The sequence below is a fragment of the Lithobates pipiens genome, unplaced genomic scaffold, assembly GCF_037356315.1.
Source record: "Lithobates pipiens isolate NorthernLeopardFrog02 unplaced genomic scaffold, aLitPip1_a1.2 Scaffold_27, whole genome shotgun sequence".
In the NCBI taxonomy this organism is placed as follows: domain Eukaryota; kingdom Metazoa; phylum Chordata; class Amphibia; order Anura; family Ranidae; genus Lithobates; species Lithobates pipiens.
This window is the reverse complement of record NW_027507788.1, coordinates 167,936,765-168,008,853: the sequence shown is the minus strand read 5'-3', so window position 1 is coordinate 168,008,853 and position 72,089 is coordinate 167,936,765.

Sequence of the window (72,089 nt, the reverse complement as noted above, 5' to 3'; positions counted from 1 at the left end):
ACAACAGTAGTTCAAATTAAATATGAGTTTATGATCTCAAAATTATATTAGGCATGATCAGCTACAATTTGCTGCCAAGCCACTGCCCCTCTACCCACAAAATAATCAAGGTATCTGCCGTAAATCTCTGGCAATTTGTGAGGGCAATCCAGCATGGGCATTTTCAATAGGCTTCAGCATGCCCACAGATGGCCAGCTGGGCCTGCCACTGCAGGGTCCACGTCATTTGGCAATGAGGCAAGGTAACTGGTAGCATTCCTCCTTAAAAAAAATTATGTAAATTACAACAGCAGAGGACCACATGGTTGATCTTGTAGAGTGCCAGATTGATTTGAGTCAAAAACAGCCTGAAGCGACTCGATAGGATGCCAAAGGCATTTTTGACCACCCTTCTGGGAAGAGAGAGCCTATAAATGAATCTTCTCTGCTCTGGGGGTGAGGTTCCTCATAGCAAATGTCGTCATCAGTTATTCCCCCAGAGCAAGGGCCTCATCTGTAACAAAAATAAAAATTGAGGCCCTGAGCTTTCTGAACAGTGGGTGGCAAGTTTACCACTTCCCTTCCGGCCTATAGCAGAATGACGGCCAGGCAGTGGTTTCGTTATCCTGACTGGGCTTCATATGACGTCCTTCAGGATAACATGCCACTGCATGCCCGTGGGGGCGCGCATCGCGGCGAGCGGTGTGTAAACCTGACAGTGGAGCAGTGTGTCAGTCTGGAGCGGTGTGTCAGTCTGACCGATCGAGCAGATCGGTGAAGCAGTGTGTCAGTCTGATCGGTGGAGCGGTGTGTCAGATGCCCACACTGGACCACCAGGGAAGTGGGCAACATGTGGATGGTCAGGTATGTACCCCCTGGCCATCCACATGTGTAAATAATGCCCAATCTGGGCCAGTCAGTGCCCACAAATGGGCACTGACTGGCACCATCATGTGCCACCCATCACCCAGCAATGCCACCCATCAGTGCCATCCATCAGTTTCCAGCAGTGCCACCTATCAGTGCCCATCCATGCCACCTATCAGTGCCACCCATAAGTACCCATCAGTGCCCACCAGTGCCGTCTATGAGTGCCCATCAGTGCCGCCTATGAGTGCCCAGTAGTTACACCTATGAGTGCCCATCAGTGCCACCTATCAGTGACCGTCAGTGCCACGTCATCAGTACCACCTCATTGGTGCCCATCAGTGCCGCCTTATCAATGCCTGTCAGTGGAGCCATAACAGTGCCCGTCATTGAAGAAAACTTACTTATTTACAAAAAATGTTAACAGAAACAAAGAAAAGTGTTTTTTTTTAAAAAATCTTCTGTCTTTTTTTATTTGTTGCGCAAAAAAATAAAAATCGCAGAGGTGATAAAATACCACCAAAATAAAGCTCTATTTGTGGGAACAAAATTTAAAAAAATTCTGTTTGGGTACAGTGTTGTATTGTCATTTAAAGTGCAACAGTGCTGAAAGCTGAAAATTGGTCTGGGCAGGAAGGTGTCTAAGTGCCTGGTATTGAAGTGGTTAAGGTGACATTATGGAGCCGCTTGTAGAACTCTGCATAATCACTCCTCCATCAGAATTGTGGCCGTTCTTCCCAACATCCAGATACAAAAACTCATAGTTGGCAGATACTACAGCTAGCATGACTATACTGCAAAAGCCCTTATAATTAACATAATATGAGCCAGAGTTGGGTGGTGGGACAATACGGACATGCTTGCCCTCAATAGCACCACCACAGTTGGGAAAATCCCACTGATGATAGAACTGGGCTGCAACGTCCTGCCATTGCTCTGGGTTGGAAGGAAACTGTAAATTTAAAAAATAAATTACTACTTCTGCAAATAACATTGCAAGCAGATTTGACGCAAACATGCTTATCCAACATAAGTATAAAATTAGTAGCCGTTGCATAGTATCTGTGATACTTTAGCCAGCCCCTCCTTACTTACACTATTGGCAGCTCAGTGGACAGGTAAGAAGTGTCATAATCTAAAAATCTGGATACACACTGTCCAAATTGCAGCACATTTTGACATTCTGAAAAAACTATCAATATAATAGGAGACAAAAACTTTCTACGTTACAATTTGTAGCTAATCAGGCAGGCCCTTGCACAACATGGTTTGGTGAATTTATAAAGAAATACAAACACAAAAGAGGGATAGCGTGTATGGGTTTTGAAAAGTCAGTAGATAGAGTATTTGTATCGGTTGACTTAGCATTTTGGGAGGGGGGGGGGTTCCAAATGCATCTGTGCTCTAAAAAATGGTCTCTTGCACTCTGCCTGAATTTGAGGACAACAATAACATTTGTACACATTTTAGGGGTTGTTTAGGGTAAGCCCCAAAATGTAGTTGACAAAAAACATTGTAAAGTTACTAGGCTAGGTGTATATGGGCCCAGGATAGCATGCTGGGGAGGTTAGTTATGAAAAATATGCATGTAGGACAGGAAAAGCTTACAGCATGCATGAGGACATTCACAGCCTATTACAATATTGATAATTATGTAATCATCAAATTAATACAATACATTAGCAAACTAATACATAGAATATGATCTTAAAGGTAAAAACTTACCCTAATATAGTCTTTCTGCAAGACTTGAATAATGGCTGAGCAGGTCTCTGGAATAATGTGTCCCAGAGCCTAGAGGAAGATCCCAGTGGTAATCTTGAGGTCCTAGAGACTTCTCCCCGTCGCCAAGTACCGCAAGGTGGCTATGAGCCTTTGCTCTGGAGTGATGGCAAGCTTCATGCATGTGTCCTGCTTCTTAATATAGTGGGTCGCCAATGCCAAGAGTTTGTGAATGCAGGGGTCTGTCATCTGGAGATAATTCCAAAAACCATCAGGATTATTCTCCTGGAGCTCCCGCAGCAATGGCATATGACATAATTGGTTAGGATTAAGCAACCAATTTTTGGTCCAAGAACTCCTCCTCCTGTTCCTGGATTGGACTTGGGTCTAAGCAATAACTCCAAGCCCAATAATAGCACATTCTCTCTACATGGCTGATTGACGAACGGACGTTCAGAAACAAACTGAAAAGCACAGATCAACACTCACCAAACTTCTACTAACATGAAATTAGTAGAAGGAGTGGCGCTTGAGAAATTAACTTCTTCTTTATAGTCTCATAGTACATCTAGTATTTCACTACGTTCGTGTTTGATAAGCAAGACAGTTGCTTCAACACGTGTACATTGCTCTTGGCCTTATGATGTGCGTTAGTACCTTTTAATATCAGAAAACGTATCATAAATGTGCAGTGTTATATAACTTTTGTCAGTCTCGGGTTTGGAAATATGTTAATCACATCCAGCCATCTAGCAAGGAAAATATGTATGAACGTGCACTTGATAGCTTTAGTCATCTTCAAAGTCCTGAGATTTAGATGTGACTTTAATGATAGTATAACCAGCATGTGGGGCTTTCATGCAAGGATCCCATGGGATGCTTCTTTAACAGCTTGCCCTTAATCCTCCGAAAATCTCCTGTATACTACAGCTGTTGGTTACCCAGATAAACTATTTGTTCAATTATTCTTGGACTACAGCATGCGGCCTACCTCAAAGAAAGGCCGTTTTATAGCCTTGCTTACTTCAGTCGGTCTGACGGCCCGAGTGAGATGGCTGCCAGGTCATCCTCATGTACAACAGTCATTAAAGCCCCCAGGCAGCCAATGCTCTAAATAGTTATGAGAAAAAATGTTTCTAATGCTGGATAAAGGATGATGGAATAATTACAAATTGGAGATTAGATGTGTCTGGTGAGGAACAATTGCTTGAAATTTGTGTCTAGCGGCTTAATTGAAGTTGGATACAGCTGCTGTGACTATGGCTGTACACATAAACTCCAACACAGGAGTGTAAGCTGATTTGTTGATATTGTAGACAGCTACTCTTTGTTAGCCCTGGTTCACATTGGTACAATTTGACATGTGATTTGACATGTCAAATTGCAGGCAATTGCCGGCAATTGCACCGTCCTAATCAGTGCGAGTTACGCCGCACTGATTTCAAAAAGTACTTTCTCTACTACTTTTTGTGATTTCGGGCTGCCATTTACATCCGGGACTGACATGCGGGAGTGAAATCGTGTGAGTCCAGCTGAACTCGCATGGCTTCATTCCCACAGCTCAGTGTGAACCTGTGCTCAAAGCCAGATTTGAGCCATTTTTGAGTGGGAAAGATTTAAAGTGGAAGTCCAGGTAAAATAAATAAGTCAAAGCCTCAGCAAAACAAACTCGAAAAACAATTTTGTTGCAATATGCATCATCAGTTTTGAGCTATCTCCCAAAGTATCTACTTTCCACTACTAGATGTTCCTAGGCTAGGCCTTCTTGGTTGAATGACACTGGATTCCTCTGAGCCCAGCCAATCACGAAACCAACCCCCATCATGATAACTTGCCTGGGTGAGGGGGTCCTGGTAGACTATACAGTATGTGCGTGTATATGGAGGTTGGTTAGTACGATGGGATTTTGCTTTAAAATTTCTTTCAGCTTTTTTCCTCACTTCATGTCCTGCCCATACAAAAATGAGGGATTGGTTAGCACTAGGATAGCAAGGCATGGACAGCAGTAAGAACAGTAGCTACAACCATTTCTCCCTGCACCCACTGTCACTATTTGAAAAGAGCAAAGTTGCACGGGGTTCTGCCCACATGGCCGTATCATTCATTCTATAACTACCAACTACAGTGCCTTGCGAAAATATTCGACCCCCTTGAACTTTTCAATCTTTTGCCACATTTCAGGCTTCAAACATAAAGATATAAAATTTAAATTTTTTGTGAAGAATCACCAACAAGTGGGACACAATTGTGAAGTGGAACGAAATCTATTGGATAATTTAAACTTTTTTAGCAAATAAAAAATGGAAAAGTGGTGCGTGCAAAATTATTCGGCCCCTTTACTTTCAGTGGAGCAAACTCACTCCAGAAGTTCAGCGAGGATCTCCGAATGATCCAATGTTGTCCTAAATGACTGATGGTGATAAATAGAATCCACCTGTGTGTAATCAAGTCTCTGTATAAATGCACCTGCTCTGTGATAGTCTCAGGGTTCTGTTGAAAGCGCAGAGAGCATCATGAAGACCAAGGAACACACCAGGCAGGTCTGTAATACTGTTGTGGAGAAGTTTAAAGCCGGATTTGGATACAAAAAGATTTCCCAAGCTTTAAACATCCCAAGGAGCACTGTGCAAGCGATAATTTTGAAATGAAAGGAGTATCAGACCACTGCAAATCTACCAAGACCTGGCCGTCCCTCTAAACTTTCAGCTTAGACAAGGAGAAGACTGATCAGAGATGCAGCCAAGAGGCCCATGATCACTCTGAATGAACTGCAGAGAACTACAGCTGAGGTGGGAGAGTCTGTCCATAGGACAACAATCAGTCGTACACTGCACAAATCTGGCCTTTATGGAAGAGTGGCAAGAAGAAAGCCATTTCTCAAAGATATCCATCAAAAGTCTCGTCTAAAGTTTGCCACAAGCCACCTGGGAGACACACCAAACATGTGGAAGAAGGTGCTCTGGTCAGATGAAACCAAAATCGAACTTTTTGCCCACAATGCAAAACGATATGTTTGGCGTAAAAGCAACACAGCTCATCACCCTCAACACACCATCCCCACTGTCAAACATGGTGGTGGCAGCATCATGGTTTGGGCCTGCTTTTCTTCAGCAGGGACAGGGAAGATGGTTAAAATTGAGGGGAAGATGGATGCAGCCAAATACAGGACCATTCTGGATGAAAACCTGTTGGAGTCTGCAAAAGACCTGAAACTGGGACAGAGATTTATCTTCCAACAAGACAATGATCCCAAACATACAGCAAAATCTACAAAGGAATGGTTCACAAATAAACATATCCAGGTGTTAGAATAGCCAAGTCAAAGTCCAGACCTGAATCCAATCGAGAATCTGTGGAAAGAGCTGAAAACTGCTGTTCACAAACGCTGTCCATCCAACCTCACTGAGCTCGAGCTGTTTTGCAAGGAAGAATGGGCAAGCATTTCAGTCTCTCGATGTGCAAAACTGATAGAGACATACCCCAAGCGACTTGCAGCTGTAATCGCAGCAAAAGGTGGCTCTACAAAGTATTAACGCAAGGGGGCCGAATAATTTTGCACACCCCACTTTTCATTTTTTTATTAGTTAACCACTTTCAGACCGGACCATTTTGCTGGTAAATGACCAGAGGTCTTTTTACACTTTGGCACTGCGCTGCTTTAACTGGTAATTGCGCGGTCATGCAATGTTGTACCCAAACAAAATTTGCGTCCTTTTCTTCCCACAAATAGAGCTTTCTTTTGATGGTATTTGATTGCCTCTGCGATTTTTATTTTTTGCGATATAAACGTAAAAAGACCGCAAATTTTGAAAAAAAATGATATTTTCTACTTTTTGTTATTAGAAAAATCCAATAAACTCAATTTTAGTCATACATTTAGGCCAAAATGTATTCAGCCACATGTCTTTGGTAAAAAAAAAGTCAATAATTGTATATTTATTGGTTTGCGCAAAAGTTGTCACATCTACAAACTAAGGTACGTTTTCTGGAATTTACGCAGCTTTTAGTTTACGACTGCCTATCTCATTTCTTGAGGTGCTAAAATGGCAGGGCAGTACAAAACCCCCCCAAATGACCCCATTTTGGAAAGTAGACCCCCTAAGGAAATTGATAAGAGGCATGTTGAGCCCATTGAATATTTTATTTTTTTGCCTCAAGCGATTGAATAATGACAAAAAAAAAATTTTTTATTTTTTTTTACACAAAGTTGTCACTAAATGATATATTGCTCACACATGCTATGGGCGTATGTGAAATGACACCCCAAAATAAATTCTGCTGCTTCTCCTGAGTATGGGGATACCACATATGTGGGACTTTTTGGGAGCCTAGCCGCGTACGGGGCCCCGAAAACCAAGCACCGCCTTCAGGCTTTCTAAGGGCGTAAATTTTTGAGTTCACTTCTCACTACCTATCACAGTTTTGAAGGCCATAAAATGCCAAGATGGCACAAAACCCCCACAAATGACCCCATTTTAGAAAGTAGACACCCCAAGCTATTTGCTGAGAGGCATGTTGAGTTCATGGAATATTTTATATTTTGCCACAAGTTGCGGGAAAATTACAAACTTTTTTTTTTTTTTTTTTTTTTTTAACAAAGTTGTCACTAAATGATATATTGCTCATGCATGCCATGGGCATATGTGAAATGACACCCCAAAATAAATTCTGCTGCTTCTCCTGAGTACGGGGATACCACATATGTGGGACTTTTTGGGAGCCTAGCCGCGTACGGGGCCCCGAAAACCAAGCACCGCCTTCAGGCTTTCTAAGGGCGTAAATTTTTGAGTTCACTCCTCACTACCTATTACAGTTTTGAAGGCCATAAAATGCCAAGATGGCACAAAACCCCCACAAATGACCCCATTTTAGAAAGTAGACACCCCAAGCTATTTGCTGAGAGGCATGTTGAGTCCATGGAATATTTTATATTTTGCCACAAGTTGCGGGAAAATTACAAACTTTTTTTTTTTTTTTTCACAAAGTTGTCACTAAATGATATATTGCTCACGCATGCCATGGGCATATGTGAAATGACACCCCAAAATAAATTCTGCTGCTTCTCCTGAGTATGGGGATACCACATATGTGGGACTTTTTGGGAGCCTAGCCGCGTACGGGGCCCCGAAAACCAAGCACCGCCTTCAGGCTTTCTAAGGGCGTTACAGTTTTGAAGGCCATAAAATGCCAAGATGGCACAAACCCCCCCCAAATGACCCCATTTTGGAAAGTAGACACCCCTAAATTTAGGGGTACACTAGTGAGACTAGGTAATAAATGGCGGGTGCCCTGAAACTATAAAAAAATAACTAACCAACCAGCGTCACCTGTAACAGTTATATGGTGATCACTGGTGAAAGGGTTAACTAGGGGGCAATTAGGGGGCTTTATGCGGTAGTATATGGGGGTCCCTGGCGCTATAAAAAGCTGCAGCGAACCTAAATACCTACCTGCCTAACTAGCGCCACCTGTGACACTAATACAGCGATCAGAAAAACGATCGCTTATTAGGCTGGGTTCACACTGGAGCGATGCGGGAACGCCACGAATGCGCGGCGGGTTCCCGCATCGCATGCCTCCCGGCGGCAGTTCACACTGCCCTATGCGAACTGCTGGGAGTGTCAGTGAAATGTTACTGACACCCCCAGATCAGTTCGCATATCGCAGTGCGATCTGCAAACTCGGATCGCATGGTGTGAACACCCATGCGATCCGATTCTGCTGCGGGCCAAAAAAAGGGTCCCGTGCGAATTTGCGGCGGGTGCGGCGAATGGCTGAACTTGAATCGCACAGAGATCGGATGTGATTTGCACTGCAGTGCGGTGCGAATCACATCCGTTCTCATAAACCGCTGCAATGTGAACCCAGCCTTAGTGACACTGGCGACGGGGGGTGATCACGGGGTTAAACCTTTATTGGGGGGGTTAGGGGGGTACCTTAGAACTAAAGGGGGCTAACCCTAACTGCCCTAACAGTTATTAGTCACAAATGACACCCGCCGGGTGATCAGGGGGTTAAACCTTTATTAGGTAATAAATGGCGGGTGCCCTGAAACTATAAAAAAATAACTAACCAACCAGCGTCACCTGTAACAGTTATATGGTGATCACTGGTGAAAGGGTTAACTAGGGGGCAATCAGGGGGCTTTATGCGGTAGTATATGGGGGTCCCTGGCGCTATAAAAAGCTGCGGCGAACCTAAATTCCTACCTGCCTAACTAGCGTCACCTGTGACACTAATACGGCGATCAGAAAAATGATCGCTTATTAGGCTGGGTTCACACTGGAGCGATGCGGAAACGCCGCGAATCCGCGGCGGGTTCCCGCATCGCATGCCTCCCGGCGGCAGTTCACACTGCCCTATGCGAACTGCTGGGAGTGTCAGTGAAATGTTACTGACACCCCCAGATCAGTTCGCATAGCGTAGTGCGATCTGCAAACTCGGATCGCATGGTGTGAACACCCATGCGATCCGATTCTGCTGCGGGCCAAAAAAAGGGTCCCGTGCGAATTTGCGGCGGGTGCGGCGAATGGCTGAACTCGAATCGCACAGAGATCGGATGTGATTTGCACTGCAGTGCGGTGCGAATCACATTCGTTCTCATAAACCGCTGCAATGTGAACCCAGCCTTAGTGACACTGGCGACGGGGGGTGATCACGGGGTTAAACCTTTATTGGGGGGGTTAGGGGGGTACATTAGAACTAAAGGGGGCTAACTCTAACTGCCCTAACAGTTATTACAGTCACAAATGACACCAATGCAAAAAAAAAAAAAAAAAAATGACATTGGTGTCACTGTGACTGGGGGGCAGGGGTAATTGGGGGGGTGATCGGGGGGTAAAGGGGGGGTGTGAGTGTGCCTGGCATGTTCTACTGTGTGTGTAGAGTGTTGGTGCAACTTACTGATCCTCTCTCCTCCGTGTCGGAACGAAAAATACCGACACGGAGGAGAGAATACATCACTTCCTCTCCTGTGTTTACATTACAGGAGAGGAAGTGATGTCACCGGGGATTTCTATTCGTCGGGAGCGATCGCGAGGGGGTGGCCATGAATGAATGGCCGTCCCCTCGTCCGGGATCGCTCCCGAACGAATACCGACCGCCGCAGGCACCGGGCGGGGGCCCGATCGGGCCCCCGACCCGCGGGAGGCAAGGGACGTACATGTATGTCCTTATGCCTGCCCGTGCCATTGTACCGACGTACATCGGCGTGCGGCGGTCGGCAACTGGTTAAAGAAGTTTAAAAAATCCAATAGATTTCGTTCCACTTCACAATTGTGTCCCACTTGTTGGTGATTCTTCACAAAAAATAAAATTTTTATATCTTTATGTTTGAAGCCTGAAATGTGCCAAAAGGTTGAAAAGTTCAAGAGGGCCGAATACTTTCGCAAGGCACTGTAATACGGCTGACAGCCTGTAGTACTGAATGAACTATCAGGGCTCTTTTGAGCACTCTAGGTAGGTATCTGATTCTTCCTGTCATTGTGTAACTGCATGCCTGTACCAGAAGACGGCTTTCACTGAGAGTCTGCAGGAGCCCTGCATTGCACCTGCGATCCCCTGATCTTGGATGCAATGCTTCCCAAGCTCCTACAAAAAAAAAAGGAAATGCAAATTTTTTTACCAGCATAAAAATGTGCATTTATAATTTTTTTTAAAGGCGAGCTTATCTTTTTTAAATTATGTGCAGGAGCCAGCAGCATTGAAACCTGTAAACTGCAAGTACTGGGGAATAATTTCTAAAAAATTGTTTACTGAGAAGGGTTTATTTTCCCTTGTTCAATTTTTAAAACTTAAAAATGCAGTGGGTTTAATACTACTTTAATGTAAAAAAAAACCCTTTTCCATTTTCATTTGCATTCAATGTAATTTTAGAAATTAAAAAAAAAATCAATGCAATATAGTAACTTGGAGGCCTTTTGTACTCCAAGCAGTAGGGGTGCACCCCCTCTGTCACGCCACCCCCTCTATGAATAATAAATAGATTCATTGCATTGCATGAATCTATCCATGGCCGTTGACACCCCCTATTCCAGAATCGGGGGTGTTTTTTTGAAGCACCTGATTAGATCCTTATGCTCTAATAGGTTTCAAAAAAGGTGGACTCATGGTGCAGAGCATTGTGCTCGCAGTCCACCCAGATTTGTTATAAAAGCAAATGAGTATTTGCTTTTCTAACACCGAACCGCCTCTCCGCCAATCAGGTAGCGTGGGTCTGATACCCGTCACCTGATTTTCTGAAGGCACAGTTGCCCCTATTGGACGTCTAGCAGAATGAGAAGAGACGCATGGAGGACACAGGAGCCGTCCCACAGCTGCCTGACCCACCGCTAAAATGGGGTAAGTGCCAGGCAGACAGTGGGCGAGCGGGGGCCACAGTGGGGGCATTTGTTGGGCACAAGTGGCTGCATTGATGAGCACAAGTGGCAGCATTTGAGGGACACAAGTGGCTGCATATGATGGGCACAATTGGCGGAATTTGATGGGCACAAGTAGCAGCATTTCATGGGCACAAATGGCAGCATTTAATGGGCACAAGTGGCTGCATTTGATGGGCACACATGGCTCATATGATGGGCACAACTGGCTACATTTGATGAGCACATGTGGCTGCATTTGATGAGCATAAGTGGCTGCATTTGATGAGTACAAGTGGCTGCATTTGATGGGGCACAAGTGGCTGCATATGCTGGGCACAAGTGGCTGCATATGATGAGGCACACATGGTTACGTTTTATGGGGCACAAGTGCTTGCATATTATGGGGCACAGTGGCTGCATATGATGGGGCACAGTGGCTGCATTTGATGGGCACAAGTGACTGCATATGATGGGGCACAAGTGGCTGCATTTGATGGGGCACAAATGGTTGCATATGATGAGCACAAGTGGCTGCAGATGATGGGGCACAGAGGCTGCATTTGATAGGGCAAAAGTGGTTACATATGATTTGCACAAGTGACTGCATATGATGGGGCACAGTGGCTGCATTTGATGGAGCACAAGTGGTTGCATATGATGGGCACAAGAGGCTGCATATGATGGGCACAAGTGGCTGCATATTCTGTGCAATGGTTTTGCACAGAACAGCCCTGATCCTCTTTTACTAGGTTCCCCCACCGGCGCTCTAGGCCCCTCCTCTTCATCGGGTGCCCCAAGGGAAAGCCGCTTTCCTTAGGGACACCTATGCGCGCACGCTTCCTACTCCCGCTGCTGCTTCTCGTGACACAGACTGGGGGACTCGACCCCGCCCCCTGCTCCCATGTCACTGGATTTGATTGACAGCAGCGGAAGCCAATCACTTCTGCTGCTATCAATCTGTCCAATGAGGAGAGAGACAGCAGTGGGAGCCGCTTCACTCGTGCACATCACTGGAACAGATGGGCTCAGATAAAGAAAGGGGGGGGGTCTGAGGGGCAGCTTCAGCACAGAAGGTTGTTCACTTTAGCGCATAGAATACATTAAGGTGAAAAAACTTAAAATGGTTAAAAAGTTAAAGACCACAACATACAGGGATATACAATGTAATACTGACATATTATCACACACATAGGTTGGACTTGATGGACTTTATTCAACCTCACCTACTATGTAATTATGGTTGTAAAGGCAGAAGGTTTTTTTATCTTAATGCATTCTTTACATTAAGATATAAAAAAAAACTTCTGTGTGCAGCAGCCCCCCTAATACTTACCTTTCGATCCAGCAATGTTGCACGAAAACCACAAAGTCCAGGGACTCCCCCTTCTGATTGGCTGAGACACAGCAGCGGGCACCATTGGCCTTGGGGTGGTGTTTGAGATATGTAATTTCCAGTCAGCTGGAATGCAGGTTGAGCGCTATACAATACATGCTGATCCTTGTCTTCTTTGATGTAAGTGCAATACAACCTTTTTTTAAATAGATTATTTGAATTACTGCTCCATGAGAGTGTTCTTTCCTCTCCCTCTCTATATGGTAAAACTGAAGCTTTGAATACGTATATTTTGATGGATGACAGCAGTGGTTTGGATTAATTCCTGTGACCTCATGTATGACATCTTGGATTTTCCCATATGTGTAATTTGACTCCCTGTAATACAGGTCAATTAAGTCTGGTGAGTGCATTGTGTGTCTGCTTGCAGGTGGAGCGGAACCTTTCTTATACTCACTGAGGACGTTATTTATGTGTGGGATCTATATATGGACTTCACAACTTTTACATATTTTTTATAACTTAAATGAAGATGTATTTATTCACTATTGTTTATTCCAGTGACTCTCAACCAGGGTTCTGTGGAACCCCGGGGTTCCTCCAGAGGTTGCTAGGGGTTCCTTCAGCATTGAGACATTTCTGCCTCTCTGATAAGTTCCCACTGACACCATTGATCTTTTTAGCTATCTGTAAAGGGGTAATTCTTCCCAATGACCACAAGTATAAGGACCATTCTTCCCACCGACCATCACACTAATGTATCATGAGTTATAGATTTCAAAATTTTAGCAGGGGTTCCCCATGACTGGAGAACTATTTCAAGGGTTCCTCTGTGTTGAAAAGGTTGAGAAAGGCTGGTTTATTCACTATGGCGACATGTATTTTATATAATAGTGTTATTTCTTAGTTTCTTTTCACGTATAGGTGTTTTTTACACTTTACAACACACGGCTCTTTATTGTAGTTTATTTGCCTTTTGCCCATTGATTTGCGTGGGTTTGGAACCTATTGGTTCCTATATTTTCTTTCATACAAAAAAAACATTGGCCAGTCAGGTATAGCCCCTTACTCTCCCATCATGCTTCAGTTTTTTCATAGGAGAATGGACGCCTTTACTCTATTGAGAAAAGTTGTACCATTTTTGTTATGTCTCTTTTGAAATATTTTTCTTCAATCAAGACGTTACCCACATGCTGCTGTGCTGGCCTCTTTAAGCAGCTATCTACATTGGCGTATCCTCAGCAATTGCTTTGAAGGCCAAACCCAGACCCCACTGGACTGAAGATTGCAAAGCCTGTCTGGAATGTGAACTTCAGGCACTGGGCTCTGCTTGTGGTATTTTGTAGACCTCCATATACTGTGTTAATTATCAACAGAGCACTTCAGGTCCTAAGCAGTGGTACAGCCTCCAGTTTGACCCAGTCCTTGAAATGTGTAATGAATATGCCAATTGGGGTGAGGATCAAGCGCTACTATATTTGGTGCTTTCAAGGTCAATTATTACTTCCCTTTTCTGTTGGTTTCCACTTAAAGGGTTAATATGCTGGACAGTTAAGGGCTGTGTAACTAACTGGAGTGTCATGTGTGAGGTAGCTTCTTCCCACCATTGCTCTGATTTGAAAGACATATGCAGTTCCACCTTGGTTAATCCTTGTCGCCTGCTACAGTGACCTTGTCACTGCAGTCAGCTCATGATCCACTAATTGTTTTTGGGCAGCCTGCAGTGCCACTCCTAAGGGACCTGGCAATGGCAGCATAGATGGATTTGTTGACATTTTCTATCTTAATTTTTTTTGAGTCTCCAATCAGTAAATATATGGTGAACCCTTTTTCCTAAATGTTGGTCTGAAAAACAGCAATGTAAAAATGTATGCTGTGAAAGCCTTTTGATGGTTAAATGTTTCAGAAAACATTTTTACTGGGGGGTAAAAGTACTAATTTGCCCCAGCAAAAGAATATGGAAAGACTTCTCTCTCTGAGACCAAGAAGAGATAGTTTAATTACTCCCAGGCTTCAATTTCTAGAGAGCCAAGGGCCCAATTTAATAGAGAACCCTGGACCCTCAAATTGTTAGACAAGTAATTTTTGATATTAAGGGATTCCTCTACTTTTCAAAGTGTGGGCGGGGGGGGGGGGGGGTCTGTTGCTCTATGCAGACACCTGGTCAGAAAGAATCTTGATTGCTTTGGTAAAAGAAGTAACTATAGAGGTGTTCCTCCACAGACTACCCGACCTCCATTTTGCTCTTGCAGATATCTTGAGCCATTTCCATTGTTCTAACTAAAGAAAAGCTTTAGGGATTTTACTCCTACTTGTTTACTTTTCAAAACCCAAATGGTGAATTCACCCCATCTTGGATCTGAAGGCTTTAACTGTCTTCTTTCAAATCCTTTTGCATAAACAGTGTATTAAATCCAAGATATTACCTGGACTCTACAAGGTCTGTCCTAGTTTTCATCCATCCAGGGAGACTTTCTAGCCTTTATGGACATCAAGGATGCATAGTTTCATGTCCATTTTTCCAGTGCATCAAAGCTAGCACAGGAAGCACCTCCATGGTTAACCGAGGACAGAATTAAAATTAGACTTGGGAAACTTAACATGAATAAAGCACCGGGACCAGAACGCTTGCACCCAAGGGTACTTGGGGAACTCAGTTAAGTAATTGCCAGACCATTGTTCCTAATTTTTACTGACAGTCTACTGACTAGAATGGTACCAGCTGATTGGAGAAAAGCCAATGTATTTAAACTGGGCCCAAAATACATCCATGGGAACTAAAGACCAGTTAGCCTAACCTCAACAGTATGTAAACTCTTGGAGGGGATGATAAGGGACTATATACAAGATTTTAGCAATGAGAATGGTATCATTAGCAGTAATCCGCATGGATTCATGAAGAATCGTTCTTGTCAAACCAATCTATTAACCTCTAATTAATTCTATGAGGGGGTGAGTTGCCATCTAGATAAAGGAATGCCCGTGGACGTGGTATATCTGGATTTTGCGAAAGCATTTGACACAGTTCCCCATAAACATTTACTGTATAAAATAAGGTCCGTTGGCATGGACCATAGGGTGCGTACATGGATTGAAAACTGGCTACAAGGGCGAGTTCAGAGGGTGGTGATAAATGGGGAGTACTCTGAATGGTCAGGATTGGGTAGTGGGGTCCCACAGGGTTTTGTGCTGGGACCAATCCTATTTAATTTGTTCATGAACGACCTGGAGAGCAGTTCAATCTCTGTATTTGCAGACGATACTAAGCTAAGCAGGACAATAAATTCTCTGCAGGATGTGGAAACCTTGCAAAAAGATCTGAACAAATTATTGCTGTGGGCAACTACATGGAAAATGAGCTTCAATGTAGAAAATGTAAAATAATGCATTTGGGAGGCAAAAATATGAATGCAATCTATACACTGGGGGGAGAACCTCTGGAGGAATCTAGAAAGAAAAAGGAACTGGGGGTCCTAGTAGATGTTATGCTCAGCAATGGCATGCAATGCCAAGCTGCTGCTAACAAAGCAAACAGAATATTTTCATGCATTAAAAAGGGGATCAACTCCAGAGATAAAACAATAATTCTCCCGCTCTACAACATTCTGGTCTGGCTGCACTTAGAGTATGTTGTCCAGTTCTGGGCACCGGTCCTCAGGAAGGATGTACTGGAAATAGAGCGAGTACAAAGAAGGGCAACAAAGATAATAAAGGGTCTGGAAGATATTAGTTATGAGGAAAGGTTGCGAGCACTGAACTTATTCTCTCTGAAGAAGAGATGCTTGACAGGGGATATGATTTCAATATACAAATACCTTACTGGTGACCCCACAATAGGGATAAAACTTTTTCACAGAAGGGAGTTTAACAAGACTCATGACCACTCATTAAAATTAGAAGAAAAGAGGTTTAACCTTAAACTATGTAGAGTGTTCTTTACTGTAAGAGCGGCAAGGATGTGGAATTCCCTTCCACAGGTGGTGGTCTCAGCAGGGAGAATCAATAGTTTCAAGAGACTATTAGATAAGCACCTGAACGACCGCAAGATAAAGGGATATACAATGTAATACTGACATATAATCACACACATGGGTTGGACTTGTGTCTTTTTTTAACCTCACCTACTATGTAAGCTTTGTTTTTGTGTGGGCACATAACACTGTTTGTATCCCATTTTTTTCCTCACCTCCATCATGAGTGTTTACCAAGGCATTAGCCCCTGTATTAGCCTTGCTAAACTCGCAGCACATTCTCATTTGGATATATTTGGGTGAGCTCCTGTTGAGGGAACAGTTGGCACAAATTCTGGCAATGTGACGTGTACAACTCAAACCTTAAAATGGTTTGGTTGGACCTTGAAATGTCAGAACATGAACCAACACAATGCTTGGAGTTTTTGGGTCTCATCTCACACAGCTCAAGCCAGAGTTTTTCTTCCCAAACCTCTTTGCTTCCAGACTTGGACTCTGCATGGGAGTTCTGGACCCAATGGTAAGCACGGTAAGGGTTAAGGAGGGGTCCTAGACACTTGATCGATGCAGGGGAATTGGCCATTGGAGTGATTTGGCACATTGGAGGAGACACCAGTCAGGATCCAGTTGGACAATGTCACAGCAGTGACTATACATCAACCATCACAGAGTAACCAAAAGTTGTTCTATGGAAAGAGAGGTAGAAAGGATTCTTCCCTGGGCAGAATTCCATGTTTCGTCCTTGGCTGTCAATAACATTACAGGTGTGGACTATTGCAGGCAGACTAGGCTGATTTTGGCCTTTCACCTCAACCAGGACATTGTTATTTTGTCTCTCTGTCCATCTCCAGTACATGAGTAGGATAGTTCCTTTCACTATCTGCATGTAATTCATGGTATGCTAGTTTACCACTCCAGTTGTTAGGTTTAAGTTCACCTGCTGGTTCATGCTCTGGGCTGTTTGCAGTTCCAGTGTCCACCAGAAGGTGTCACCCAGGAGCCAGCAGGCTGGTGTAATCAGGCTAATTAATGTTCAGCTGCCTGGGGTCTACTTAAGGCTTCTCCTCCCTTGCCCCGACGTGTTACGATTCTGGTCCCTTCCTTGCCAGCTGTGCCTAGCTTTATCCAATCTGTACCGCTCTGCTTTGTGCCTGCCTTGCTTCTATTCGAGTACCCTGTTGAGATCCCCCTTCCTTGTAACCTTGAATGTACCCTTGTCCTTTAGATGGTTTTTGTATATAGTTAGTAGTTAGGTTACTTTGTTATTTGTCTTTTGGGGTTTGTTTATGTTCACGTTTACTGTGTGCTGTTTGCTGTGTTAATGGTTTGCTGTGTTTCACTATAAATAAATATCACTTTAATATATATATCCTTTGTTTGGTATCAGTTCCCTTGTGTAGCTACGTGTCTGCTCTCCCTAACCACTGATCCTGACATAATCATGACGCCCACCAACGACCAGATCAGCTACACTTGGGAACTGGGAGCCAGTTGCTTTGGATTTTAGCTTTTCCTTTCACAATTCTGAGAGTGCATGTTATTTGCCGTGTGCAACTTGCAGTATAGGAAAAGGATTTGTGTCATTCACTTTGGCAGGATCTCTCTTAGGAAGAGCTGCTTGAAGGGATTTTGACTGCACGTTCCTTAGCCATTGACAGGTCTGTTCTGAGCTACTATTTCAGATTACCTCTCAGGGCCATGATATTTTCACTCCTTCATTCACTTTGTACCAGGCTGGATTTTTGGGATGGTTGCTAAAACATTGTGCAGGTGTGTTTCTCCAGCAGTATTCAGCCTATCCACAACAGGTGGTGTTGGAATGTATTGCTTCTGTGCACCGTTTAATTGAGCAATGTGAGCAAGGGTGAGATAAACTAACTTTAGTTCAACCTTTACTACAAGCTTGTTCAGAGATCATATACCCAGTGCAAGATGAGTCACATAAGTATCCTGCCACCAGTAAGCACACTTCCCCTGTATGCAATCCATCAAACTCCCCCTGCAGTGCCGTTACCCATAGCAACATCTAAGGCCCCTTCCTGCATTTCTAATATTCTTCCCTCTATTCTTCCTAGTACTGTTACTACCTTCCCATCAGCAGTACAGTCTGGTCAGCACAAGGTAACTACGTGCAGGACTCCAATATCTAAGCCAAAGAAACAAAACTCGTCTCCTGCTCTTATACCTGTGCCACTATCCAAGTTGCATGCTGATTCTGTTCTCACCGATCCAGTGTTTGATGCAATCCAGTCCTCCTCCATGCAGATGACTGCTGCTGATGCGATCCAGTCCTCATGCGGACAACTGCTGCTGATGCAATCCAGTCCTCCATGTACCTGCCTACTGCTGCTGATGTCCATGCCTCCTCCAAGTTGCTGCCTGCTGCTGATGTCCATGCCTCCTCAATGTTGCTGCCTGCTGCTTATGTCCATGCCTCCTCCATGTTGACACCTGCTGCTGATATTCATGCCTCCTCCATGTTGGCACCTGCTGCTGATGTCCATGACTCTTCCATGTTGCCACCTGCTGATGATGTCCATGCCTCCTCCATGTTGCCGCCTGCTGATGGGGTCCATGCCTCTTCCATGTTGCCGCCTGCTGATGGGGTCCATGCCTCCTCCATGCTGCTGCCTGCTGATGGGGTCCATGCCTCCTCCATGCTGCTGCCTGCTGATGGGGTCCATGCCTCCTCCATGCTGCCGCCTGCTGATGGGGTCCATGCCTCCTCCATGCTGCCGCCTGCTGATGGGGTCCATGCCTCCTCCCTGCTGATGTTGCCTGCCGATGGGGTCCATTCCTCTTCCATGCTGCTGCTTGCTGATGGTGTACATTCCTTCTCCATGCTGCCATCTGTTGCCAAGCTTGCCACGGCGGGGTTCCCAGGCTGCCGCTGGGAACCCCCCTTTTTTTCATTCCTGATAGTCCCAATAAAGGGGAACCAGTTTCTCGTTCCACCATTTCCGATGATTTGGCCATAGAGTGCCCAAAAAAGCACATGTTGCCTGGCAGGCTATAGACAGCTAAGCTGATGATCACTTGGAAGCCGCTAAAGATTGCAGAGTGGATAGTGAGATAAATGTCTCAAGAACTGAAGCTGCTCTATGGCAACCTGTGCATACAGGAACATCAGTAGAAGCCAGGTTGGGGGTCACACACCACTGATCAAGCTGGTGACAGGTAGCAAAGTACGTAGGGCAAGCTAGGGTCATAAAAAGGTAAGAGATAGCAAAGTCCGTAAGGCAAGCCAAGGTCATAAACAGGTAAGAGGTAGCAAAGTCCATAAGGCAAGCCGAGGTCATACACAGGTGATCAAGCAGGAGGAAGGTCATTAGAACAAGCCAAGAGTAGTTGCTAGGAGAGGAGATAAATGGGTCTGGAGCAGGCTGGATCAAAACAGGAAATCCAAGGAATTAATAGAGAGGTTCAGGAGCACAGGGAAACTGACGACAATCCAGCAATTTGGAGGCACCAGGAACAGTCTTTTTTATAGGCCAGCAAGAGGTCACATCTGTCACATTATGCGCGCAGATTCGCAATGCCGCGCACCTGCGAGAACCAATTTGCCAATCTTCTGCCAATGCGCATGCACACCTATTGATGGTGCCCATCTCTAGTATTGGCACAATTGCCAGTTCTTCTGTGGCCTTTTTACTAACAGTACCCGTCCCCCAAGGAACAACCTCTGGGTGAAAAATGAGACAGTTTTTCTGGGTATCTGTTGTGGAAATATTTCACCAGTCTTGGTGCATGCACATAAGTACTGTACTTGTCTACCTTTCTTCATGCAATCCATAATACTCTCCACTTCAAACTCTGTTTCACCCTCCACCGAGACTGGAGGTGGTGGCGCTTCTTCTCTCTCAGGCAAGGGACTTGGAATTGCCAGCTTAAGAGGAGAAACATAGAATACTGGGTGGAATCTTATAGGAGTTGGGTAGTGCCAGCTCAAAGGCTACTGCATTTATCGTTCTTCTGATCTCATAAGGGCCTGTGAACTTTGTTCCTTGCTTCCGAGTTCCACCCATATAAAAGTCAGCAGCTACCAAAAGTGTAGCTGCTGACTTTTATTAATTGGACACTCACCTGTCCCACGGTCCACCGATGCAGGTGTACAAAGCCCCGCTCCTCTCCCCCTCCTCTCTGCGGTGCCAGCATTGTCACTGTGGGTGCTTGGATTTGTGACATGTCCCAGATGATTGCCGAGAGGGAGGGGGGAGAGGTAAACTTTGGTTCTGGCGCCATGGTGCCCCGGGAGGAAGTGGGAGCTGGATCCCTCTAAAAAGAGGGTATCCGCTCCCCCCAAAAAAATGACATGCCAAATGTGGCATGTCAGGGGGTCACCTGCACTTAAAGTGGAAGTTCCATTTTTGGGTGGAACTCCGCTTTAAGGTTTACAGCAGAAAGCCATACCTTGTCTTGTTTGTACGTTAAAAACAGGATTCTCCCTCTCTTTTTGTCGTGTATTTCTCGTTGAGCTTCTTGCATAGGTTTACATAAAGCTTATCCAATCTTGGACTGCAGGGGCTGTTGCTTCTGCAAAGGTATTTGGTAGAAAAGAGGGATGAAACCCATAAATAGCCCAGAAAGGGGATTCATTAGTGGCAGCATGCAAACAATTATTGTAAACGAATTCTGCACAAGTAAGAAAAGAGATCCAGTAATCTTGAGAGCAGGTACAGAAACACCGTAGATATTGTTCCAAGGTCTGATTCATCCTTTCTGTCTGACCATTGCTCTGTGTATGGTAAGCTGAAGATAGACATACTGTCAGGTCACCTGAGACCAGGTGACAGATGCACTCCGTAGGAGTCGGAAGTGCACTGCTAAGGTAGTGGACCTTAGGACTGACTGCTTCAGATTGTACTGGATCACTAACACAGATCCCAGTGGGAGCTAGAGCATAGATTCCCCAGGGCGCGGAGTCTAAGAGCCAGCAGGTGTTCACCAGAGCCTCCAGTAGTGAGGATGGACTTCGCTGCAGTCTGGCTCCAGGTCGCGGCCCCCAGTGTCTCACAGCGCACGCTCACGGTAGACTACAGGAGAAGGAAGCAGCAGGCTGGAACAACAAGGATAGTAAAGGTATAATAAATAATAAAGGAAAGCACTTGAATCCACTCAAAAATGGAATTCAATTTAGAGGATAATTCCATCAATATGACGGGCTTCCTTCCCAGGAGCACAAACGTATTATAGATGCAAACAATGAGGGAGGATGTGAGACCATAGCGGGCTCACATCAGGACAAAAAAGCTCAAGAATATAATAAATGGAAAATTTTTAAACTTTATTAGAAAATTCACACAAACATCTTAAACAGTAAAAAGAGACTCTACAGGTGAATCACCCATCAAAACCTGTGGGGTCCTTTCTATGACAATACCAAATATACACAGGTGAAATAAATGGCTGTAGGAAAATGTGTAAAAAAGGATGAAAACAAAAAAACAAGACGTGGTATAAAAACAATGCTAAACACTACTATTACAGATGTAGGGTCATCCCCTCCTATGTTCCTTCCCGTCTTCCTTATGTACCCAGCTGAAGCTGATAGTAGATGAATGTGGGCCAGGCATAAAATGCACACAGTTCTATCCAAAATGTCCTTTTTGTAAGCCGTATCAGGCTCAATTAACGTGCAGTCAGGAATAAGTTCCTTTTTTTTCACATTTTTCTACAGCCATTTATTTCACCTGTGTATATTTGGTATTGTCATAGAAAGGACCCCACAAGTTTTGATGGGCGATTTACCTGTGGAGTCTGTTTTTACTGTTTAAAATGTTTGCGTGAATTTTCTAATAACGTTTACCATTTTTACATTTATTATATTCTTGAGCTTTCTTGTCCCGATGTGAGCATTCGTAAACCCGCTATGGTCTCACATCCTCCCTCATTATTTACCTAGTAAAGGGATAAGGCAGAGGTCAGGGCAACAGCAGTACACGCCAAAGGTTCAGGGTCACAAGTAGACAGGGATGGTCGGGAACATGCCAAAAGGTCACAAGCAGGAAGGAATCATCAAGAACACGCCAAGGTCGGTAACAGAGACAAATGTAGAGCAAACAGGAACCAGGAAGCCAAACACAAAGTGAATACACAATGGTTGATAAGCACCGCTGGCTTGCAGTGCACAGGTTAATATAGGGTTCCCTGATAGGGCCTGGGGTGGAGCCATGCTTAGAGGAGTAGTTATAAAAACCACCAGGTGGAAGTGGCTGGCCTCTTAATCTTAACACATGAGGAGAGGTAAGCAAACAGAGGAAGATTACTGCATAACCATGACACATACTTCTATTGATAAGGTCTCTCCAGAATCTGGAAGTGAACTGTACTCCTCTATGCGATACAATATTATCTGGTAGTTCATGCAACCTGACGATTTCTTTAATGAATACGTTTGGTGTATCCAAAGCAGAGGGTGTGCCAATCATAGGTAGGAAATGTGCCATTTTAGAAAGGCAGTCTACTACCACCAAGATGGTGGTGAACCCTTCAGAGGTAGGCAAGTCTACTATGAAGTCCATGGTTATTTTTCTCCAGGGCTGTTCTGGAATGGGTAATGGTCTCAGCAGACAACAGGACTTAGCATTGGATTCTTTATTATGTTGGCAAATGGTGCAGGAGCTAATATAATTCTTACAATCTTGCTTCAAACTAGGCCACCAAAAAGAGCGTTGAACAAGTTTGGAGGTTTTTCATATCCTGATGTGTTCGGCAAGCTTGTGATCATGAAAAGTCCGTAAGGCTTGAAGTCTTACTTGTTGAGGAACAAAAATTTTGTCCTGATACAATAACCCTTCTTGATTCTTCAAAGAAGACACCTCTGGCTCAGTACACTAGGCGGAAGCCTGTCTAATTGCTGTTTTCAGGTCGGGTTGGAAGAGCAAAACATTTTGTGCAGATAGAATAGTACCAGGTTCTGCTTCCAGGAGTATCTAGGGACATTCAGGAGAGAGCATCCACTTTCACATTCTTGGAGCCTGGCCAGTATATGGAAGTTAAACCTGGAGAAAAACAGCTTCTCGGGGTCTTAAACGTTACATACGTTAAACATACATTTTGCAATCAGCTCAGATTTAATTCATTAATGGGTGTGCCAACCACCCAAGGGTGTTTTCTATTGCTCCATTTATAAAAGGCACATCAAAAATAAACATCCACTACTCTGTAAACATATAGTGATATGGTTATCCCACCTGAATTCACCTTCACTTGACTCTCTGTGCTGCCTCTCTCCAGAGTGAAGTTGGAGTATCCACCACTGCAGTCCTGGATCATCACTATTTAGTCTTGTCGCTGTCACATCACACTTCTGCTAGTCATGAGGGCAATGTAAGGACCCCAGTAAATAAACTCAATAGGATGTATTCAGGTCACTAGCAACATTGGTGGACAGCTTAAAGAAAGATCCCTTCACTCTACAGTCCACAAGAAAGTAAACTTGGTGCCTTATGCATCTCATAACCACTAATCCAAGTACGTATTTGGGCCATTTACATATTTTTAATGACTGGGGAGATTAGCTAGGCTAGGGGCGTTTACTGGGCGGACTTCAACTTCAAGTCCTTGATTTGGCCTTGTATCTAAGTGACTCTGCACCAACCCATACATGTAATATTCATACAACAATTTCTGTAACCACTGAATGGCTCTGGCTGTCAGTCTCCTAACATTTTACAGAGAAATGTGAATAAAGGCCGAGTGCAGTGCTATGTGGCATTGTCAACTTGTCTGAGGACATCAAATGTTCACCGAAGCACAGAGAGCTTAATGTATATATTCCCACTTCCCTTTTATTTGTAGCGACACGGTAAACAATTACCAGGCGTTGTTAGAGGTGACAATCTCCAGTCTCCGGTGTGGCTGGCCAGCAGAGCATTTTTAGGGGTTAAATATAGCATCTAATGTTTTTTTGGATTATGTACTGGAATGGTAGAAATGTGGGCAAGTGGCTTTTATGATGTACTAATGCTATTCAGTACAAAGTCTAATGTAGAGGTCACATTTAAGCTAATCCACAGGAACAGAACCACCTATGAGAGGAAATAGAAGGAGAAAATTAAAAGCATACAGTACATAAACTAAACAGAGAACTGTTTGGGTGAGCGATGAAAGCTGAGAGATCTAAAGGGTTAAGGCATTCAGACCTTCAAAGCAAAACTTCTTTCCATCAACTAGGACTTTTGATTCTAAAAATAGGTTACAACTTCATTAGATTTATGTTATGGTTTTGTACGGAAAGGAAAAAGGCAGCGTGTCCCTAATATACCTTATTTGTACTTAGATAAACTCCCCCATACCATATTGTTTTGTGAAGTTTAATTCATGGCCCACACCTGAACCTGGAAATAAAGGAATCAATTGCTTAAGTATAGGATGTTCCCAAAATTACAAGCTTTCGTGTTTAAGCAGTCAATGTCTATTGACAGACATACTCACCAAACATAACAGTTTTTTCAGCAGTGGTACTTTCTTGTACAGCTCCCAGAGTACCAAACATGGAAGTGCTCAGGAGGGACAGGCTTTCTGTATGACCTAAAACTCCAGGCTGGACAGGTGTTACATGCATGTGCGTAGTAATAATGGGGACTTGGGCTGGTTAAGATGAGGGGAGACTGGGATCAATTAAGTTGAGCGCTTTAATTTTGTCAAATTATACTTAAGCCGACTCATCAAATTTAAGTTGTATCAAACAGTGTTTGCCAGAGCACAATACTTTGTAAAGTATACCCATAAAATGAGATTAATTTCCCAGTGCTTTTATGTTTAATTAGAGGGGAATGTCTCCACACTTTTGTTATATGACTTCATACACAGCTACCATCCTGTTCCCAAGCCACTACTCTGTGAGTCACAAAATACAATACGTATGGGTGCATGCATACATAGGTGTTCAAGTGTATGCTCTTTGTTGGCCATCTTAGCCTTTAACTATACTTGGGTTCTACAGACAGGGTAACTTTACAAGTTTGTAGTTAAAATGTATATGTAGCCAAATGCCTTTTCTCTAATTTTGGATAGAGTAGGAAGGGTTAAAACTGCTCAAGATGCTATTTTTTTCTGTGTTCCCACTGGGTAGCTATACTCTGTCTGTTTTCTGGTGACCATTTTCATCTGGACATAAGGTAATAGAAATTCCAATATTTTACAATTGAAGGGCAGGGCACAAGGTGAAAGGAAGTCTTCCAATTGGTTCACCAGTGATAACTGTCTAAAAGGTAAGTTCTGCTCACTTTGTAGAGATTTGCTTTTACTTCCTGTTGTGTCTCCATACCCCAACAAAAACTGTCTATAAACACACTTTAAATTCCCGCTATATGGACTGATAATGTAATTTGTAACTTTGCTAACAAAAGAGTAGAGAACATTATGTGGCCCTTCATATATACCAACTAATATTTAGGCAAACCTTGACTCTAAACCTTATACGATGATCAGCTGGTTGCCAGATTTAATTAATATAAATAAAAACAAGCATTGGACCGCTGTCCATTGACTTTACGGCACCACAGAGTTTTTTTATATAAAAAAATATATATACAATCCTTATGCACGTTTAAAACAACATTAAAACTTCATTAAGACTTGAAAATATTCACCAAGATTCTTTTCTGCAGACTCTTAGCTCCCCTTCAAGAGGTTGTCCACCATTTATGCCTACCAAAGAGCCAAAACACAATACAACTAGGGTGCCTGATATTATCCACTTTGCCCACAGTCGGCTTATTGCACTGTGTCTGCTTTCATCTGACAGAGAGAAAGCCTTTGACAGGGTGGACTGGACTGAGCCATATCGGTGTGGGAGACAATTTTTTCAGATGGATGGACACCATTTACTCTATCCCTTCCGTGGTGGTGAGGGCCAAAGATGCTATTTCTGCCTTTTTTCCCTTGACTAAGGCAAGGGTGCCCCCTGTCTCCACTCATTTTCTTTCTGACCCTGGAGCCCCTGCTGAGGCATGTTCACTGCTACTTAGACTTTAAAGGTTTCCAGGTACGATGGATGGAGCAGAAGTTGGTAGCATTCGCAGTTGACATACTGTTCTATGTTACGAACCCGAAAGGCACTCTCCCCAACTTCCTGAGCGAACTTCAAGTATATAGTGCATTATCTAACTTTAAGACTAATGCACATTAATCTGAAATTCTTAATGTCAGTTTCAGGCCCCGCGTTTCTCCCTTTCATTCCCGTTGGCATCCTCTTATCTTACCCATCAGAGAGATTTGTGCCTCCTTTTTTGTTCAAGTGGGAGAGAGATTTGGGACTCACACTCTCTTCCAAACAGAGGGAATACATTCTCTATTTTGTGCACTATTTGTCTTTTGTGAACAAGTTTTAAGAGTTGGGATATGAGATCCTTACTCGCTGGCACAAGGTCCCTACATTGTTGAGGAAAATATATCCAGACGCTGTGAACAGTTGGCATTGTGGAGAGGAGGAAGGATCTACAGTATGTTTCACATTGTTTGGACTTGTAAGAAACTGAACAGGTTCTGGACTCAAGTGAGAGACTATATCAGGCGGCTAACTGATTTTGATCTGGGCTTAGATCCAGCCAAGTACCTTTTGCACCTCTCTGATCTCTCAATAAAGAGATACTAACACTCCATGTTGATCCATCTCTTGAATGCGACCAAGGCCTGTATAGCAACATTGTGAAAGCAAGAGTCTCATCGTCGCCCCCCCCCCCCCCCCCCGCACACTCTCAATGTGGCTGGGTAAGGTGGCAGAGATCCACACCATGGAAAGTATTACTGCACTCCTACAGGACAAGGAAGAAATATTTAGACGAAAGTGGCTCTACTGATCCTTATATACTTTTTCTGAGGAATTTAGCTTGGATCTTGCAGCGGAGGGATAGGGTTTTATTTCCACTCAACAGTTCACCTCCCGCTACCCGCCCTCCTAACATATCCCCCCCCTTATTATTTTGCCCCATCCATTTTTCTTAGATCCTGACAAGTTCTCGCTGCAGAGAAACACCCTCAAAATAGGATATTACCACCTCCATGCTTTAATGTAGGAATTGTATTATTTGGATGGTGAGCTGTATTAGATTCCTGCCAGGCATATAATTTGGTGATGAGGCCAAATAATTTAATTTTAGTCTAATCTATATTTAGTAAAAAGCAGCACACATTACACACACTAACACTGGCTAGGCACACAGTTAACCCTTTGATTGCAATAGATGTTAACCCCTTCCCAGCCAGTGTCGTAAGTACAGTGATTGTATATAATATCACTGATCTCTGTATTAGTGTCACTAGCAATGTCAGTGTCAGTTACAGTGGTGTGAAAAAGTGTTTGCCCCCTTCCTCATTTCCTGTTCCTTTGCATGTTTGTCACACTTAAGTGTTTCGGAACATCAAACCAATTTAAACAATAGTCAAGGACAACACAAGTAAACACAAAATGCAATTTGTAAATGAAGGTGTTTATTATTAAAGGTGAAAAAAAATCCAAACCATCATGGCCCTGTGTGAAAAAGTGATTGCCCCCTTGTTAAAACATACTATAACTGTGGTTGTCCACACCTGAGTTCAATTTCTCTAGCCACACCCAGGCCTGATTATTGCCACACCTGTTCACAATCAAGGCATCACTTAAATAGGAGCTGCTTGACACAGTAAGGTCCACCAGAAGATCCTTAAAAGCTACACATCATGCCGAGACCCAAAGAAATTCAGGAACAATTGAGAAAGAAAGTAATTGAGATCTATCAGTCTGGAAAGGGTTATAAAGCCATTTCCAAAGCTTTGGGAATCCAGCGAACCACAGTGAGAGCCATTATCCACAAATGGCGAAGACATGGAACAGTGGTGAACCTTCCCAGGAGTGGCCGGCCGCCCAAAATTACCCCAAGAGCGCAGCGACGACTCATCCAAGAGGTCACAAAAGACCCCACAACAACGTCCAAGGAACTGCAGGCCTCACTTGCCTCAGTTAAGGTCAGCGTTCATGCCTCCACCATCAGGAAAAGACTGGGCAAAAATGGCCTGCATGGCAGAGTTCCAAGGAGAAAACCACTGCTGAGCAAAAAGAACATCAAAGCTCGTCTCAATTTCTCCACAACACATCTTGATGATCCCCAAGACTTTTGGGACAACATTCTGTGGACCGATGAGACAAAAGTGGAACTCTTTGGAAGGTGTGTGTCCAAGTATATCTGGCGTAGAAGGAACACTGCATTTCATAAAAAGAACATTATACCAACAGTAAAATATGGTGGTGGTAGTGTGATGGTCTGGGGCTGTTTTGCTGCTTCAGGACCTGGAAGACTTGCCGTGATAAAAGGAACTATGAATTCTGCTGTCTACCAAGAGATCCTGAAGGAGAATGTCCGACCATCTGTTCGTGTACTCAAGCTGAAACGAACTTGGGTTCTGCAGCAGGACAATGATCCTAAACACACCAGCAAGTCCACCACCGAATGGCTGAAGAAAAACAAAATGAAGACTTTGGAGTGGCCTAGCCAAAGTCCTGACCTGAATCCTATTGAGATGTTGTGGTATGACCTTAAAAAGGCCGTTCATGCTCGAAAACCCTCTAATGTAACTGAATTAGGACAATTCTGCAAAGATGAGTGGGCCAAAATTCCTCCAGGACGCTGTAAAAGCCTCATTGCACGTTATCGCAAACGCTTGGTTGCAGTTGTTGCTGCTAAGGGTGGCCCAACCAGTTATTAGGTTTAGGGGGCAATCACTTTTTCACACAGGGCCATGATGGTTTGGATTTTTTTCACCTTTTAATAATAAACACCTTCATTTACAAATTGCATTTTGTGTTTACTTGTGTTGTCCTTGACTATTGTTTAAATTGGTTTGATGTTCCGAAACACTTAAGTGTGACAAACATGCAAAGGAACAGGAAATGAGGACACCACTGTAGTTATGCACATAGAGAGTACCAGATTGTCCACCACCCTATTACAGTCACACTATAAGTCACTGATCGTTTACCATTACAGGGTAGTATCTATAAGTGTATAAATTCCAGTATATATACCATAGTTCGTAGACGCTAACCGATTTAATATAAACCGATTTAATATACAACTATTGGGATTTTTTTTTTTACCAAAGACAGAAAACATTTCGGCCTAAATTTATGAAGAAACTAAAATTTTTAAATTTTTTTATTGGATATGTTTTATAACAGAAAGTAGAAAATATAGGTTTTTCAAAATTTTTGTTCTCTTTTTGTTTATGTAAAAAAACAAAACAAAACAAAAACACGGTGGGGATCAAATACCACCAAATGAAAGTTCTATTTGTGTGAAAAAGATATCATTTGCGTACAGTGCTGCGTGACCGAGCAATTGCCAGTTAAAATTGCGCAGTTCTGATTAGGAAAAAATGCTCTGGTCATGAAGGGGGTAAAACTTTCTGGAGGCCATGTGGTTAAGGGCTCATTCAAAATGATTTGGCGACTGCTATGCAACCTGAATGAACACTAAAAAAGTATATATGTAGGTGTGAATACAGCCCTCAGTCAATGACCTCAAATCATTTTAGACTTGCATCTTGCTTTGCCACAATGTAACATGAACACAGGGAAGTGGAAGGCAGCAAGTTTCTTTAAAGATTTGCATTATTTCTAGGGAATTAAAAAAGATAAAGAAAGGTTTTCAATTTCTGATGGTGTGCTTATATTTCTTTTTTTGTGGCCTGATATAGACATATGTCATATAAAATCACGAGTGCAAATTGTGTATCCTTCATGTCCCAACTCCTTTTCACCATCCTTAATCGCACTGGATGAATATAATTGTGGGAAGCAGTTTAAATGTGCTTTACTTGATCTGTAAAATTTGTAATGTTAAATACTACCAGAATTCAATTTTATATCCAGAGCATGGCTGACCATTAACAGGATCCAGCTGTTCACCCTTCTGAGCACTGGGGTCATAGCTTCCAAATCTTATACCAGGGCACAATCCCAGGAACTGAAAGACAGCATAGTTTAACGTGCAGCTCAAGTAGGAGTGAAGGTATGTCAATTAACTGAAACCCTTGCCGTTAATTCCTCACAAGCGCCACATTCATAACAATGGCACTCACACAAAGCAGGGGATTACTGCATGTGAGGCAGAGAGGATTTGAGAATATTGTGTCAATGCGCACATGTTGTTTGTACTGACAGATAGAATTTGGTGTGTTGTACATTAAACACAGCAGTACGTTTGTGTGTGTTTTATAATGTGATGGATGTGAGCACCTTTATGTTCAGTTATAAATTAATAATAATAATAATATACATAATAACTGCATTGGTAAAAAATCTTTACCAATAACTTCCAGAAGAGAAAGATGTACAAAACATTTAAAATTACAGCATTCTGTAATTGATTCTGCTGTACACATGTTGGAGTATACAGTGGGAAAAATAATAATCTGATCCCCTGCAGTTTTTGTAGCCCATGGTTGATATTGTGTCTCTATTATTTAAAATACACCTATGATAAAAAATGATAGACCCTTTATTTCTTTGTAAGTGGGCAAACTTACAAAATCTATAGGGAATCAAATAATTATTCCCCCCACTGTATGCTAGTAAAGCACTCCAGAAAGTAGAGTAACAAAAATACATCAGGGCATAACATCCCTTCTATATACTGAGATACATGCAGGATATCAGATTAAAATAGCTAACATATCCATTATAGATTGAGGCTGACATTTTGATTCACTGTTGTGTACAATTATCTTTGTGGCTGCAACGTGCTTATTGTGAAATGACCAGCAGATGGAGCTGTTACAGGGTATGTAACAGGGCTGCTTCAAGGAATTGTACAGTAATTGCTAGAATTAGCTGGCTCAGAGTGGGAAAAATCTGGGCAATGATTGACTTTTTTTTTTTTGTTTCTCAGGAACTCCCAATTCCTGTTACCACTTAGTCTTTTATTCTGTTTATAAACAGATGTGCACCTGCAACATTATTTGGCAGGTTGTCCTGTTCCGTCAGGAGATATCTGTTGGTTCTATTCATAAAAGCTATTAAAGTAATTGAAGAGTAGCAATGTGAGTCAGAGCAGTGTGTTGAAATTGCTTCTTAATTTGTTGACTGCTGGATAATTTATATTGTTTGAACTCATTTTAGTTTGTGAGTGATAAGGAAGAATCCATATAAAATAAGTGCTCAGTGTGACAGTTTTATAGTGTGAAGGAGTGAGGTCATTGCTGGAGTTCACATTGATCTAATGTATCCCAACAAGAACCTTTTCACTATGTGCCCCTCCTGATAAATAACACTGAAGTTTTTATTTGATAAAGCAAAGCATAGTGTATAAAGTGCAGAAACCTAAAAACAACCAATCAGATATCTCCATTCATTATTCTGATAAAGATCACAATTCTCAAAAACGTTTTATTTTAAAGATTTACAACTTCTGAACATTAGGTTATCAAACCAAATGGCAATAAAATAAGCCATAATACTTTTGCTTCAATCAAACTAATTTAAAGAAATTACAATGTCATGAAAAACAATGTAATGTGAAATAAAGAAATTACAATTACATTTACAAAAAAATTCAGGTATCATGTCATATAAACAGATTTAAAGATTCTTAGCTAGAAACACAAGCCTATCCACATTTTGTGGCTTCAGTGCAGAACAGCGATAAGTGACAATGTTGCCCCCTGTGCTAAAACCCCTTTCAGAAGGGGAACTGGTTGCAGAAATGCAAAGGTATTTTCTTTTACAAAGGTTTTTATTAGTATTAATGAACAAGTTTACATTCCAATACAATAGGCTGTCGTACAAATAACAGTTCAGGTGATTCACTGCATGGTAGTAATTAAAGCAGGCTGTTGCCCGAACGATTCCAACGTGTCCTGCGTCCGGGTGAACCCGGGTTTTCACATGACTGCAACAGAAGCATGTCATACAGTGCATTAACAGCCCATAGTAATCATCTACTGGTAATTGGTGAGACAAGAGAGAGAAGGGGAGAAGAAGATGTAGAGTGAGTCAAGGGAAGATGAAAAGAGTTTGTTGAATGAGAAGCAGGGGAGGAGTAGGGAGGATCAAAAGAGAGAAGGAGGGGGGGTCGAGGAAGAGAGAGGGGAGGGAGGGAAGAGAATGGGTTCACAGGGTGCGCACCACCGGTCCCTACATTGATAATAAAGCAACATCAAATCTAGGAGAATAAGTATATGCTATCCAGGGCTGCCAGACACGCAGGAACTTGGCGTGAGTGTCTGAAAGAACAGAAGACAATTTTTCATTGACCATAACATCATTCAGGCGGTTCTTGACTGCCTCGAAACTCAGAGCCGGGGTTCTCCATGCTCTGGCTATTGTCAACTTAGTTGCAGTAAAGAGATGTTGCGCCAATTGGCGCTCTGGGCGTAACAGCTCAGTGATTGGTTTGCCAAGGAGTGCCTCAAATGGATCCTTTTTAAGATTTACTCGAAGTAGGCTACAGAGCAATGCTTACACCCTGACCCATAGTCTGCACACCCACGGGCAGGTCCACCAAATATGGGCCATAGTGCCCTCTTGGGCACATTCTCTAAAACAAAGTGGGGAACAGGTTGGAACAAAGCGAGCCAGATGCGTCGGGGTATAATACCACCGGTATAACACCTTATATGCATTTTCCAGAATTGCCACATTGCGCGAGCAGTTGGATATGGCTAGGGTCATTGCCTGCCAATCCTCCGGGTCCAGCTTCTTCCCCAACTCTCTCTCCCATTGCAAATGGTAAGACCGCACAGGGGGTCTCCGCTTAGAAACCAGAGCTGAGTATATCATAGATATCAGACCAGGAGAGTGGGGCCTGGATCTGCAGATGCTCTCAAACGGTGTCAACCTGTATGGGGCGTCCTGAGATTTAATGAGACTCTGGAGGAAATTACGGATCTGTAGATACCTGAAATATTCCCGTAGAGGTATATCGTGTGATGAACGTAAAACATCATATGGTAAAATTTTTGTGGGAGTAAGCAAGGAGTGTACATCGCCGAAGCCATTCATGGTCCACCACTTGAATTGCACGGAGTCATGAAGGCCTGGAGGGAAAAGTGGGCAACGTAGAAGTCACAGCAGCGGGAGATGGGGAGAAGCCAGCCCCGCCGAGTACTTCACAGAGTCCCAAACTCGTAGCATATGAATCATACAAGGCCCTGTAATCTTAGGGCGATGTGCAGGTGGGAGCCATGGTAATGAAGAGATTGGGACAGGGTCCGTCTCAAGCAAATCAATAGTCGCCCAGAGCGGGAGTTGATACGTCTCGTGAAGGTGAGAGAGCGGAGCAATGGTAGCAGCCACGTAGTAGTCTCTTATATTCGGGACCGAGAGGCCCCCATTACTTTTGTTGGCGAACAGGATTTGTTTATTAATACGGGGGCGAGACGATCCCCAGATAATAATAAAGTAATTTTGGGAGATATGCCATCCTAATGGCCGTTATTCTCCCAAACCATGAAAGAGGTAAGGAGGACCACGCCGACAACATATTCGTTAATTTTTTGAATAATGGTGGATAATTTGCCTGATATAAAGCCTGGTATGTCGATGTGAGACAGATTCCTAAATAAGGCAAAGAGGAAACCCATTGGTAAGGAAAGGCCGACTGCAAGTCCCCCAGTAACTCCACACAGAGATTAGTCGACAATGCCTTCGATTTAGATGAGTTAATTTGGAGTCCTGAGAGAGATGCAAAGGATTGCAACAGTGTGTGTAAGTTTGGCAGGGAAGTTCTAGGAGAGGTGACAGAAATGAGAATGTCATCAGCGAATAAGGAAATCTTATGGGGGCAACCTGCTATTTCTATGCCCCGGATATCTGGGTGAGCTCTTATTGCCTCCGCCAGAGGTTCCAGTGCCAACACAAAAAGAAGGGGTGACAGCGGACATCCCTGGCGGGTTCCCCTGTGGATAGTAAAAATGGGGGATTCAAATCCGTAATATTTAATTTTTGCTCGGGGGGAATCATATAGGGCCGACATCCAAGTCATAAATGAAGTCCCAAATCCATAGTGCCGTAGGACAGACATGAGATAGGGCCAAGATAAGGAGTCAAAGGCCTTATTCATATCGAGGGAGAGAAGCATGGATTCCTGGGAGCGAGCCTGGGCTATATGCTGGAGTTGAACTATACGTTGAATTGCATCTCCTGCCTGTCTCTGTGGTACGAAGCCAACCTGGTCCTTTTTTATTAAACGGGGGAGGAAAGAGTTTAGTCGAGTCGCCAAGATTTTTGTCAAGAGTTTCATATCTACATTGATGAGCGAGATCGGCCTGAAATTGGCCCAAGATGAGTGGTCACGGTCCGGTTTAGGAATCATCACCACATTTGCAGTCAGAAGATCTGGGGAGAGAGGGCTGCCGTTTTTGACCGAATTGTACATTGCCACCAGGTGAGGGGCTACTACCGATGCCAGCTTCCTATAGTAAAGCGCGGTGTACCCATCAGGCCCAGGACGTTTTCCCACCTTAAGTTCCTTTATGGCTTGTAGAACTTCGGTGATCTGAATATCCCTATCCATGAGGGCAATGTGAGCCCCCGTTAAGGATGGGAGCGAAAGGCTTTCCAGGAAGTCTGCCGTGCTCTGAGCCGCATTACCCTCTGGTGCAGCGTATAGCTTCGCAAGGCGAAACCCAAATTCCTCCAGAACATGCTTCGGGTTCCGTGATAGGACATTGTTTCGATCACGTAGGGTAATCGGGTTCAATTTAGGGGCAAAGGTTCGGAGTCTGTTAGCTAACATACGGTTTGGCTTATTTGCTCTCACATACCACCGCTGGTGGGACCAGCGCAGTATACGCTCAGCACCCTCAGTAAGGCATAGGTCAAGCTCCGATCTGGCTATGTCCAACAGCTTACGGTTGTTCGGGGTGGGAAACTGTTTAAACTTCTCGGATAGTGACTCCAATCGGGACTCAAGCTCTTTTTGTTTTATCTCTCTTGCCCTCTTACGGGCCGAAGCCAGACCAATAATCTGACCCCGTAACACCGCTTTATAAGCCTCCCAAAGGACCACTGGTGACTGCACCGAGCCCAAATTTTCACGAAAGTAGTCCTCCGAAGCCTTAACAATATCCGCTGTCACACCTGCATGCGAAAGAAGGGAATCATTCATCACCCAGGGAGAAAATCTAGGTCTATCCAGAATAGAGTGACAGACAACTAGCACCGGGTCGTGATCCGACCAAGGAACAGCCAAGATTGAGGCCGATACCACTAACGGAAGGTGGCGTCTGAGCATAAACATATGGTCAATCCTTGAGTGGACCTGATGGGGGTGAGAGTAATGGGTGTAGTCCTTGCCCTGAGGATGACATTCCCTCCACAGGTCAACCAAGTCAAGTGTTTGCAAGGAGGGCATGAATTTTTTAGCCCCTGCCGACTGTCCGTTTCTCTCGGGCGGCTGCTTATCTAGTTTGGGATTTAGTAGAAGGTTAGAGTCACCCGCAAGAAGGAGGGTGCCCTTGCCGTGGGACATAAGTAGGGTGCAGACATGGGTCAAGAAGGGCCCCGGATTTACATTCGGGGCATAGTACGTTAGTACGGTAACCTCCATGCCATGAATAGTGCCTTGGAGCAATAGGTACCGCCCATCAGGGTCTGCGATCTGTTTAGTGCAACTAAATGGAACAGATTTGCGAAAAGCTACGAGGACCCCCCTTTGTTTAGTTGAAGCATTTGCAAAAAATACCTGAGGGAACTGAGCATCGAAGTACCTAGGATGGGAGGTCTCAGAAAAATGTGTCTCCTGTAAACAAGCAATGTCAACTTGTCGTTTGCGCAGATATTTAAAAACCTTCACCCTCTTATGGGGAGAGTTCATGCCCTGAACATTCAGGGACAACCAGTTAATTGTCATTGGGACAGCTTTAGGCGGCCATCAACCTTGAACCAGCGTACACACCCTGCGAACCCAGAGGGGGAAAAAAGGGATAGAAGCAGTGAAGAGGGAGAAGGAAGAGAGAAATATTGTATCACATCAGAAAAGGTAATAGAAACATGCAATGCTGCGAACATATAACTCTGTAACAGTAAGGCCGCGTACACACGGGCGGATTGTCATTACCTGAGTGCACTAATTGTACAAAAACAAAAAAAAATTAAAAATAAATAAAAGGGTCAAAACAATTCCCCCGCCATTCATCTGCAACCAGTAAGGTGGGCCGCCACAGTCCAGGGTTAAAGACCAGCACAGTCTGCCTGTAAGCAAATAATGACTAGCTTACCAATCCTCAGAGTTGCGGTTCAGAGGTGTCCCGTTCTAGTCTCCTGGTGGCATTAGTTGCTGCTTGTTCAAGAGCCTGAGGCGAGCCTGCTGTGCGAAGGCATGGGAAAAGAAGAAAAAAAAACAAAAAAAACCCAAAGCACAATCAAATTTAGCAAAGGGCAGAAGCAGCACTTTTCTAACGATGCCCGGCTGTAGAAACTTCTTGAAACCTCTGAGCCTTGAGAGAGCGGAGGGCTTGGGATCCGTGTTGTGAGGATTGTGAGGATCTCGGTGGGGCCCGGGAGGGACCCGGGCGGGCCAATGCTGTTTCGGGTTGAGAAGGAGGGAGGTCAAACTGCAGCTCCTGGAATTGTCGCCTCAGATCCGGCAAAGATGAGGCATGAAACTGACGTCCCAGATGATAAAAAGAGAGTTTAAAGGGGAACCCCCACCGATAGCGGATGTTTCTGGCTTGTAGGATTTGCAGATAGGGCTTCATATTCCGCCTTTTAGCGATAGTGACCGGGGAAAGATCTGCAAACAATTGGAGGGAGTTTCCCTGGAATGTAATGTCCGGCAACTCTCTGGCCGCTTGGAGAAGCCGTTCCTTGGTTCTGTAGAAGTGAAATTTTATGATCACATCTCTAGGGGGGCCCTCAGTTGGCTTGGGAGCGAGGGACCTATGGATACGGTCGAACTTCAGGCGTTCCGTAGGAATATCGGGTGCAAGCTCCTGGAAGAACGCTGTAGCTGTACCCTGTAGGTCTGTGATGGTTTCCGGGAGGCCGCGTATACGCAAATTACCTCTGCGAGCTCTATTTTCTGAGTCCTCAAGTTTGTCCTGGAGCGTCACAAGTTCTGCATTCAGTTTCTCCACCTCTTGCTCATGACCCTCAAGTACCGTGGTTGTTAGGTCCATCCGTTCCTCCAACTGATTAGTGCGGTGGCCTAGTTCTTTAAGACCCTTCACCAGTTCAGCAGACAGCTTGCGAGAGGCCGCGGTGATCTCGTCCCTTACTATGGTGCGGAATTTTTGTAGCAAAGCTTCAGAGTTAGTGTCCGCTGGGCTTGCTAGGTTAGAGGGGAACTGTGACAGGCTATCATCAGAATGCTGTGTGGTGTCATCAGGTTCCGGCAGTTCAGGCGCCATCCTGCCCTTCCCCTTCGCCTTCCCCAGGACCGGAGAGGATTTCTGTTGTGGGGACGGTTCCGGGGCGTATTATACATACCCGCCGGTTGCCAAATAGCGCATGCAGTGGTTGGGGTAGATGTGACGAGAGTCGTTAGCTGAATATGCCTTATCCGCCAAGTGGAATGGTCCGACGGCGCAGTGCTAGGGAATTACGCTGTCATTTTCCCCTGCGACCGCGTATGCACCCCCAGTCAGGATATATATGATTACACGTCCATCTTTAGGCCCTCCAGGGCCACTATAGTCTATGTGGATGGCGTGTAGTACAGGGGGGGAGCAGAATCTGTCCGTGGGAGTGTGTGAGGGGCCTGTAATGGAGGACTAGGTGTACCAAGATGGCCGCCTACCTCAGTCTTCCATATGTCTTCCACAGTGACGAGCTGCCTGTTGATTCCAGTGCTCTCTGCCAAAGTTTTGTCCCAGGCCTTAGGGAAGCTCCTCCGACCCACTGAAGATGCGTGTGCAGCGCCGCTATCCGCGCGGCCCGCGGTACGCGAGCGCGGAGGCCTTGTAGGCCGCAAGATGGCGGCCGGCGCTCGCCAGGTGTAGTAGGCCTCGGGCCCGATCGCGGGACGTACCGCCGGTCCGGAGCCGCAATACGGCGGCGGTTGTGCTCCCGGGACTCGTGGGGAGCGAGTTGAGGTGTCCGCCGGCCAAAATCCCGCTTGGTAGCGGCGGATGAGCGAAGATTGTTTCTCGGCCGGCGGAGCTCAGCAGGGATGCGACCTCTCCCCAGCACTTCCGGTCACGCCCCCCGCAAAGGTATTTTCTGGCCAGTGCAGACAATCTCGGATAATGCTTCTTGTGAGCCTTCCACCAGATTAATGGATCATCTTCACTGTCAGTGTTGCCTAAGAACAGATAAGAGTGTAGCTCCAAGGACAAGCTTTCGGATTCTTGTTGCTGTGAGCCTGACCCTGGATCTGGTGCCCCTTCACTTTGTGCTGCTTTGAAAAAGCTACCTAAGGTCTTTCAAGTCTTCTTTGCAGGACCACTACTAGTAGTTGTAGGGGGGCTTTCCTTTACTGTTAGCTTTGACATCTAATCCCCATGATCTTTGGTTTAATTGTGCAAATAAGATCAGAGTCATCTTCCTTAACAGCCAAAACAGAAGACTGAAATAGGTGGAGAGCAGGTTTCACAGAAGAGACATTGACATACTGCTCTCCTGAAAGAGCATCTGTGAAGTCTGCCAGTGGGAGAAGAGTCTTGTCCACAGCCTCCAGGACCTCTAGGTCTTTCCATGTTGGCAAGAGGTGCCTAGCCTTGCGGTCAGAAGAGAGGACATGGGCAATGGCAGCTTGCTGCTCAGGTATCCTCCTCACCATAGCCTGCCTAGATCCCCACCTTGTTGGGCACTCTGTCTTGAGCTTGTGGTCTGGTGAACAGAGTTGTTTTTTGTGCCTCAGAAAGCTCCCTCTTCCTCCTCCAACTGTAGCTGAAACACCCGACAAGCTTTTTGCACAAACCCATAGCACGCTCAATTCGTGGGTCCTCTGTTGCGAGATGAAGCCTATGGCCAAAACACTGCAGTCGCATCCAGTGATTTATGGATATGGCCTTTACAATGTTGCTTCCGTTGTCTGTTGTGATGCATACACGATTTTTCTCCTCCAATTTCCAGTTTATGAGAGCATCCTTTAATCCCTGTGCCAAAGCTTCGCCAGTGTGGTCCTCAAGGAAAAACCCAGTTTGTAGGCACCGACTTTTCATCTCAAAATCATCATGAATGAAATGGATTGTTATGCTCATGTATGGTTCCATTGCTCTGCTGGACCATAAATCTGAAGTTGCTGCAAAATTATGTACATTTCAACTGTTTCATGACATTTGATGTACAGAACAGGGATTGCAGCATGTGAAAAATAACTACGAGAGGGCACTTGATAGCGCTTATCAAGGGTTTGAATGAGTTTTTTAAACCCCTCTTTTTCAACAGTGGTCACGGGAGCCATGTCTTTAGCCAGGTGAAATGTGATTGCTTCTGTTATTTCTTTGAGCCTGAAAGAGGTTGTAGGGTATGGTGTTGCATTAAACAATGTCACTTTAATTGACATTTGTTTTGTCTGGTTGCAGGTACTTTGTGATTGAGCGGGTTTTGTTTTTCCATGCCATCTCATATTGTATGTGATTAAGTTTCAGGTGATTAAACAGATTGGTGGTGTTACCCGTTTGTGCACAAACAACAGCTAAACATTGCTTGCAGTAGATGGTTTGCTGAGTGTCATTATCTGGTTTGAATCCGAAATAAGAAAAAAGGGGGAACTGCGCTTAACCTCAAAATCCCAGAATGAACAGGATGTGTGTGTGTGTGTGAAAACAAAATGCAAACCATAAATATAGTACCTATGAAATCACCTTCAAGTATGGCACATATATATGTATGTGCATCCGTGTACAACACTACTCCCCTCAAGTGAAATACAGTAACATAGTATTAATGTGACAAAAAAGAAAGAAAAAAAACACTATATAGTGAAAAAAAAAACACTATATAGTGTTTTTTTCTTTCTTTTTTGTCACATTAATACTATGTCACTGTATTTCACTTGAGGGGAGTAGTGTTGTACACGGATGCACATACATGTATATGTGCCATACTTGGAGGTGATTTCATAGGTACTATATTTAGGGTTTGCATTTTGTTTTCACACACACACACATCCTGTTCATTCTGGGATTTTTGAGGTTAAGCGCAGTTCCCCCTTTTTTCTTATGTTCATTTGTGTATTTTTGGTATACATTAGAATTGCAGCTTCCGACCACTTTTTATCTTGAACATCCCGTAGCGCAGTTTTCCCCCTTTTTTCTGAATCCGAAATAAGCCCACACTTCGGAAAAAGCTACTCTTTTTGGAACAAAAACATCTGGGTTTTTATCAGACTCACTTGCGCATTGCTCTGCCTCTGCGCTGGCCTCTGGCTCACTCTGTTTTGTTTGTTTCTTACTTCTCGACTGTAACTTCTGCTGTTCTGATGCAGTTAACATAAGGATATCTGGCTCGCGCTATACCCGATGTGACTTTGTCAAGGAGTGTTTGTGTTTTATCTCGAGATTGTGAACAGACAAGACATATGCTTCTCAGTTCTCTGAGTGTCCTTGAAAATATAATTGTCTGAACTTAATTTTGAAAATCCAACAAAAACAACCACCAGGCACTGCAGTCAGGCACGAGTGATTGTGCTGGTACAGAAGACCCTAGCTGGGATAAAGAGTCCTGTGTGTGTATAGTCTCCAATCGCTAAGGTGCTGCTGCAGCTCTTTTTCTCTTAATATTTAACCACTTCAGCCCCGGACCATTTTGCTGGCCAAAGACCAGACCACTTTTTGCGATTCGGCACTGCGTCGCTTTAACTGACAATTGCGCGGTCGTGCGACGTGGCTCCCAAACGAAATTGACGTCCTTTTTTCCCACAAATAGAGCTTTCTTTTGGTGGTATTTGATCACCTCTGCAGTTTTTATTTTTTGCGCTATAAACAAAAATAGAGTGCCAAGTTTGAAAAAAATGCATTATTTTTAACTTTTTTTATAATAAATATCCCCAAAAATATATAAAAAAAAAATTTTCCCCTCAGTTTAGGTCGATACGTATTCTTCTACATATTTTTGGTAAAAAAATTGCAATAAGCGATTATTGATTGGTTTGCGCAAAAGTTATAGCGTTTACAAAATAGGGGATAGTTTTATGGCATTTTTCTTAATAATTTTTTTTTACTAGTAATGGCGGCAATCAGCGATTTTTATTGTGACTGCGACATTATGGCGGACACATCGGACATTTTTGACACATTTTTGGGACTATTGTGGGGGTCGGGACGAGCGTACTAGGCCGCGTGCCCTCAACATGGGGGGGTGCCTTGGGGAAGGGGGGCCACACGGCCCCCCCACCCCAAAGCACCTTGTTCCCATGTTGATGAGGACAAGGGCCTCTTCCCGACAACCCTGGTGTTGGTTGTCGGGGTCTGCGGGCAGGGGGCTTATCGGAATCTGGGAGCCCCCTTTAATAAGGGGGATCCCGGCCCCCCACCCTGTTGAGGGCACGCGGCCTGGTACGCTCGTCCCGACCCCCACAATGGTCCCAAAAATGTCCGATGTGTATGCCATAATGTCGCAGTCACAATAAAAATCGCTGATTGCCGCCATTACTAGTAAAAAAAAATTATTAAGAAAAATGCCATAAAACTATCCCCTATTTTGTAAACGCTATAACTTTTGCGCAAACCAATCAATAATCGCTTATTGCGATTTTTTTACCAAAAATATGTAGAAGAATACGCACCGGCCTAAACTGAGGGGAAAATTTTTTTTTATATAGATTTTGTCGGGAAGAGGCCCTTGTCCTCATCAACATGGGGACAAGGTGCTTTGGGGTGGGGGGACCGCGCGCCCCCCCTTCCCCAAGGCACCCCCCATGTTGAGGGCATGCGGCCTGGTATGGCTCAGGAGGGGGGGGGGGGCGCTCGCTCGTCCCCACCCCCTTTCCTGGCCGGCCGGGTAGCGTGCTCAGATAAGGGTCTGATATGGACCTGGGGGAAACCCCCACGCCGATTTTTCGGTGTAGGGGTTCCCCTTTAAGTCCATACCAGGTGGCGGGGCCCGCGACGCCTCTTTCGCTGGCCCCGGCTACCTGGAGACGCGCTCAAAATGAGCGGACTTTTCTCCGGGTGTGAAAAGTCCGTTCATTTCAAAAGTACGGCGGACTGGCACACACACGGCTGGATTGTCCGCTGAAATGCTAGTCCGGCAGACAGATTGGAGTGCAAATAGTTTCTTAGTCCGCCGGACTTTTGGGTAAAAAAAGTCCGCCGGAGCCTACACATGGGGGGATTTTTCCACCGGATTGTTTGATCGTGTGTATGAGGCTTCAATGATACTGGCAGTGAAGGGGTTAACCAGTGGGTGGCAGTGTAGGGGTTAAGTGTTCCTAGGGGTGTGTTACTAACTGTTGGGGGCTGGGCTTTCATTTAGTGAACACTGATCTCTGCTCCAATCACATGGAGCAGTGACCAGCGTCACTTGTTGCTAGGCAAAACGGGGAGATGCTGTTTACAATGGCATCCCTCAGTTCAGCCACCCCGTGAGACGATCGCGGGTATGCCCGCGACGATCGAGTCCGCGAAACCCGCGACCGGTGGCACACTCACGTATGGCAGGCAGGCATTAAAGATTGGATGTACCTGTATGCCAATATGCCTGCCCGTGCCATTCTGCCAACGTACATCGGCATGCGCTGGTCGGGAACTGGTTAACTGGCTGTGGTGGACTGGACACTTGTATGTACCTATAGAGAAAACAATACGAGAGAGCACACTGTCATCTGCCTTAGTTTAAAAACACATGCAGCTATGCACTGACATTTAAAAGGAAATCAAACAGTGTGTTGTTTTTTAAGTCACACAATAAACCTGGCGCTGGAGGACTAATTGGCTAAAAACACTGGGAAAATTTCCATAAAAGTAAATTGCAAAATATATATAAAAGGCCCAGTGAAACCCATAAATCGTCTTTGATATAACCAAATTTCATACAGGAATCTCAAAAAACAAAATCCATAAATCCACATTAAGTCTATAAGAAAAAGTAAAAAAAAAGTCCAATACAACATGCTTCTCTACTGTAAGTGAGAAGTAACTTACAAGAGCGGGACTTAATATGGAAATATTGGTTTTGTAACTTTGAGATTTTTAGTTTTGTGTGAAATTTGGTGGGCACCTATAATCTTTTATGTTCCTTTATGCACTGATGGGACACTAACGAGGCTGCACTGATACTGCACCTACTAATGATGCTGCCCCTCCCCGCCTATGGCATTAGAAAACATTGGGACACCTGCAGTGCTTGGCAATGTTGCGCCCCTTCAGGCTAGTCACTGGGGCTGACAACAGCCCAGGCACCAGGCTCCATTTTCTACTCGGCGACCGCTGACCTGGGGTTTGTCAAGCCCTGATAGATATATAGAGCTATTATTTTTATATATATATATATATATATATATATATATATATATATATATATATATATATATATATATATATATATATATCCTGAGTCAAGGTTTCCTTTAGGTGATATGATATCTGTGCTCACTCTCTGTACCTAGAAGCATTGCCACAATATTGATCTGCCACTGTCATAGAGGTATTGAGCAGAGTATACAGCCCAACATGTTCCTAATTACTGTTCAGGATCCACAGAATTCTTTTACAATCCAGTGTCACAAAACATATTTGTTTCTCTCTCTCTCTATATATATATATATATATATATATATATATATATATATATATAGTCCTGTATATATACCAGTCCTCCCTGTGTCACCATGCACCACCCACAGATCGACATTTTAAAATGGTTAATTTAAAAAAGAAAAATGTATATCAAACTTAAGCTCAACAAGAAAAAAATAACAATTAAAAAAATATATATAAAATTTTTTTCTTGTAGAGTTTAACTTTGATAAAGATTTTTCTTTTTTAAATTAACTGTTTTAAAATGTAGATCTGATTGTGGGTGGTACAGCATGGTGACATAGGGAGGACTGAGATTACCCTCTCCTATGTAATGAGCTTTCTGGTTATCAAGTCCAAGTACTGAAGCAGTCAAGCAGGCATATTCATAATATATATAAGGCAGCTCACATTTGTGTTGGAAAAATGCCTGGTGAGCGCTCAGTCACTGTGTTTTCCGGCCGAGAAACGTGGTACCGCCCACACCCAGGCATCCACCGTGGCAAATTGCGCTCTTTGCTGACGTCTGTTCCGGTTGCTGACATCAGTTCTGGTACCGCCACCATTTGCTTCCACGCTGGTTCTGACGGCTTCTCCTCCGGGCCAGGCCACATCCCGGGAGATGAAAAATTGTGGTAATCCAGGCTGGAGATCACGCGGGGGGGGGGTTGAATCGAGATTGCGATTATTATACGATTAATCTTACAAAAGGTGAAATCTGATTTGTAGACTGCGGCATAGCGGCGATAATGTTGCCTCACTAATGAAGCCTGCATGCCTTCGGGGGCATACCAGGCCCTTAGGTCCGGTAGGGATTTTAAGGGGAATCCCCTTCCCCCGAAAAAAATGACGTAGGGCCCCCCAAAATCCATACCAGACCCCTATCCAAGCACGCAGTCTGGCTGGTCAGAAAAGGGGGTGGGGACAAGCGAGCGAGATGTTGACTCAATGCTCTCTCTAGCCGCAATGCCAGGGACGCGGTATGCAGCGACTTATATAGGGACAAGGGGCGGGGTCACCGGTTGATGTCACATTGTGACCCCGCCCCTTATGATGTCACAGTCCCAGCATCCTCCAGGACCCAAGGGCCTGGTATTCCTCCAAAGGGGGAACCAATGCCGTTTTTTTTTATTTGGCGTGGAGTTCTCCCTTAGGATTCATACCAAATACAGTGCCTGGTATTGGCGGGAATCCAATGAACCCGGCCAGCGATGCTTGTCGCTTATCGGGAAAGGAAAAGAAATATTTTTCCTTTCCCAATGCTAGCCGGCTCGGCGCTGGCTCCCGCGACGGGGCTCGCAGGGTGTCAATCTCGCCGATAAAAGCGGCGAAATTGACACAATATCGCGGTCACCTACTGTATGTGCCTTTAGTAAATCAACCCATCTGAGTGCTTAAAGTGATATTAAAGTCAATTGTTTTGCTTAGTGAACTACTAATAGCACAACTTACATGCCCTTGCTGTTATTTTTATAAGTTTCCTCCTGAATGTCCTAATACTGCCCCCAGTCCGTGCTGCCCGACTCCAGGTATGTGGGTGCCCCCTGAGCTTGCCAGGATCTATGAAGTCCCATTGGAGTCTCCACTATGTGTGTGTTCGCTTTTAGAACTATAATTTTATGTGCAGCCATTCCTAGCAGCGCACACACAGGCAGAGCAAGAAGGACACAGAGCCTAAACTACACATCTCACCCTCCTTTATTTGCTCAGTAGAGGGACTTCTAGTTTTACTTACATCCTGTCATTATAACATAAGTTGGATGTTACATGATTCACGAACATTTGTATGTTTGACAGCTCAGGGTCTTCCATTTCGATGTATAAGATGTTTGTCCATGTGTACAATCAATATGCTAGCCCTTTACTGGAATCCCAATCCCACAGTGTACTGTCTCTGCAGTACATAGAAAATGCAATTGCATTTGTGTATGCAGGCTGTGGTGTTTTCTGGTTATTTTTTTTTTTATTATTATGCTGTCACTTTTTTATTCATGTTAATGACTTTTTTATTCCATGTTATTTTTTGTTTTTTCTTTCCCCTTCTGTTTGTGAGCCAATTTCCTCCTAGGGCTCATTTACACTTTGCTTCAACACAAAGTAAAGCACCTACCACCTCAATGTGCTTTTTTTATGCGTTTTTGATGCTTCTGTGAAGCTTTGGTGGTGCTTTTTTGAAGCTTTAATGAAGCTTGGCAGGTGCCCCATGTCTGTGTGTGTTGATATCTCATATCAGCAATTTCTCCAAAACAACGTGAAGCTAAAGCTGAATTAAAGCCTCTCAAAAGCTTCAGGTTCTTCAAGCGAGCTTTGTCATAGACTTCTATAGAAGCTTTGAAAATGCTTTGAAGCACCACTAAAGCAACTTGGGGTATAACTTTTAAAGCGAAACAAGATGTAAACAGGACTGTAAGCAGTGGCGCCCATGCATTAGGGGCGCACAGGCACCCCCCCCATCCATGCATTCAGCTCCCTGATCTCCATACAGGGACGCCAGACGCATGGATTCCAATGGTGGGAGTGTTTTTTTGAAGCATGTGATTAGAGCCAGAGGCTCTAATACGCTTCAAAAAAGAGTGGCCTCCGGGCCCAGTCATGTGATGATAGCGAATGAATATTCGCCACCCTGATCCTCCTAGGAATCAGGAAATGAGTCTGAGACCCATCACCTGATTGGCTGAAAGGACAGGCAATCCTATTGGATACCTAGCAAGGGGAGAGAAGAGACGCATGGCGGAAGCCACCGTGATCTATGAGAGAACACAGGAGCCGCTGCCTGACCCACAGCTCGCGCCCGTCAACCACTGCCTGACCCACAGCTCGCCAACTGTCACCTGCTGCCTGACCCACAGCTCACTGTCTGCCACCCGCTGCCTGACCCACAGCTGACCGCCCATCACCCGCTGCCTGATCCACACCTCAGTGCCTGCCACCTAGATGGGGTAGGTGCCGGACAGACTGGCAGACAGCGGGCGGGGGTGTTTGTTGTTTGCCCCCCAAAAAAAAACTAGCTGCCACTGACGGGAACCACTTTATTAAGTGACAGGATCTTTGACTGGCATTCACAGAGCTTTAAAAAAGTGTGTCTGAAGCCATGTTTTGAAGCAAGTATAAACGAGCCCTTACTTGCGTATGGGGTTTATCCTTCCTCCCTTCTAAGACACACATTGGGGCTAGGAAACACCATTACTCTTTTTAATCTCCTAAAATGTTTCTATCAAGTCTACTGCTCTTAGTGTATCGCATCAGGGTTCTGCATGCAACAAAGACATTTGTGGATTTCAAGTGTTTAGTGAGTTCAGCTGTCTGATGAAGATTGTCCACAGTGAGTCAGAAGCTTTGAGAAAACTATGCAACTACTAGAGATTGATCAGCAATCTGTCAGATCTATAGGACAGAACTGCACACTACATGTCAGTTATTTCACATTTTAACAATGAAGGTTATGGCTACAGTGTTTAGCAGGAAGGTAGCTGGTAAATGCAGAGCTGCAGCAGGAAAGTGCTAGTGTGGGAAGGACGATCACAAGCTCCCTTAGATGTCGCTTGGTGGCTTTTGGGATTTCTTTGGCCAGCGGAGAGTACTCTGAACCACTCTTAACTGCTTGTCGACCAGCCACTGTCATACTGCGGCAAGTTGGCACAGCTGTGCATATCTCTGTAGCTGTACGTCGGCCGCTTTAAGAGCAACATCAGGCATGCGTGGCACGACGCAGGAGCCGACGTGAGTGGCCAGCGGGCCGCGATGCCTGCCAGCCACCCGCGCTCTCTCCACAGAGAGCCAGAATGGGGATCTGTCAATGTAAACAAACAGATCCCCGATTAGACAGGGGAGGAGAGCAGTGGCAGCTGGTGCTCCAAATTTTTTTTTGGGGGGGGGCACAAACTGAAAAATTCTGAAAAAAACATCAATTGCAGCCTCACTGTGCCCAACAAATGCAGCCACTGTGCCCATCAATTTCAGCCACTGTGCCCATCAAACACTACCACTGTGCCATCAAACGCAGCTACTGTTCCCATCAACCGCCGCCACTGTGCCATCAAACGCAACCACTGTGACTATCAAACACTACCACTGTGCCATCAAACGCAGCTACTGTGCCCATCAACCGCCGCCACTGTGCCATCAAACGCAACCACTGTGCCCATCAAACGCAGCCACTGTGACTATCAAAGGCAGCCATTGTGCCATCAAATGCCATCACTGTGCCCATCAAATGCTGCCACTGTGCCCATCAAATGCTGCCACTGTGCCCATCAAATGCTGCCACTGTGCCCCATCAAATGCTGCCACTCTGACCATCAAATGCCTCCATTGTGACCACCCGTCCGCTCACCGTCTGCCCGGCACTTACCCTATCTCGGTGGCGGGTCAGGCAGCGGGTGACAGCAGCGAGCTGTGGGACTTTGCAGTGGGTCAGACAGCAGCGAGCTGTGTCCTCTATGCGTCTCCTCCCCTCCTCCTCCTCATAGGTGTCCAATCGCAGCGCCTCTCCTTTCACCCAATCAGGGGATGTGTAAACAGACCCACACTTGCTGATTGGCAGAGAGGCGGTTCAGTGTTTGAAAAGTAAAGTGAATATTCCTTTGCTTTTCTAGTCCTGGGTGGACTCTGAGCGCAATGCTATGCACTCTGAGTTCACCTTTTTTGAAGTCTATTAGAGCCTATGGCACTAATCAGGTGCTTCAAAAATACATTGCTACTGTATTTCAGGTGCCCGGCATCCGAAAATGAGCTGGACACCAGAATAGGAGGTTGCAGCAGCCATGGATAGATTCATGCGATGCATGAATATATCTATTAGTCATAGAGGGGGTGGCTGAAGAGAGGGGATGGCTCCTCTCTCTTGAACAGTACTGACTGACATATTCAAGGCTTTGGATATCTTTTTATATCCTTTTCCATCTTTGTAAAGTTTCAATACCTTGTTATGCAGGTATTTTGACTGTTCTTTTCTACCTCCTTATGGCTCAGTGTCTAGCCTGCTTAATGCATCCATGTGAGAGCTAACTAACTTATTGACTATTTATACACAGGCATTAATTGTAATTTAAAAAGCCACAAATGTGGGAAATTAATCTTTAATTGCCATTTTAACCTGTGTGGGCCACCTTCTGTACCTGTACCAAGGCCAAACATTATGTAAACTTTTTTATCATATTCATCAATAATATTGGGTGATTTTTGTTATCATTTTTATCTAAAAATGATCCAAAAAATGATGTGATAATAAATGGCTTCATATGATTGCTATCCTTAAATAAAAGACAGTTTTTTGGCATGATCAGTCATGTTTTGAATATTAATGCCAAAATGTCACAATTTCTGACAGGGTATGCAAACTTTTGAGCACAACTGTATATATATAAAAATATAGTGACATAGAAAAATTGTAATAATGATAGTATTTGCAGAGCGTGTGCTGCCTCCGCAGTGTGCTATGAGTAAGGCAATAATGGCCAAAACGCATTAGCTGTATTCATTTTTATTTTCAACATGTAGCCAATAAAAAATAAGAAAATACTATTTTGGAGTTTACCGAGTTGCTGGCTAATATATGCTACTATCCAAGTGTACAGGGACTGCACATCTCAGCCACAGATCTCCTATGCAAGCAGTAGAGCTTGGATATCGTATCAAGTGATTTTCTTTGCCTCTTTACTACATTGAAAATGCAATTGTATTTGTGTATACAACCTGTGTTGTTTTCTGTTAATTGTTTTTTTATCCTTCCTTCCTTACAAGACACACATTGGGGCTAGGAGAAGCTAATACTCCTTTCTGACCACCTAAAACACTTCTATCAAGTCTATATGCAACAAAGACATTCATTGATTTCAAGTGTCTGGTGAGTTCAGCTAAATGATGAAGACATGGGGGGTTATTTACAAAAGGCAAATCCATTTTGCACTACAAGTGCAAAGTGCATTGGAAGTGCAGTCGCTTTAAATCTGAGGGGTAGATCTGAAATGAGGGGAAGCTCTGCTGATTTTATCATCCAATCATGTGCAAGCTAAAATGCTGTTTTTTATTTTCCTTGCATGTCTCCCTCGGATCTACAGCGACTTTACTTTGAAGTGCACTTTCAGTGCAATTTCAAGTGCACTTTGCACTTGTAGTGCAAAGTGGATTTTGCATTTCGTAAATAACCCCCGTGGGTTCTAACCTTCCCTTATTCTACCCAAAATGAAAAAAAAAAAGTCTTTGGACACATTGGGGGTTATTTAGGAAAGGCAAATCCACTTTGCACTGGAAGTGCAGTTGCTCTAAATCTAAGGGGTAGATCTGAAATGAGCGGAAGCTCTGCTGATTTTATCATCCAATCATGTGGAAGCTAAAATGCATTGCATGTCCCCCTCGGATCTACAGCGACTTTACTTCCAAGTGCACTTGCAGTGCAAAGTGGAGTTGCCTTTAGTAAATAACCCCATTGTCATTTTGCTGAAAAAAATTGGAAACACCTCCACAACACTTAAAGTGATTGTAAACAATCACCTTGTAAAACAACCCACTCATTTTAAAACTTAAATGAAAGGCAAAACATTTGTTTTATAGATATAAAACAAACATTATAAATACCTTTTTATTCATTCAATGATCTAATTATTGGAGGAGAGCGGGCTGAGTTCCCAGCATAGCTAGAGAGCTGGCCACAGTTTGCTCCCCTGCTTAGCGTGGTCAGTTTTTAATAGGAAAGCAGAGGGACTGGCAGAAACACCAGGGATTTCACACAGAGGAAACAATATAAAGAGAACAGGATACTTTTCCATACAAGTATATGGTACAGCGGGCACATATCAGGAATATGGAATGCTGGAGTAACAAACACTTTAAATAAATTGCTTAAAACATTTTGCTTTTATTTCTTAAAAAAATCTCTAAATAAATACTTTTTTTAATGTTTGATCACATGACCACAAGCCATCCCTCGGTAGGCAAGGACTATCACTAATACCCATATAATGCCCAGAACTGCTCTTGGCTCTCCTAGTTCTCATCACAATACCCAGAATTTAGACTTGGATATGCAATTGCAGTCTGGTTACATCTCTTCAGCTGACTGTCAGTTTTCTAGTGACAATTATCCACACATACTATATAGTCTTTACTGAAAATTTAGGTTTGAGAAACAGTTGTGCTTCTATCATGTGGACCAAAAAAATTACAGCTACAACCATTATATTCCTGGTCTCCCCTTTCAGAAAATATATGTTTGGAAGGTTTTTACCTAATCTTCAGGCCTAAACTATATGTAAAAAATGAGAAAGATAACAGCTTCTTTTTTCTTAACCACTTGCCGCCCGCCCTATAGCAAATACATGGCAGCATAGTGGTTTCAAAATCCTGACCGGACGTCATATGACGTGATCAGGATTTTGAGCCGCTGCACGTCCCCGGGGGTGCTCATTGCGGCGATCGTTGTTGCGGGGTGTCAGTCTGACACCCTGCAACTACGATCTCGGTAAAGAGTCTCCGACAGAGACTCTTTACCATGTGATCAGCCGTGTCCAATCACGGCTGATCACAGTGTAAATAGGAAAAGCCGGTGATCGGCTTTTCCTCAATCACGTCTGTCAGACGTGAGTAGAGGAGAGCCGATTGGCTGCTCCTCTGACAGGGTGGGTCCGTGCTGATCGATTATCAGTGCAGCCCCCAGAGGATGCCCACACTGGACCGCCAGGGACACCACCAGAGATGCCCAGCACAAGGTAATCCTCCCTAGACCACCATGGATGCCAGTCAGTGCCCACAGTGGATGCCAATCAGTGCCCATAATGGATGCCAATCAGTGCCCATAATGGGCATCACTGATTGGCATGCATTATTGTTTGGCACTGATTGGCATCCATTAGTACAGTATAACATAATACAATGCCGCCTATCAGTGCCCACCTGTGCCGCCTATCAGTGCCCACCTGTGCCGCCTATCAGTGCCCATCTGGGCCACCTATCAGTGCCTATCCATGCCCATCTGTGCCGCCTATCCATGCCCATCTGTACCGCCTATCCATGCCGCCCATCCATGCCAATCCGTGCCAGCTATCAGTGCCAATTTGTGCCACCTATCAGTGCCCATCCATGTCGCCCATCAGTACCACCCATCAGTGCCGCCTATCAGTGCCACATATCAGTGTCCATCAGTGCCACTTCATTGGTGCCACCTCATTGGTGCCCATCAGTGCCGCCTTATCAGTGCTCATCAATGTAGCCCCATCAGTGCCCATCAGTGAAGGAGAAAACTTATTTACAAAGTTTTGAAACTGAAACAAACATTTTTTTTCCAAATTTTTGGTATTTTTTTATTTGTTTAGCAAAAAATAAAAACCGTAGAGGTGATCAAATACCACCAAAAGAAAGCTCTATTTGTGGGAAAAAATTATAAAAATTTTATTTGGGTACAGCGTAGCATGACCACGCAATTGTCATTCAAAGTGCGACAGCACTGAAAGCTCAAAATTGGTCTGGGCAGGAAGGTGCCCGGTATTGAAGTGGTTAAGAACTAAACTCCAGGAAACCTAAAATCTTTGGTTCAGCCCCACTGCAAGGGTTAACTGCTCCTTTCTGCCTAGGGGACTTAGTAATGCATTTGTACTTACCTGATCCTCTGCTTCTGCATGCTTCTCTGTCCTGCTAGACTGGTCCCCTGTGCTCTAATGGTCTAAGGCCATGCAATGAACATGAGGTTGCTAAGGAGCAGTCCACTGCTGGACGAGCATCATCTGCTGGGGCATCGAAGTTCAAGTAAGTAAAACTTATTTTAGGTCCCCTAGACAGAAACAAGCAGTTAACCCTAACAGTGCAGGGTTACAGTGTATAGTATGGGTTCTTTATTTATTTTTTATTTCTGGAGTTGGGCTTTAAAAACTGGATCCAAGTTCTCACTCTCTTTATTGGAGTCTTATTTCTTTTGCTTTAGTAGGTCTTTTGCTTCTCTTGTCCTTAATACACTGTAAATGTAGGAAAGTGGATCTTCTGGTAATAGTTGTACCAGGTGAGTGGAACTGACCCCTTTGCCTTTCTTCCAGTTTTCTGACGATAGCTACGGAATAATGAGAATACACCATCACATCTCTTCTTGAGGGTTTCAAGATAAACAAAGAGGGAGGGGAGGATGACTTTTGCTTAAGGAGAACATTTCCCCATTATTTCACCCCTTTGTGAACCTCCACTATAAGAGCCACTGCTCCTATCTCCTTCAAATGTATAGTCATCAGCTTGTCCCAACAGGCTAAGATGTCTTTTTAGACAAGCAATCAGTTGAAGGAGAGTTTTTTTTCAGCATCGTACACCTGAACGGCTCACTGTATTGAAGTCTGCAGGGTAAACTGGCAGGTTTTGCTATCATCGGATCTTTTATGTGTTTTCAAACTAGATAAAATCAGCAGCTAAATATAAATGGTTCATTATTTCATCACTTAAAATCATTTTGCCTTTTCTGCCTTGAATTACCTTAGCATTTGTGTGCAATTAAACCTTACTGGGAAGTGATCTTTATCTGCCCAATCTTGAAGATATTGGTTAAGGTAGACCACACAGGATTAATTGTTAAAAAGAGATTCCAGTTATTTTTATTGTTATTTTTTTTCATTCTTATCACAGCAACAAGTTTTTTTATTGTTTACAATCAAACTGTCTTTTTTTTCTTTCCTCCTCTGTTTTGTAAAGCACAGTCAATGGTATACCTGTTCAACTACAATCTATTCTGGTTATTATTTTTTGTGATCTAATTATGCTAAGCTCTTAAAGTGGTATTCTATCTCAGCACAGAAAAGTAGATTGAGTCCCAGATTAGATATTCTCTTAAAGCACAACATCTCTGCACTTTTTGGCTGTTGACATATCTCTTCTTAAACCAAAGTCTGTAGTGGCATAATTTATTGTAGGTAGTTTCTCCCCTTAGTGTTGTAGCCAACAGTCAGGTGATGTAAGGTATGAGCAGAAGTAAAAGGTGTTGGTGTCATGTCTATCTGCCCAATGTCAGCATAAGGTGTTCTGATCCAACCAAAGTGGAAGTAAACACTGCCTCTTTTTTTTTTTTTTGGTGACCGGGAAAGTAAAGGCATAATGTGCTAGTATGTATTACATACTAGCACATTATGTGAAACTTACTTGCAAACGAGGCCATCATCGTTGCTGCTGGAGGCTGCAACCATCTTCGCCCATCTTTCTTCGTGGTCCGCGGACTCCTGCTGTGTGACTGGCAGGAACCGTGTGATGTCACTCCCGCGCATACGCACGGGAGCTGTTTGTCATGGCACAGGGCTCTGAAGAAACGGCATGGGCGGCTGTTCCTTCAGAATGCATGTGCCAGTGACATCATTGGTGGCGTATACAGTAAATATCTCCTAAACAGTGCAAGTTTAGGAGATATTTACAGTACCTATAGATAAGCCTTAATATAGGCTTACCTATAGGTACATACATCAAGGGAAGGTTACTAGATAGATAAAAACAAAAAAAACAAAAAACTGATTCCCCCATCCAAACAATCAAGGTGGTTGGAGGATTGTTCCCTCTCTGTGCTATTGTATACTGACAGCAGGACTCCTCCGCTGTCAGAATACACTGTTCAGCGCTGCAGCCGATTAGTTGCATGCTCTGATTCAATGGAAATTTTCCAACATTCCTGTTCCAAGAGAAGCCTATCATTAGATTGACTTCTCTCTAGCAGGAACGACCATAGATGGATTGAAATTCAACTGGTCGCTGCTGAACCGGACAATTTTAATCAATCTATGTCTTAACAGTCGCAGGCAACAAGGCACAGCAATAATCTGAGAAACCGTAGTTACTTATTTTCTGTCTGATGCTGGAAATAAGCCAACAAGAAACATCATGAAAAAAACTTTCTCCATGATGTAATGCTTACCCGCATGTACTGTTTATTATTGTTGTGTCCTTAGAGAGCCCGCTTTCTACTCCATCCACACAGTATGTTTGAGATGTGCAAGCAGATGGAAAATCACATCTTATCTTGTCGCATCTTATCGCTTACAAGCCAGTCAGCTGCTAAAGGTGCATTCATTTGAAGCTTCTAGTAGTGCTATCAGCAGGGTTAGGAGGAAAATCCCATTCAGATCTTCTACTTTCTCCTTTACAGTATAGATCTAATTATTAGTTATTGATTTACATGAGTTATTGATTTCCATGAAGTATTTAGCTTTGACATATTACTCAGTGCTTTACATACAGTGCATCCGGAAAGTATTCACAGCGCTTCACTTTTTCCACATTATGTTACAGCTTCACTTTTTCAACCTTATGTTACAGCCTTATTCCAAAATGGATTAAATTCATTATTTTCTTCAAAATTCTAAAAACAATACCCCATAATGACAACATGAAAGAAGTTTGTTTGAAATCTTTGCAAATTCATTAAAAATAAAAAACAAAAAATGTACATAAGTATTCACAGCCTTTGCCATGACACTCAACATTGAGCTCAGGTGCATCCTGTTTCTATTGCTCATCCTTGAGATGTTTCTACAACTTGATTGGAGTCCACCTGTGGTAAATTCAGTTGATTGGACATGATTTGTAAAGGTACACACTTGTCTATATAAGGTCCCACAGTTAACAGTGCATGTCAAAGCACAAACTCAGCCATGAAGTCCAAGAAATTGTCTGTAGACCTCCGGGACAGGATTGTATTGAGGCACAGAAAAAAATTCTGCAGTATTGAAGGTCCCAATGAGCACAGTGGCCTCCATCATCTGTAAATAGAAGAAGTTTGAAACCACCAGGAATCTTCCTAGAGCGGGCCACCCGGCCAAACTGAGTGATCGGGGGAGAAGAGCCTTAGTCTGTGAGGTGACCAATAACCTGATGGTCACTCTGACAGAGCTCCAGTGTTTCTCTGTGAAGAGAGGAGAACTTTCCAGAACAACCATCTCTGCAGCACTCCACGTACAGAGACATTCTTGATGAAAACCTGCTCCAAAGCACTCTGGTCCTCAGACTGGGGCAGCGGTTCATCTTCCAACAGGAAAACAACCCTAAGCACACAGCCAAGGTAAAAAAGGAGTGGCTATGGGACAACTCTGTGAATGTCCTTGAGTGGCCCAGACTTGAACCCAATTGAACATCATTGGAAAGAGACCTGAAAATGGCTGTGCACCGATGTTTCCCATCCAAACTGATGGAGCTTGAGAGGTCCGGCAAAGAAGAATGGGAAAAACTATCCAAAAATATGTGTGCCAAACTGTAATTAGTGCCAAAGATGCTTCAACAAATTATTGAGCAAAGGCTGTGAATACTTATGTACATGGTATTTTTTTTTCGTTTTTTTTTTATTATTATCAATAAATTTGCAAAGTTTTCAAATAAAATTCTTTCATGTTGTCATTATAGGGTATCGTTTGTAGAATTTTGAGGAAATTGAATTTAATCCATTTTGGAATAAGGCTGTAACATAACAAAATGTGGAAAAAGTGAAGCACTGTGAATACTGTCCGGATGCACTGTATGGTGCATACATTCATCCACCCATTTGCATACTAAACACATACATGGGTTAGAAAGCCAGCCAACCTAATAGTGGATTTTTGGATTGTGGCAGGAAACTGCACAAACACAAGGAGAATACTGTATGTGAACTAGTAATGTGCCTAGAGGGATAAAAACCTAGAATCCAGCACTGCAAGCCAACAGTTCCACCACAATGTAAGCAATTAGCCATTATATTCCCCTATATAATATAGGATGTGTGCTATGCATAAAGAAAACCTGCCAGATAGCCCTAACCTTTGAATACACAGTTTCTATTGTTGCTTTGGACTGATAACTAAAGGTGTTAAAGGACTTAAAGTGAAACTTCTTGGAGCCCCTCTCAGACTCTTCAAATCCGGTAACATTAGGGTCCTCTCTTTTCTTCCTTGGTTGTGGTTCTTCATTCTAAATTGAGCTGTCCTCCATATAATAATGTGTGAGCACCTCTAGTCCAAGAGTACGCTAAGCCCAGGCTGCATGATGTCCTGGGATCACAGGAAGTGGGATGCTGGGTCTCATCCAACCCAGAAGAGGCATTTATCACAGAAAGCGGAGGATGTTCTGGAGTGTGGAGCGGGTGGGCAGTTCTTTTTTTTTTATAGGAGGGGGAACATTACAGGTGAGGGCACAACAATTGAAAAGAAAATGCTTGAAATCCACTTTTAGCAATAGCAGGTCACATGTGGGTTTTCCAAGTAAGCATATAATTGAAGTTGGAGCACAATTCTTGCAAGTTTACTACCCTGGAACCAGACTGATGCTAGCCTCTGCATAAAACAGAATGGGAACTATCTTTAGTGGACCTCTCCCAGAACTTCAATTTGTATTATCAGGGAATGCCTATATTTACTGGATTGCAGCCAGATGATGACTTCATGTGCACAGAAAAATCTTTGTGGTCAGGAGTTATTGTGGGTTCCCAACCAGCACATTAGGTGATCCAGTATTAGAAATCCATTTAACAGCATCAAAAAGATGCCTAGATGGAAATTGCGGGACTACTTGTCAGATTTAGGTTAGAATTAATTGTTTTGTTTTTTCGACCTTCCAATGTCTTCTATTAATGAGCTACTGCACACACCTTCCCATGCTTTTTTTTTATCCTGCCTAAACGCCTCTCTTTCCAAAACCATTGCCTAATTTGTTAGATTCTCGGGGTGTATTTAGTATGCTTTTATTTGGGAACCCTTTTAAAATCTAAGTAGTATGATGCACACAGAGCCATTTCATATTGTTATACAGCAATGTAATACTTTACTAACAAGTAAACTAGCTAATTTTCTATTTAAACAGCAAGTTATCTCTAAATAAAAGACGGGTCATTGTAGATGTCAGCTTACGCGCAGCTTCACTGCCACAGTTCAAGAATTCACAGTAATTATAGATTTAGATTTGCCTTTCTTGCAAAATGCTGCAAACCACATTTCCCTGGCACTGGCTGCTTCATATATAACCTCACCAGAAAATGACTCACCTATCTAATTCCTAGGTTACTGGCCTCACCCTTGTTGATCAATTAAAAACTGCTAAAAAAGTCACATCCTCCATAAAAATCAAAATGTCTCAACTTGTCCATAGCGTATGTGTGAACAGACAAGCATCATTCACTCACCAAATTTCTCTATTCCCTACTGTATAAAGCACAGCTATCAGCTTATCAGTCCTTCACCAGGCAGTTGAATGCATCTCTAAGATTATTATACAGTGTGTATGTGGGTGGGTGCATATGTGGGAGCGTGTGCTGGACTAAAGCTGGCCATACATGGCTCAAATTTTGGCTGCAGCTTTTGGATTGGTGAAAATCGGACCTGCAAGTGGCCCTGCCAAACCACCTAGCTCAACAAATGTTAATTGAAGCAGCCAGGTAGAATAAATCAGCCAAATAGTTAGTGCAACCAATCAGCTGCAGTCACTGTTTGGGTATTCTGAGAGCCAAGGGTGCAGCTGTCAGAATACAGTAGCCAGCAGCAGGAGATTCATCCACCTATGTTTATTTTGCATGGATGGTGGAATCAATGAATTTCTCTTGTTCAGCTCAGTGAACTAGTGAACACATACCCTAGCTCCTTAAGGTGACATTGTCACTACCTCTAAGAATTAAATTTGAGCTAACCAGTAAAAGAAGAAAAATGCCTGTCCGCTTGGCGACAATTTCAGTTTTCAGTTTTGGATCCTCACATTCAGTTTGTCTAAGGGTACAATGGCTACCTGACATCAAGAAGGCATGCCGAGAGCTATCGTGCAAATCCGAAGATTGCAAGAAATCCGAAAGATCCGACAGATCGGGATAATCTCCGGGATCTGGATACCTGGACGTCTATGTGACCTATGATCAAATTTGTGCAGTTTGACCTCCCCTAACGGGGGTCACTGGGGATCTGGTAAGCCTCCATCTAATAGCGGTGTTTAGAGGTGATGGGTCCACGTTGTCAAATATAATTTGATTGAATAATCAAGTTTCAGTTATTTCCAGTTATTTTGATATACACACTGGACATTATATACATATTTATTTTTTGTGTATTAATTTATGTATGGATATTTGATTATTTTTTATGGACACTTGAGTTTATTTTTTATTTTTCAATAGCATTTGAGTATTTAGCTTCACAGTTTCTTTTACATATATATTTTTTGCAACTTTTCTTTGGTCACTTTCATAATTATTGGCCAAGCGCTGCACTTTTTTCTTATATGTCAGAATACAGTAGCCAGCAGCAGGAGATTCATCCACCTATGTTTATTTTGCATGGATGGTAGAATCAATGAATTTCTCTTGTTCAGCTAGTGAACACATGCCCTGGCTCCTTAAGGTGACACTGTCACTACTTCTAAGAATTAAATTTGAGCTAGCCAGTAAAAGAAGAAAAACGCCTGTCCGCTTAGCGACAATTTCAGTTTTCACTCTCTTGCAGAGCTATGGCCAGCGCTGGTGTCCAGTACTTCCAAGTATGTCAGATGTTGGGTCCCATGGGTACTATTGTTCCCTCTGCTGGCTACTATATGACTACTGTGTCCTGTAGAGAAATCAGAATGACTGAATAATGAATAATACCAAACAAATAAAAACAATAAATAATGTGAAGTAATCTGTTGTTCAAAAAACTGTTAAGAGATTTTAAAACACGTGGGATCCTTCTCACTATTGTGACATGATGAAGAATTTGAAATTGCTCTAGTACTAAGGAATGAAACACTACTTACTATACATGTGACTTTTTGAAGCCCGAGTTCATTATGGTGTGAAATAGTATGTCCGCCTTCTGTAAGTGGTAAAAACCATTAGATATTATGTAAGGATGACTTAGAGAAAACAGGTGCTTGAATTTATAGCTGTCCTCTCAGGCGGTGTGTAATTGTTAATTACTCTTTGATCAACCTCACTATTCACCATCCCAAGCCAGGTCAAGGCTTGTATTATTGGAAAGGCTACTGTGTGACAATGTAATGACAGATCCTTAAATCAAGAGTAAAGCAGAAGCATTTCCACACCATACTTGGATCAAATAATATATTTAATTATTGTAGATCCTGCCTTGTTACATATTTAATACATTTTTTTTATTTGTTCATCTCTGACTATGTTTATTATAATGAAGAACAATAAACCTGAAAGCGCCTGTGCTTGAATCCAAACAGCATATATCATTTGAGGTGCTGGAGAGGTGTGACCACATGTTAGTTTAGTTGATTTGCCAGAAGTACAAAAGGGTGTATAGCTGTGTGCAGATTGTAAACTGAAAGCGTCAAGGGATCACAACCCTATAGCACTGAATAGTCAGTGACCAAACTGTTCTGTAGCACTTCTACAATTGTGTCCATTTAAAGTGACCCTGTCAGATATCCAGTGCCTTGAAAAGGTATTCATGCCCCTTGAAATTTTCCACATTTTCTCATGTTACAACCAAAAATGTAAATGTATTTTGTTGGGATTTTATGTGATAGACCAACACAAAGTAGCACATAATTGTGAAGTGGAAAGAAAATAATTAATGGTTTTCAATTTTCTGAAAAGTGCGGCGTGCATTTGTATTTATCCCCCCCCCCCCCCCCCGAGTTAATACTTCGTAGAACCAACTTTCGTTGCAATTAAAGCTGCAAGTCTTTTTGGGGATGTCACTACCAGCTTTGCACATCTAGAGAGTGACATTTTGCTCATTCTTTTTTGAAAAATAGCTCAAGCTTTGTCAGATTGAATGGAGAGTGTCTGTGAACAGCAATTTTCAAGTCTTGCCACAGATTCTCAATTGGATTTAGGTCTGGACTTTGACTGGGCCATTCTAACACATAAATATGCTTTGATCTCAACCATTCCATTGTAGCTCTGGCTGTATGTTTAGGATCGTTGTCCTGCTGGAAGGTGAACCTCCACCCCGGTCTCAAGTCTTTTGCACACTCTAACAGGTTTTCTTCTAACATTGCCCTTATTTGGCTCTATCCACCTTCCCATCAACTCTGACCAGCTTCCCTGTCCCTGCTGAAGAAAAGCATCCCCACAACATGATGCTGCCACCAGCATGTTTCACAGTGGGGGTGGCGTGTTCAGGGTGATGTGCGGTGTTAGCTTTCCGCCACACATAGCATTTTTCTTTTAGGCCAAAAAGTTTAATTTTGGTCTCATCTGACCAAGAAACCTTCTTCAACATGTTTGCTTTGTCCCCCACGTGCCTTCTTTCAAATTGCAAATGGGACTTCTTTTGTTTTTCTTGCAATAATGGCTTTCTTCTTGCCACTCTTCCATATAGGCCAGATTTGTGGAGTGCATGACCAATCGTTGTCCTGTGGACAGACTCTCCCACCTGAGCTGTGGATCTCTGCAGCTTCTCCAGAGTTACCATAGGCCCTTTGGCTGCTTCTCTGATGAATACTCTCCTTTTCCTGCCTGTCAGTTTAGGTGGACGGCCATGTCTTTGCAGTTGTGCCATGCTCTTTCCATTTTTTGGATGATAGATTGAACAGTGCTCTGTGAGATGTTCAAAGCTTGAGATTTTTTTATAACCTAACCCTGCTTTAAACTTCTCCACAACTTTATCCCTAAACTGTAGGGTGTGTTCCTTGGCCTTCATGAGGCTGTTCGTTCACTAAGGTTCTCTAACAAACCTCTGAGAACAGCAGTATTTATATTGTGATTAAACTACACACAGATGGACTATTTACTAATTAGGTGACTTCTGAAGGCAATTGGTTCCACTAGATTTTAGTTAGAGGTATCGTAAAGGGGGCTGAATACAAATGCACGCCACACTTTTCACATATTTATTTGTAAAATATTTGGAAAACCATTTATCATTTTCCTTCCACTTCACAATTATATGCCACTTTATGTTGGTCTAGCACAAAAAAATAAAATAAAATGCATTTACGTTTTTGTTTGTAACATGACAAAATGTGGAAAATTTTAAGGGGTATGCATACCTTTTCAAGGCACTCTATGCATTTATATATAAAATAATATCCTTTAAAAAAAAAAAATTCTTACATATTCTGCTGTCCTTATCTCCCTATCTTCACTCATTGCAGGCCCTGTTGCATGCCGTGGTTCTGCTTTATGGCCTACAGTGTCCCTGGGACATTCTAATGATGTATTTGGGCAGTGGGTGTAACCACATCACTGCAGCAGGGAGATGAACGAAAACAGATTCTATTGTAAAAGGGAAAAGAAAACTGCAAAGCAAATAATTTTTAAATGAAAGAGCAGCAAACACAGTGAGATCTTTTTCATAGTCACAAATCATGTAAATCAGCTATGTTACGCTAATCAATAAAACATATCAGTAAATTTCAACAATTGCCAAAGATAAGCTAATGATATGAAAGTCCACAATGTGTGCAAATGAGTAAGACTCTTCCACCCAAGGATCTTGAAATAATTGTCACAACAGACCAGGAACCTCCACTAGATGGTCAAAAATGCAGGCTTAACAAACAAATATGACCGCCTAATAATAGAGAAGCCACGAAGAGCATGTGTTATAAGAATCTACATCAGCCATATCTCCCCAGCTCCTCCTCAGAGTCAAAAAGTAGCCCAGTTACTCATATGACGCCACCACCAGCCAGATATGCTCAAAAAGAATGACAAAATAGTGCAGTGCCAAGAAAGTGAAAACAACCTTTTGAGGGTTAATAAGATGTAAGCATAGTACTTGCAACTGAAGGTTCAGTGTGCTATATGTAAAAAAAAATATTAACATAAATATATTATACAGCAAGAGACAAACCTAAATTACCATAAATGGTTAAAAGAAAAGGTGATAAATATCCAAGGTGAAGGAAAGTCCCAATGTCAGCAACAATGATCCCATGCGTGAAAAAGATCCAGCACCAATATGGAATAGGCTTACCAGAACTAGCGGACTCAATAAGGCTTATGCCCAATGAGTCAACCAGGCAGGAGGTGTAACCACATCAAAATGGGTAGCTTCCACGCCACTCTTTCCTGACCACAATGGAAGGTGATCCCTTGATCTTTGTTGTGGATAGGTCTTTGAGATGACATGATTGTTTCAACAATGGTAAATCAAAAAGGCAAGCTGTATATCTCCATGAGAAGCAATATATCCAAAAGAGACAAAGAAATTCCACATAGTGTAAATCAGCAAGTTATAGGATTTATCATAAAAGGTCAAGAACACTCACATGTCCAAGGATCAAAAAGCTCTTGTTTAAAATATCACATGGCACAGACGGAGCACAATCCAATGCATTTTGTTAAAGAGACATCTGGGGTGTCAACCTGTCTCGGTCATTGTGTTTATATAGGAAATATGACTGATTAAATACCAACCAAGTACCAACCTGTGACAGTGTTTATTACGAATTATTTGTATTGAGGCAATTGCTTCCTGAAAAAGAAGATGGTGTAGACGCATTTTGAAGGACAGGCCATCGCATGCACCATGTCCATTGATTATTGAGTGAACAAAGGGCGTGGACGTATGTGTGTCAAGCCTGGCTCTCAAAACAAAGTCAACATCTCAAAGGAATCAGGAAGTGGCTAAACCAAGCCTCAACATAGATAGAAAGCAAAACATGTTTAAAATATTTAAGGTTTCTAAAGATCATTATGATGGGGTATTAAAAAACACCTTAAATCCGATCATAAGTATGGTTAAAAAAGGACTGAAACAGAGTTGGTGACCCATAATTAATCTCAGCACATAGCAATTAAACATACATAGTAATTAATCGACATCATAAATGTTATCAAATAAATAAAAAGAAAAAAATCTAAAAAAGAAAAAGCACAGAAAAAATAACTAAAATATCTCATTTGTTTGGGATCAACCTTTGGATGGCAAATATTATCAGAAACCAAAAATTGGCAAAGACCGCATCATGCCCTATTGATAAAAGCAGGATTGTAATTTGTGTATCCAAAAAGTTTTGTAACCTTGAAACTCCTCTGGTGGAAGCTCCACCCCTCCAGGGGGAATTAATCTATCTATAATGAGAAATTCAGTACCTCTCGGATCACGATTATGGTATTGATAATGCTTGGGTACACTGTGATTGGTGTCACCCTTTTTAATTTTAGCTATGTATTCATTGACTCTCACTGATGAAGTACAAATTGTTCTACCAATGTAATGCTTCCCACAAGGGCAAGTTAAAAGATATACAATACACTTGGTAACACATGTAGAGAAATGTTTCATGGGGTAGGAACGGTTAGTAACTGTAGATGTAAATTTTTGAGTCTTACATCTACCCCGTGTTACACTTTTTACTTGGAAAGTACCCGACAAGGTTGTGAAAAAAGGAGGGTCTGAAAGTGGGGTTGATAATATTAGAAACTATTTTATTCTGTAAGGAGGGGGAACCTCTATATATGACTTTAGCTTTGTCAGGCAAAAAAGAACCCAAATCCTGGTCACTCTTTAGTACATTCAAATGTTTATTAATGATCTGTTTGATTTGTCTATGTTGAATAGAATATGAGGTAAATACTGAAAGGACTTCCAATGAACTTCTAGCGTGTTCTGAAGTTCAAGATCAACTTCACCCGGATCATATCCTTTATCAAGGAACCTCTGTCGACAGAAATGGGTATCTGTACAGTTCCTCCGCAGGCATAAAAACTGATTACTAGGAACTGACCACAGCCATGATTTATCATGGAAACTGTCTACCAGAATGAACCCATTGCAGTCTGTAGGTTTAAAATAGGTCTTCAATTGAAATTGGCGATCAGTTTCCGCACTCCAAATATCCCTCAGAGAGGTAGACGTAGCTCTTCTAACAGGGGTGTAGAGGCCACCATAGAGATAATTATTACAATTCCACAACCCATTATGGGCAAGAACCTGGTGGCCAGTACCAGAGATATTCACCTGTATATTATAATGAATATCCAGCATTGTATAATTCCAATTCTTAAGATTTCAACTGCCCCTTCAGTGAACACATATAATAGATATTCCCCGTTAAGGGATCTTCCTAGTGAGGAACATCATGCATAAATGGAGGGTGATTATGATGGATATATCTCCAGATATGACCAATATGATCACAATCCCCATGTGGGTCAGGGTTTTCATGAGGACTCCACCCAAGGGAGAAAAAGAGGCCCAGACCTAAGAGAGGCTCCTGAAGGAGCCAGAGGATTCAATGGGAAAACACAGGAAAACATAACCTGTCAAGGGGTGTTCAACCTTAGCAACAAGGAACTGAGCAAGGAGGAGAAAATGACTAGGTAAAGGTTTTAAATTTGTTCCCCCTAATAAATTGGGCAAATGTAACACCTTTATTGACATACATAAATACATAAGAAAGATTAACATTCAACAATATCTGATAACTAATCCATATAGGAACCTATCCAATATAGTTCCCTCTAGAACAGTTCACGCTGGACTATCAAATCCTTCTCTTTTTAATCCACCAGTACCCACAGCTTCTGCTATTAAAGAGAGTTGAGAGTTGGTCCTCAACGACCTCCAAAAATTACCCCTGGCGGTGTTCCCGAGTCTGGCTCGGGGTGGAAGTTTTATACCAAAAGCGGTAACCCCGAGTCAGACTCGGGACCGTATCGCTGGATCAAGGAGGACATTTACTTACCTTCTCCCTCGGATCGTCCTCCGCTCGATTCATCATGGAGCCGATCTTCGTTCCCTGCGAGCGTTGCAACGCACGGGGACGGAGAACGGCGCCAAATTCAAAAAGTGAAACGCACAATATATATATAGTATAATGTAATCTTACAGATTACATTGCTGTATGTAATTATTTCACATCCCCTTTGTCCCTAATGGTCTGCCCAGTGTCCTGCATGCAGTTTTATAATGAAAAAACTGTTCTTTATGCCTGGAAACTGGAGATTGTCCATAGCAACCAAAACTGTCCCTTTACATCAAAAATGATTTTAGACCAGCTAGAAAACAGCGATAATAAATTAGAATCACTCGCAGAATCGAGGGATATCCATTTGTGGGGAGATCCGTCATCAAATACTGAAAAGTAATGACAGTGACAATTCTGCAACTGAGCAAATTTCAGTGTTTTTGATTTGATTACATTATTGAATCATTTGTATTATTGTTATATTATTATTTGGTATAATTATTTATAGTTATTTATTATATTAGAATTTATTTCATTTTTCAAATTTTATCATACCCGGGATATCTGCTAGACTCTGGTTTGGACAGATTTAAGTGAGTTATTCCTAAGAATTACAGGACTACAATATAAAACACCAAATTTTCATGCAAAATAATTGTACCGCTTTTAGCACCTAAAATCCGAAATAATCGTACCGCCAGGGAGGTTAACCACTCCTCTGGTAATGCAGGACTTGTGATAGGAGGGATCTGGTTATCCAACCCGCAGACAAAGGAGGTGGTATCATTTTAGATAATGCTGACTACCAACAAGAAATGTGTAGAATTTTAAGTGATTACGACATATATAGTGAATTACCTAACAACCTAATTTCCAAGTACAAAAGAGATCTTTTGGATCTCATTGTTAAGGGTTTTGATTAGCAAATTTTAACAAAAAAGAAAAAGCATACCTGATACTGTTTGCCCCCAGAATTCCCACCATATACTATTGACCTAAAATCTATAAGGATTCATTACCCATCATCCCCCTGAACGCCCTATTATAAGCGGCATAGATTCGGTCACTTCACGTGTCAGACGCTGTATTGATTTTTATTTACAGCCACTTGCCAGACAAACCCCTTAATTTCTTAAGGATACTAAGGACACTATTAACCACTTGCAGACCGGACCATTTTGCTGGTCAAAGACCAGACCACTTTTTTGCGATTCGGCACTGCGTCGCTTTAACTGACAATTGCGCGGTCGTGCGACGTGGCTCCCAAACAAAATTGCCGTCCTTTTTTTCCCACAAACAGAGCTTTCTTTTGGTGGTATTTGATCACCCCTGCGGTTTTTATTTTTTGCGCTATAAACAAAAATAGAGCGACAATTTTGAAAAAAACGCATTATTTTTTACTTTTTGTTATAATAAATATCCCCCAAAAATATATAAAAAAATATTTTTTCCCCTCAGTTTAGGCCGATACGTATTCTTCTACATATTTTTGGTAAAAAAAATCGCAATAAGCGATTATTGATTGGTTTGCGCAAAAGTTATAGCGTTTACAAAATAGGGATAGTTTTATAGCATTTTTATTAATAATTTTTTATTATTTATTTTTTCTACTAGTAATGGCGGCGATCTGCGATTTTTATTGTGACTGCGACATTGTGGGGGACCCATCGGACATTTTTGACACATTTTTGGGACCATTGTCATTTATACAGTAATCACTGCTATATAAATGCAGTGATTCCTGTGTAAATGACACTGGCAGTGAAAGGGTTAACCAGTGGGTGGCAGTGTAGGGGTTAAGTGTTCCTAGGGGTGTGTTACTAACTGTGGGGGGGTTGGGCTTTCATTTAGTGTACACTGATCTCTGCTCCAATGACATGGAGCAGAGATCAGCGTCACTAGTTGCTAGGCAGAATGGAGAAATGTTGTTTATACAGCATTTCCTCCATTCGGCCGCTCCATAAGACGATCGCGGGGATGTCCGCTGCGATCGAGTCCGCGGGTCCCGCGACCGGACTCACGGGGGTCCCGACCAGCGCGGGAGCGCGCCGCTGGCGGCGCGCTCCCGACGGCACGGCGGCATCGAATATTGGACGTACCTGTACGCCAATATGCCTGCCCGTGCCATTCTGTCGACGTACATCGTCGTGCGCTGGTCGGGAAGTGGTTAAGCTACTGGAGCACAAGAACATATAGGGTGATTTCATTATGTCCGCAGCTGATGTGGCCTCCTTATACACCTGTATACCCAATCATTTGGGCATAGAAGCAGTCCAACACTTTCTATGCCGTGATCATTTTCTACCTCTATCCCAGTGCAATTTCATTATTGAATTATTAGAATTTGCTACTAAGCATAATTACGTTTTGTTTGATAACCGATATTATTTGCAACAGAAAGGCATAGCAAAGTTTGCCCCCAGTCTTGCCAATTTTATGGCCAAGTGGGAGGAGGATGTCGTCTATTCCCAAAATAGAGCACAATTGGTTCATTGGGCTAGGTACATAGACGACATCCTCCTCCTGTGGGAAGGGAGTTCTGAATCTTTGGAACAGTTCTTCACCTCACTGAATGAGAATGATCAAGGGATTTCTCTAACATGAATCCAGTCCAACTAAGATCCATTTTTTTGGATTTGAAGATTAAGATCTCTGATCGCCAATTTAAATTGAAGACATATTTTAAACCTACAGACCACAATAGGTTCATTCCAGTAGACAGGTGCCATCATAAATCATGGCTATGGTCAGTTCCTCGTAGTCCGTTTTTACACCTGCTGAGGAACTGTACAGATACCCATGTCTTTAAACAACAAGCCCTGATCTTACGACAGAGGATCTTTGATAAAGGATATGATCAAGGGGAGGTTGATCTTGAACTTCAGAACACTCTTGAAGTTCATAGGAAATCCTTGCTTGCTGACAAACCCTGTCCAGAAAATGACGATTCATTTAAATGGTCAGTATTTACCTCATATTCTATTTAACAAAGACAAATCAAACAGATCATTAATAAACATTGGGATGTACTAAAGAGTGACCAGGTTTTGGGTTCTTTGTTGCATTTTTGAGTGAGAGTCAATAAACACATAGCTAAAATTAAAAAGGGCGACAATCACAGTATATCCAAGCATTATCGTCAATACCATAATCATGATCTCTCAGATCATGATTATGGTATTGACGAAAGTTTCTAACCTCAAAACTCCTCTAGTGGAAGCTCCACCCCTCTAAGCCCACGTACACACGGTCGGAGATTTTGCCAACCAAATCTGTCGGATTTTGCCCGTCGGATTTAGTCCGACGGATTGTGTCCGAAACTGTTGCATACACGCGGTCGGGCCAAGTTGGCGAAAAATCCGATCTTTCAGAACGTGATGGCGTAATTTCGTTACGATGGGACTACATTCAGGCTAGTAGCCAATAGCTTTGATGTAGGAATTTGATCTGAGCATGCGTGGCACTTGGTCCGATGAAAATGCTCTACACATGATCGGATTAGGTCCGTCCGGCCCAGTTGGTCGGGAAATATTTCCAACATGTTGGAAAATTGGGTTGGACGGAGATTCGGATGGAATCAGTCCGATGCATACCACACACAGTCGGATTATCTGACGACACGGTCCGATAGGACTCATTCTGACAGATTATCCGACCGTGTGTACAAGGGCTAAGGGGGAATGAATCTATCATAGATAGATTCATTCCCCCTTAGAGGGGTGGAGCTTCCACTAGAGGTTAGAGTTAGTTTTGAGGTTAGAAACTTTCTGTATATACAAATTACAATCCCACTCCCCACCAGGTATGAACATGGAGTGGGATATCAATGCTTTTATCAAAGGGAGATATTTTAGCTATTTTTTTCTGTGTGTCAGAAACCATGAATCAGGCTGAGACAGAAGTACAGTTAAATCACACTTGTTTAATAATAAAAAAAAAGGGTAAACAGAGTAAATGTATTGAAAACATAGCCAGAGTTCAGGAACCGTAACGGATAGTCAGACAAGCCAAAACGTCAGGGAGCCAGAGATGAGCGTAGTAGAAGAGCAAGCAGGATCTGGACCAGAAGGAATATCAGTCAAGCAAGTCTTTAATAGGGACACAGGAGAGTGTCTCTAGAGATGTGACTAAGGTGAAGGCAGGGATCATCTGGACTGGACAGCTTAAGTAGGCAGGACTGATGAGCAGGATATCATCAAGGTGAGGCACTGAGAGATAGGAACTGGCAATTAGCCAACAGCTGAGCGGCCAGCTTTGAGAAAGGGCCCAGCCCTGACAGTACCCCCTCAATGACCCCTCCCCCTTGGAGGACCACCAGGCTTGAGGGGAAAACATCTATGTAAATTACGGAGGACAGGGGCATGTATGTCCAAGCACGAGACCCAAGAGCATTCCTTCGGACTGTACCCTTTCCATATGTGCCCACAGAGCCTACGAGAGTCAACAATGGGCTGTACTTCATACCCCTCATGTTTCTCAACCTGTACAGATTGAGGACAAGGCACCGAGGTGGTAAAGCAGTTGCAGACCAAAGGTTTTAATAAGTAGACATGAAATACGCATATTAGAAGAAAGGTCTAATGCGTAAGCCACTGGGTTAATCCTGCGAAAAATACGGAAAGGCCCAATAAACCGAGGTGTGAACTTCAGAGAGAGAACACGAAGTTGGAGGTTGCAAGATGACAGCCAGACCCTGTCCCCAACCTGGTAGGAAGACACAGGCAGGTGTCTGCGGTCAGCATGGAGTCTGTACCTATCATTAGCATGTCGCAAAGCCTCCCAGACTTGTGCCCAAGTGGAACAAAGACCACAGAGATGCTCCTCTAATGCAGCAATACTCTGCGGAACAAATGAGTCAGGCAGCATGGAAGGTTGGAAGCCATAGTGGGACAGTGTGGAAGCAGAATTCAAGGCACTATTGTGAGCAAACTCTGCCCACGGAAAGAGGTCTGACCAGTTATTATGATGGTCAGAACTATAGCAACATAGAAATTGCTCCAAGGACCGATTGGCTCATTCTGCGGCCCCATTAGACTTCGGGTTATAGGCAGAGGAGAAAGCAAGCTGAATTCCTAACTGCACAAAAGGCTCGCCAGAACCAGGACACAAACTGACTACCCCTGTCAATCGCCTTGTGTAGCCCATGTAAGCGAAAGATCTCCAGAGCAAAAATGGAAGCCAGTTCCTTAGAAGTGAACAACTTCTTAAGTGGAATACAATGGGACATTTTTGAGAACTGGTCAACCACCATAAGGATAACTGTTTTGCCCTGGGAGTTGTGTAACTTCACAATGAAATCCATAGACAGGTGGGTCCAGCGCCTCTCTCCTTTGGGTATGGGTTGTAAGAGGCCCACTGGAAGGTGTCATGGAGTCTTACTCTGAGCACACACGGAACAGGCAGCTACGAAGGCGGTTACATCAGCATGTCGACTAGACCACCATAATCATTGGGAAATGGCACAAAAGAATGGATTCTTCCCAGGGTGGCTAGCAGCCCTGGGAGAATGGTAAGTCTGGAGCACAGCAGTACAAAGACTCTCTGGGACAAAGCATCGGTCACAAGGTTTCTCAGCAGGAGCATGGACCTGAGCAGCAAGAATTTTGTCACCCAAAGGAGAAGTGAGACTGGTGCGAACCGTAGCCAGAACACGATCAGGAGGAATCAGGAACCGGAACTGATTCCATCTTGGAAGTGGAGGAAAATTGTTGTGACAAAGAGTCAGCCCTTACATTCTTAGTACCGGGTAAGAATGATACAATGTAATTAAAGCTTGACAAGAAAAGAGCCCATCGCGCCCTTCTGGGAGAGAGTCGCTTAGCCTCAGACAATAATGTAAGATTCTTATGGTCAGTAAGAATAAGAACAGGCACATTAATGCCGATTGATCACATTGAGAACCAAAAAAGATTAGACACAACCAAATTGGAGATTGTGTAAAAGTTTAAATATTTAGGAATATATGTAACAGGATCCCAATAAGTTCATAAGTAATAATTTAGTACCTCTCCTGGATAGATTTAAAAAGAAACTTGGTATATGGAGACATCTTCCACTATCAGTGGCAGGGAGATGTAATCTTATTAAAATGTTATGGATGCCACAATTACTATACCTTTTACATAACACACCTGTGTGGGTTGATAAGAAGTGGTTTAAAAAAATTGATACATTGTTTAGGGAATTGATTTGGAAAGGAGGCCCGGCTAGGATAAGTCTCCAAACTTTACAACTACCAACAGGGGAGGGAGGAATGACAGTTGCACATCCCCAGAGCTTTTTTCTGGCAGCACAATTGCAACATTTATGGGGCAATAAAGTCCCAGAGGAAGAGAGCTTGATGACATTGGGGGTGTCCCATAGGAGGTTTTAGAGGCTAATTATTTTGCTTATAGCAATCCCACTGTAAAATTAGCTTTAAAGGTTTGGAAAGCTGTGAAGTTGCTGAGCAGACACACGGGTGTGACAGAATTCACCCCATTGTGGAATAACAGAAACCTCCAAGACTTGATCCCCTTGGGAAAAATCAAGGAGTGGGAAATAAAGGGGATAAAGTGATCCATGTCTATGAGGGGAGTATATTAAAATCATATGCAGCTATGAGAGTAGAATTCGAACTCCCCAGTCAGTCTTTCTATAAATATTTACAAATTAGGCATGCCCTGATTGCACAGTTCGGCATATATGGTCCGGAATAGAACAAAA